This window comes from Amborella trichopoda, chromosome 8 (genome assembly GCF_054954075.1).
Source record: "Amborella trichopoda isolate Santa Cruz 75 chromosome 8, AtrichopodaSantaCruz75HAP2 v2.0, whole genome shotgun sequence".
Classification (NCBI taxonomy): Eukaryota; Viridiplantae; Streptophyta; class Magnoliopsida; order Amborellales; family Amborellaceae; genus Amborella; species Amborella trichopoda.
In genome coordinates, this window is record NC_142343.1 from 10,985,637 (window position 1) to 11,057,725 (window position 72,089).

At 34.7% G+C, this 72,089-nt stretch overlaps 1 protein-coding gene across 4 annotated transcripts; it reads left to right on the forward strand.

The window, feature by feature from the left end:
- The first annotated feature begins 9,048 nt into the window (after nucleotides 1-9,048).
- Nucleotides 9,049-49,865, forward strand: LOC18436029 (putative serine/threonine-protein kinase PBL21). 4 transcript variants are annotated; one of them, XM_088873514.1, is made up of 12 exons: nucleotides 9,049-9,388; nucleotides 9,845-10,020; nucleotides 15,922-16,096; nucleotides 17,639-17,772; nucleotides 19,268-19,365; nucleotides 23,947-24,302; nucleotides 24,938-25,390; nucleotides 25,510-25,670; nucleotides 32,188-32,261; nucleotides 32,383-32,527; nucleotides 32,677-32,826; nucleotides 49,489-49,774. In XM_088873514.1, exons 3-12 carry the CDS (start codon nucleotides 16,018-16,020, stop codon nucleotides 49,567-49,569), a joined length of 1,731 nt encoding a protein of 576 aa, XP_088729640.1. In that variant the 5' UTR covers nucleotides 9,049-9,388; nucleotides 9,845-10,020; nucleotides 15,922-16,017; the 3' UTR covers nucleotides 49,570-49,774. The 4 variants fall into 4 exon arrangements, with proteins under 4 accessions (XP_088729640.1, XP_088729641.1, XP_011624071.1 ...); XM_088873515.1 differs by having other exon boundaries at nucleotides 15,922-16,066; XM_011625769.3 differs by lacking the exon at nucleotides 15,922-16,096 and having other exon boundaries at nucleotides 49,489-49,865.
- The last annotated feature ends 22,224 nt before the right edge of the window (nucleotides 49,866-72,089 follow it).

Below are 72,089 nucleotides of genomic sequence, written 5' to 3' on the forward strand. Positions count from 1 at the left end.
TCATGATGGTGTGCATTTAGTCATGGAAGATGCTAGTCATTGCCTGTTGATAGGTTGCCCCTGTATTTTTTAGGCCGAAGGGCATGACACGGTAATAGTAGGTTCCCCATTGTGTTATGAACGATGTTTTGACTTGATCTTCTTCTGCCATGAGGATTTGATTGTAACTTGAGAAGTCGTTCATAAATGACAACATGCCGTGTCTCGGACTTATCACCGTTTTAGTTATGGGAATGAATATTTGACACTGCATGAACCTCCTCCCTTACTCGACTCTTGTTCTGCGTGCCTAAGAGCCCTTCAAGGACCACCCCAGGTTTAACCCCTTAACCATTCAAGGTCTTTCGAGCTGAGCTAGTTTTTCGAGCAACACAGACTCGGCCTTTAGTTAAATACTTGAGTGCCGAAAAATGGACAGACCCGAGTTCTGATCGTAATCCAATGGGATTGCGGCATACTGATCCTTAGGTTTGGGAAGGTTAGGTTTGGAGTCGGCTGTAGAGCAATCATGATAGTCGCCTTGGGTGACCGAAATGGTGACTTCTCCATATTTGAACTTGGTCTTAGAACCTGATCTAGACTCGATGGACTAGGACTTGATCTAGACTTGAGCATTACTAGATTTGATGGCCTAGTTTGGGGCCTTGAGCTAAGGTGAAACTAGTCTAATTCCAATAGCAACCTTAAACTAAGATTTAGGTTAAGGCTAGACCAGATGGACCTTGCTAGATTCAATGGGTTTAGGTTTGAACCCTAAACTACGATAAGCCTAGTCTCGTTCTAGAGGCAATTCTGAATCTAGACATAGACTGAAATCTAGACTGAATGGGCATGTCTTGGCTCATACCAATAGGAAGTCTAGGTTCAGACCTAGGTGTGACTAAGCGGGGTACAATCCTAGGGTTGGACCTAGAGGGTTTTGAATATCAGACTGGGTGTTGACCAGGACTTGATCAAGGTTAGGTTATGCACGAGCCTTGGCTCAGACCAAACTGGGGGCTAGGTTCGGACCTAGGTGTGAATCTAATTTGAACTTGGGTAGACCAGGTACAAGCTTGGACTCGGACCCATGAGGTTTTAAATCTAAACCGGATGTGGACCCAGACTAAGGTCTAGGTGAGATTTAGCGTGAGCCTTGGCTCAGGCCAAAAGGAGGCATATGTTCGAACCTGGGTGTGCCTGGTTCGGACATGGGCTAGACTGAGTATAAGCTTAGACTTGAACCCAGAAGGTTTAGCTCAAACCAGAAGTGGATATGGACTAAGATATAGAACTAATCAACTCAGATAAGCAAACAATACACTCGAAAACTTTTGCCCTAGATTTATCGGACGGCTCAGTCTGAGTGGGCTCCTAACTATCGAAAGGCGGCTAAGCCAAGTAGGTCCCCACATAGGTCCTGGCCACCTATTAAAGGAATCAACTAGGTCCTACTATGTGTGGAATATCTTTGAGGCTAAGGATTATGGAAGGGCACCCACAGTTAAAGTTACGAGAATTCCAACCGCCTCGGCTCTCAAGACTAGGTACCCCTCACGACAATTAATGTCGGATTTTTGGGATTTTTGAAATTTTTTATTGGTTTCCCGAGCTTTTCCGATACGTTGTGGGCAAAAGTGTGTAGATAAGCAACCTAGTGAAAATAAAGTGGCACAAGTAAGCACACGGAAAGCAAAAAATGTGAGTACTTGGCATAAATCGTGCCGAGTGAGGTACACTTTGAGTCGAAGTCTTGACCAACCAAAAGCACAATTCAGGTGTGGGGGTAAGCAACCCCTAAGAAGGTATATAGTTAATAAAAGCGGAACTGGGCACAACCCATGCCTAGTTGGGCGCACACTGAGTCGAGGGTGACTCGATCAGAGCACGATTAGAGAGAGAGCGCAGGTGACCCTTGAAAGTTTTTTATCTTTTTTTTTTTTTTGATGAACTGATAGAAGTGGCAAATATTGAGTCACAAGAAAAGAAATGGAAAGAATTTTTTTTTTGTAAAGAGGAAGAGGTCTTTAAGGTGATTTTTTTTATAAAAACTGGATGATTGGCTTTTCTTTTCTTTCTTTTTTTGGAAAAATGAAGTTGCTTTAAAAAAGCAAATTTTGAAATAATAGTGACTTTTTTTTTGGAAACAAAGAGGCCTAAAAGAAGTGCTGATTTTTTTTCTTAGGAAAGTGCTTTTTTTTTTTTTTTTGAAATAGAATGGCCTTAGAAAGCAAAAGCAACTTTTCACAACAACAAACTTTTTTCTTTTTTTTTTTTGCAAAAGAGATTTGTTTTTTTTTTTTTGTTTGAAGCAAAGATGTTTTTTTTTTTTTGAAACAAAGCTACTCTTAAAAAAAAGGGGGTTTTTTTTTTTTTAATAAAATTTCCTTTTTGAAAATGAGAAAGGCCTTCAAAGTTTTTTTTTACAATTTTTTTTTTAGCAAGATGCACTTAAAAGATATATATATATATATATATATATATATATATATATATTTAAACAAAGATGCCTAAAAACATGTTGATTTTTTTAAAAAATTGTTAAATATGCATTAAGTTTAAAAAAGAAAATCAACAAGATAGATTGGATTAACTACGAGTGACAAATGGTGGTTGCTCTCTCAAGTTATTAGGGAAAAGAGAAAGCCTAAAAAACAAAAAGGTTTTTTTAAATAAAAATTTATTTTAAAAATGAGAAATGCCTTAAAAAATGTTTTGTTTTTTTTTTTAAAACCAAGTGGATTTAAGAAAAATAAAAAAAATTATATCTCCCACGCCCTAAAATTCTATCTCTTCATGATCTTTTCTCCCTATTTTCTTTCAACTGCTTTTTCTTATTTTTTCTCCCTATTTTCTCTTAATCTCCCTGCCCTATTTTATCTCAATCTCATTTTTCTATTTCTTCTCCCTATTTATTTTGCCTCAGTCTCATTTTCCTATTTCTTCTCCCCTATTTTACCTCAATCTCCCTTCTCTATTTTCTGTGATCTATAGAGCCTCCATATCTCTCCCGCACTCTAGATCTCTCTACAACTCACGACATACCATCTCTCACTTAATGCATCTTAAGATCAAACACTAAAAGCCCATTATCTCCCACTTAATGCATCTTAAGATCTCACACTAAAAACCCATTAACGCCTCACATGACAACCTAAGAAAGAAACAAGATAATATCCTTCTAAGAGACCTTAAGCTACTGCTGACTCAAACAAACTAATGCCTTTCTAAGACAATTCACGCTACTACTAATTCACCATGCTATTGTGATAACTTAAAAAAGAAGCAAGAAAAGTCTATACCAACCGGAACGATTAACCGGATATGGGATCAGAAGAAGTTTAACTGACCTAACTGGTAAACTGACCGATTCAACCGTTCTAACCGAGCAAGTCTCAAGCGGCCAAAAAATTGTAGCAAAACATAAAAAAGATGCAAAAAAAAATCTAGTAAAATATGAAAAACATATAAAGAATGATTAAAACAAAACACATTCAAAAGAAGTTGAAAATTAATGAAAAAAATGGATTTTAAATCAAATTATGATATGAGGTTATATCTATTAAAAAAACGAGTAGATCTGCTATCAGATTAGTGGCAGAACCAACATAAATCCAAAAGCGCGAAAGATTGAATGAAAAAATGAATAAAATCATATATCTAACAAAAATAAGTGAAAAATAAGAGAAAAAAAAATGATGAGGAAAATACTTGGCCGGGCTAGTTGGTCCGGGGCACCCAAGGCTTTGAGGCATCGCCTATATTAGGATCGGCTGAGTTTATGTCGTACGTCCTTTTTTGTTTCTCTTCAGGTTTTGACCATGCCTTGGCTTGATTGAATAGCTTTTTTGGATTTGAACTAAGCTTTGACTAGGGTTTACACGATCTAGGGTTTCTCACAAGTTTTCTCTCTAGTCTCTGGAATGTTTCTCTCTCTCTCCACATCTAAAGAGTCTCATCCTTAAAATGATCTTGAGAATATGTTTTTAAAGTTCAAAAAATGGGTGAAATGATAACCTTTTAAAAACAACCAAATCTACTAGCTGAAATTCAATTTTGGGGATCAAAGGTGCTGAGAAAAAATTAACAGTTTTTTATTCTAGGGTGATTATTTTTGTGATATTGCATGCCAAAAATAAGGTAAAAATAAGTTGTTTTGTTATTTTATTTGATTTATTACTAAAACAATGGTTATGCAAGATTTTGGATTACAAGATAGGGATCACTGACTATAGTGGCTTATAGTTTGAGGGTTTTCTGGAATAATGTAGTTTTAAGGGTTAAAAAATATCACAAAATTTGTCAATTTCAAAATTAGGTGTCTATAGATCTACATGCTTTGTGTCATTCTTTGGGTTTCAAATTTAAAAAATGGGATGACAAATGTTTTTAAGTCATAAGAGTTTCCAACACTAGAACTAAATCTCCCTAGGGTTTGAAAGTTCTTCTTGCTTTGGTTGTTTAAGGTGAGCACTTTGTACAAATAACATTCCGCACTTTATGTTTATGGGCCACTTAATGGAAATTATAGAGTTATTTTTAGGAAGCTTATATTCCATACATTATTTATCCGTGGATTGTACAGACCATTTATATTTGTTATAAGGAGGTCATAATTAGGACTAGCCTGGCTAGAGGTCTGTTACAAAGTTCGTGATTTTTTTTTTGAACTTTGAGTTTAGTCAATATTATTCTCACAACTAATCGATTTGATATCTGATGAACAAGCAAGAACGATTGTGACTTCCATGTATTAAAATTAAATGATCTTTTTATATACATTTCTATTTATCCATCTCACATTTTGATCGCCACCAATGAGAAAGAGATTCTTTTCCAATTTTATATTAATGCAAATTATTCTAGGGCAGGGTCCGTCGCTCTTAGGTTTGGATCCTGGGTTTTACAAAACTTACCGCTTTCACTTGTTTGGTTCATCAAAATATGGGTTTTGTGTCATGCCATTTGACCTAAAATGAGGTTCACCGTCTTCGGTAAAGAAGTCGGTGATGACAAATCCAGGGTTGGGGCAAAACTGGATTTTGGCTGCAAAATCCAATCATGTTCCCCTTGCCAATAATAACTCTCATCTCAAACAGACTTCTCTCAAGCTTTTCTCTCTCTCCACTTGCGAATTACATTTTTCTCTCTCTTGCAAATCACATTTTTTTTCTCTTACTTTCTCTTACTTTCTCTCTCATAGGCTCTCGGCAAATGAAGATGAAACGTCGAGAACTTATGCACACACAGTCTCTCGCTATTGATAATGAGCTTTGTGGTCTTTTTTTTTTTTTTTTTAGGAACCTTTTATTTAATTTTTTTGGGTTACAGGAACTTCGGAGTTTTTCAAGTTTATTTAGGTATTTTTGCACTTTTAGGGGCTTTTGTGGGAACTTTCAGTTTCTTTTTTGAGATTTTTTTTATTTGTTTACGGGATCTTTTATGCTTTTTTGTATTTTCATCTCTTTATTGCGCATTTTTTAGACATTTTGGTTTTATTTTAGGTATTTAGGGTTGTTTTTGCGAGGTTTTGAGGTGCTTTTTTATTTTGCGAAGTTTTTTAAAGTTTTTTGAGGTTTTTTATTAGGGTTTTTTGCTATTTTTGGGGGGTTTTCTATGGTTCTTAAGATATTTCAGAACTCTGATTCCGGAGCTATTTTGGTGGTTTTTAAGTGTTTTAGAGTTTTTTTTGGCTGTCTTTGGTTTTTCTTTTTTTGTGTGTATGTATATTTTTAGATTTTCCATGCATTTTTGTTTACTTTCTTTTGTGGTTTGTTTATGTACTTTTTCCAGGTATCTCTCATCTTTTTATTTCTCTATTTCTGGGGCTCTTTTTTTGTGGTTTATTGGGTACTTGAGAGCCTTTTTAAGTCTCCTTTTGAGGTTTCTTGTGTGAAGTTTTAGTTGCTTTATTTTTTATGGGTTTATTAATTTTTTGAGGTTTTTTAGATATTATTGTCCTTTTATTGCTATGTATTTGGCACTTTTTTTTTATAGTTTTCCAAGTATTTTATGTCCTTTATGCACTTTTTTTAAAGCAATTTTCTCTTCTTTTAATGACTTTTTCAGGTATTTTCATGTCTTTTAAAGTATTAGTTGCTCTTTTCTTGCACTATAATATTGTCAAGAGAAATATTAAAGGGAAAGTTTATATGAGGTTGTAACTTTATCTTGTGGGAGTAAAGTGCACCTCAAAACCCCAGTGGAAAAGAGTGTTACAAAGTTGGGAAACTTCTTAATTGATCATTTCGACTTTGAGATATATGAATATAAAAAAAAAAAAAAATTCAAATACTAAAAGTATTGCGGTATGTAATAAGTTATACAAACCGCTTGATTTACACCGTTTTTAAAATATTAAAGTTCACAGTTAAGATTGAACATGGATTTTCATTTCATTGTAGGGTTTTTACCACTAGAACTGCATCTTTCAACAAATGTAGAATATACCTTACTTATATACTATAAGATGAGCACCTTATACAAACCTCACACGTATATTAAAAGTGCATGGAGTTGGATAATCATCCATGTTCTTCCCTAATATCAATTGTTTAAACATTAAACTCTTGATATGGAATGGCTGGGAAGGTCCAAACATTAAATACACAGAGACGGTAAATTGAGGTGCTGATTTGAGATTCATCACAAATTAGCTATTGCGTTAGAAAAGCTTTTCAATTGAAAATATATTTAAAAATAAAAATAAAAAATATTAAGAATTTAATAAAACCTAAAAACCAAAAACAAAAGCAAAGTAAATTACCATTACAACTTGAAAATTAACAGCAAAAAGTTAGAAAAATGAAGAAAAAAAATATCATGTACAACTTGAAAAGAGATACTATTTAGCCAAAACCCAGGTTTTACAAATAGGTTACCAAACAATTGAAATAGAAAACTCATGTTTACTCTAGGTGCTACCAAAAAACAGATACCAAAAAAACCAAGTTTTTGAATATTTAGAAATACAAAACGGGGTTTTGAACCAAATATAGGTTTAGGTACCTTAAAGCAAAATAGGGCTTTATAATTCAAGATAAACGTTTTAGTTTTTAATTTACAAAAAAATTAATCACAAAGGTCTAGGTGGCATGCAGACATTCCCTTACTTTAGAGCTCATGTTCAAGAAAATATCATATCAGATGCTATAGCAGAAATTATCTTTGGTCGTTGTAATGAAATGATAAAGTCATTTAATAATTTGTCACCGGTTTCCAATAAAATAGTTCCTATAGTTATTCTTTAAAAATTATCCTTATGCAATGGCACTATACCCTTAAAATTTAAGGGGAAGGTTTATAAGTTGGCTTTAAGACGAGCTATGCTTTAATGAGACTGAATATTCGGTAGTTAAAAAACAACATATTCGGAGGATGACTGTAGCTGAGATGAAGATGTTGAAATGGATAAGCGACAAGATAAAAAATGAAAAATTACAATGAATACATATGAGGGAATTTAGGAGTGACTCCAATATGCAGTAAGATGAGGGAAAATAGACTTACGCTACCCGGCCATGTGTAGCATAGACCTAATATAACACTGGTTAGGAGAGGTGATTCGATTAAAGAGGAAGGCTCTAAAAAGACAAGGGTAAGGCCCAAAAAGATGTGGATGGAAGTAGCAAGAAAATATATGATGACTTATAGTCGACTGAAGGTATGATTCTTGATAGATCAGAATGACAGAACAAAATTTGTGTAGCCGACCCTAAAATCCAATTTGTTTGGATAATGCTCGGATGATGTAATATGGCATCATGCCAATTTCTATTGGGTTTCAAGTTTAATTTATAAAGCCAAAAGATATTATATTCTCGCTAGAGTATACTGTCCATTTACTCCTTAAGGTAAAATCCTATTTAAAATTAATCTTAGAATCCCAAATTTTAAGGATGTAACCTTCTCAACAGTAGATTAACCTCAATAAAAAAAGAAAAATCTCATATTATATGCTCTTGCAGGAGCATGGTGTACATATTTTCACTCAGTCAAAAGACCTAAGTGAGAGAATTTTTTCAACTTAAATTTTAGGAACCACATAAGAATAATTAGTTGATTATTATCAACATAAAAAAATTAAAATTTGGTTTTTTTAATACTTAAATCCCACTTATTGGGAAAACTTTATATACTTTATTGTATATACGTTATATATTTCTCCCTACCCAACCCTCATATCTGAATGGACAACTGAGATGGACTTAATGGCAATATCACATCTCTATACTGTTGTATTAATAATTTTTTATACGAAACTTTTTGAAACCAAAATTTGGTCGTCCGCTCCTCTCTTGAACATGCACCTACAAAAATATAAAAAAAATATTTTCGATAAAATAAACTGAGCAAAATACCCTTGAGTTTTAGGGGTATTTTTTCATTTTATTTTATCTGAAATATGCCCCATTGAGATGATAATACGTATCAAATTTTATATTTATATGATTTGTAAAAAGGGAAAAGTTTATATAGAGCCGAAGCTCTAAAGAATCAAATTTGAGCCTATCTCAAAAATTTCACTAGAAGAGGTTGTTTTGATGTTCAAATATCTTCAAATTGATCATCTCAACATCAAGAAGCATGGACATGAGAAAAAATAGATTTCAAGTTTTGGAAATAATGTATTTTGTAATACATTTTAGACGGTTAAATTTCAAGATTTTCAAGTTTTCATAGATTTGTCTATCTACACTATTTTTAAAGCTTTAAACTTTATAAATAAATATAAAAATATATTTTAAGGCAAGATTTTCAATGTTGAAACCACATTTCTCCATAGGCTTTAATTTGATTGTTTAGATCCTAGGGTCTATATAAACCGTACCTTTTTAAAAAATACAAAATAAAATAATATTAGGATGGGGAAAAATATGTAATTTGAAATATAGAAAGATTTCCCTTTAAAAAATTAGATGAACTTGAAACATAATGTAAAGGTTAATCAGCGGGTTGGGAAGGTTATTTTTGCAAGCAGTACTGTACACGAGTTGGGTCAAAAAATTCCAATTCAATAAACAAAGTTCAACATTTAAATCGACGAGGTAGAGCGTATCAGCAATCGAAGTGACAATCGCAGCTCCCTCCTAGAGCGCAGACCTTCTCTCTAGCTCTCTCCGTCTTTGCGTTGTCTGGCTCTCTGTCCTCCTCTGTTTGTCTCGAGCCATTCGTTCCCTAGCTCCCGCCTCTTCCCCCATATTCAAAGTCCAGAGGGAATATACGGATAGGCACTCCTCCCTCTTCATCCAAAACAAATATTCTCCGAATGTTCTGCTTTACTGCTATTCGTTGCTCGGTTTTCCCCATTAATCCTCTCTCTATGTATATGCCTCTGCTGTCTCTGTCTCTTCTTCACTTGTTTCCACCTGCCCAATCACCTCAGATTGGCTTTTTCACTTCATTAAGGGTATGTATCCTAGATCCGATTTCGAATCATTTTCTGCTTAAGTGTTTGCCTCAGTGAATTGGGTAATCCATTACTTGATTTTCTTTTTTCTAGGTATTTTTGGTTTCCTTTTGCAAGAATTGTGTTTGGTTATGTGGATGTTTAGTTAGAATTTGGATTTTTGATGGAATGCAATCCTGTGCTTCATACTCTTGCTGCTTACAATGAATTAGGTTTTGTCTAATTCAGGATTTTATTTTTAAGATTTTTTTTGTTTCACTTCTTTTTTTTCAAGGATTGTGTTTTCTTTTGGAAAGTTGATGGAAAGTTATCCCAGGTCTCAGGCTGTCATTTCTTACATTGGCTTGAGTTTTGTCTAATTCATGATTTTCTTTATCAGGATTTTTTAACTCTTTTCTTGTGCAAGGATTATTTTGATTATGTAGGATTTTTAGTTAGAATTGGGTGTTTTGGCAGGGGGATGATGGAAGGTGATCACAGGCCTCATACGGTCATTGCTTATGATGCAACAAGGGAGCGTAGTGAACATGAATTTGGATCAGCTTTGAGGAATGTATGCATGAGAGGTGACATTCTTTGTAAAGGACATGTGCTTGTTGTGCTTGGCGTCTTGCACAGTGTAACAAACCCTAGTAATTTCTTGACCTAATTCCCCTTCTCATGTATATATAAGTTTACTATCTTTGCTATAGTACTCTGGTTTATGCTCAATTGGGTAGCATTTGTGCCTTTGTAGTAATCAAATGGCATTCATTGCCTTATCTTATTTGCTTTGCTATAGGAATTGTGCAGTATTGTTGCTTAATTCCTTTTCCATGCCAATTTCTGTTCAACTATTATAGTAGCATTTCAGGGAAATGAAGAAGCATAGGAGATTAATTTGAAAGAAGATACAATTTTCTGCTAGAAACATGAAATCCCATTGTTTCATGGAGAAGCATTGGTTGGTTTGTCCACAATGGTCAAACAAGCTCATGATTTTTCTGAAACAATGCTGAAGAAGCGCACCATGTAATGTTCTACTTGGCCAATGAGATTATTTGGCTTTTGACAACTTTTTCATGATTTGGATACTATGTCTATATTGTGCCATGTAGATTTTGTTAGTGAAAATAGATGGCGCATGGAAGAGACTAACCTGAGATCAGAGAAGGGGTGATATGAGGCTGGTGATCGCATAACTCGGATTTTTGATCCTTTCACGTTTTAGAGAGAGAGTACACCTTTTCCTTGTTATTCGCATCATCTCTCTGGCTTCCCATTTTATAGGGAGAAGAAGGGGTACCGTTGTATTTCTCCAACGGGTCTCTGAGAAAGCAAAGGGTTCCCTGATCTCCAACGGGTGCCTGAGAAAACCGTTGGATGTATTGGATTTCCACATTATAGGCTAAGACACGTAAAGCCTCATAGCTATACGTGTCAACATCTCCTACTTGGCTATGACGGCCGAGCATAATAAGTCACATGCATACTTCCACTTTTGAGTATGATCTTTAAAAAAATATCTTGTCATGATGTTTTTCTCACGCTTTTGTGGATATGCCTCTCATAACAAACATCTATCATGAAGATTTTCATGCTAATGCGAATTTGTCACTCATGAAAACTGACTGATTTAAACATTTTTAAGTCCCAATAAGCTAGTGTGCTTAAAAAGTAGTTCCACACTTAGACCCTTTGTTAATGGATCAACGATCATATCTGATGAGGGCAAGTAACTAATAGTTACTTCATCTTTCTCAAGTACATCTTGTATGTAGTGATATTGGACATCTATATATCTTCCTTTGAAGCTATTTGCTCCACTTGAATTAATTTAATTGCAGCTTGATTATCACATAATATTTGGGCCGGTCCGTCGATTATTTACAGCTTCAAGTCGTCTATGAAACCCAGACGGCAAAAGTACAAGTAGTGCTACATGCAATGTATTTAGCTTCCTGTGTGTACCTAGCTATACACCTTTGTTTTTTGCTAGACCAAGAAACAACTGCCCCTCCAAAGAGGAAAATATGTCCTGAGGTGGACTTATTATCGTTCTTATCCCCAACAAAATCTGCATCTAAATATCCTATAATTTCAAGCTTCTCTGCTTGAAAACACAAGTTTAGATGCTTTGTTCCTTTAATGTACCTTATAATTATTTTTACTGCTTTCCAATGAGCTATGCCTGGATTACTTTAATATCTACTAACAAGTCCTACGGCATAACTCAAATCTAGTTTTGTACATCTTACTGCATATACCAAGCTACCAATAGTTTATGCATAGGGAACATTAGGCTTTTTTTGTCCTTTTATTGGACAATCTTTCCTAGACAACTTTACTCCCTTTTCAACAGGAGTAGACAATGGGTTATTCCATTTAAAATCTTTTGAGAACAGAATCAAGATATCTCTCTTGGCTCAAGCACAACATTTTTTATTTTCTATCTCTAGTTATTTTTATGCCTAGGACAAGAAAGCCATGACTTAAGTCTTATCAATCATTTCTAAGTCATTTCCAGCTATTTAGAATATCGTCTACATATAATGAGAGTATTGTGAATTTCCTCCTACTCTTCAAGACATACACACAATGGTCCAATCTTTTTACTTCATATCCCATATGTAGGATGGCATCATGAAATGTTAAGTATCATTGTCTTGAAGATTGTTTTAAACCATAGAAAGATTTATTTAATTTGTATACTTTATTTTCTTGGCCTTTAATTATGAAGCCCTTAGGTTGCTTCATGTAGATGGTTTTCTTTAGTTCACCATTTAGGAATGCAGTCTTTACATCTTTTTGGTAAAGTTCTAGGTCATAATATGCAATGATTGCTAAAATTATTCTAATGGATATAAACGTTGCAACTGGGGAATAAGTGTTGACTCCCTTTCTTTGAGTAAAACTCTTTGCTACTAACCTAGCTTTAAATTTATTAAGTGCTCCATCAGATTTTAACTTCCTTTTAAGTACCCATTTAGAACCTATAGGTTTCCTATCTGATGGCAAATCACATAGATCCCAAACTTTATTTTTCTCTATAGAATCTAATTCTTCTCTCATGGCATTAAGCCATTCTTGAGATTTTTGTGACTTCATAGCATCATTGAAGTCAAAAAGGGTCATGGATCTCATCCACGCTCCAACAATATTTACTAACAAGGCTTGGGTTGACTAGTTTTGGAAGGTCCTTGTTCTAAAGCTAGTTGTATAGGTAGGTCCTCTAATGTAAGAGATTTGACATTCAACCGAAGTGCAATTGTTACCATCCTCCATGAAGGTGGAAGGCTATTTAAGATTGTGGAAACTTGCATGCGCTCTGGAAAAACAAGCATTTTGTTTACATGTTCCACTACATTATTACCCTCCTTCATCTTAAATGAGTTATATTGCTCTAATAGCAATTGGAGGTATGTTTCAGATGTTGAGTCATATTTAGTTTTTATTGCCTCCAGCGAGCTCTTTGATGTGTCATGATGCTCGAAAACCTTAATAAGGTAATCTTGCATAAAAGTTAACATAAAAGTTTTTGCTATGAGGTCATCTTCTAAAATTTTTTCTAACAATTTATTTTCTTCTTCAGTTGGTTTATCACCAACCACTGGTGGATCTTCTCTTAGTACATATGTTATTCTATCTTGGATGAGGAGATATTCCATCTTTCTCTTCCACATGCCAAAATTGTTTCCATTCAATTTTTCAACTCTAGAAAGTTTAGCCATTACAATTCTACTTGCCATTTGCTAAGTTATGTGTGAGCAACCTAATACTTTCTAAGTTCTAAAGAAGCTAAATAAGCCACTAAAATATTTGTTATGTAGTCAATGCATGTACAGAGAGAGCTGCAATTATTTCATAAATAATATCAGTTATTAAGTGATGCCGTAAATTTTTTTTTGATGAAATAGGCAAGCTTTCAAGCACTACAATTATCAAAGATAATATAAATTCCCTTTTATTTTATTTATTTGGGGTGCATGAGCAATATCATGGGTGTGTGAGCCCTTATAATAAAAGAGCAAATATCAAGTATGTGATTCACTTTAGAAGACAGATCAATTTCTATATCACACCAAGACAGTAGGACATAAAAAAATCAATCCTGGACATTGTACAGTTGCTGAATTGCAATTCCAATTAATGGATACAGAGATAACATCGCCTTTCGCAAGAAATCTATCAACTTTAAAGTAACTCTGCAAAGCCTTGGCGATCAATTCTTGGCGAGTTTCAGCTTCAATTGAAGAGCTACACCTTAGAGAATTTAGAATACCACATCCAGGAATCTTAACAAAGGAAACTCTCAAGTGTGAGGCAAATCTAGGGAGTTATTGATAATCACCCATGTTTACTGCGTTCCTCTGATAAGCATCAAACATGTGTGGACCGAGTTCAACGTAGACAGTGGGCTCAAGAGATACCATCGACGTGTCATCCTCTTCAAATAAAGACCTCGAAAAGTCTTCATCGCCATGAATGAGAACATTTAGACATACTTTCTGCAGGCCAATGTTCAAAGCTAAGAGTGGGGTCAAGTATGCAGTTTGGTGGTCTATAGGGTGATATTATTAATTTTTTTTTTTGGAAGGGAAAAGGGCGAGAAGGCAAGATGGTCATCACACATTGAGAAGGTAAGGATTTGGGTGAGTTGATCTCGCTTAGAATTGGGTAGGTCTAGTACAACTACTCTAGCAATTCTCACAATATTTGTTCAAACATTTTTGACAACAACCAGTGAACCGGAAGTGAGAGACAACTTCTTCAAGACTGATGTAGAGACCCCCACCATTGAAGAATCATAATAAAAAAAAAAAACATTGTTGGAGCCATGCCAATCTTCAGTGACCCCATAGCCAGCACCAATATGTAGGGGCGAACAATTTTTTTGAAATTAGAGAGAGAATAAGGGGATTCACCATTCTCTCTCTCTCTCTAGAAATACCCAGAGAAACTAAGGAATCACGAATCTCCTTGGTGGTGGAAAGTCTTCCTTCTATCTACCATCGTAGGTTGCGGGATGAGAGAGAAAATATATTTAATTTTCTATGGATTATTATATGATATCAAGAAAGACTACAATCCTTCAAACAAGGGTTACAAGGAGGAGACCGAGAGTCAAAAATTACCACTACTCATATACTCTCTCTGTAAAAACACCGTTTATGGCTTCTCTATAACACTCTCTTCTCTGTAATACAAACAATATAATGCCCTTCAATTGCAGGGAACGAGGCTAGTTTGCTCATAAAAAAAAAAATAGGTAGTCAATCCCATATCACACAGTATCATATATCCATATCACAACTTATCAGATAAAGCAAACAACAGAACCGTAACCGGAGCCAAATCACCCTCACAATTCAAACACCAAAACAAACCCATAAAAAAAAGGGATAGAGATGATTTGAAATTGATTAATACAAAGGGAGTGCATGCATACTTATCCTTTAATTAATTAACACTGCGAACCAAGATAAGATAGCAATAGGTGATATTTTGAAGCACGATTAATACACAAAAATTGGGCATAGATCATAACAAACAAATCACATAAGCTTTATCGTTAAAAAAAATTTCAGAGTAAAAATAAGGAAGATAGAAACTGGTCGCTCTGATACCAATGTTAGTGAAAATAAATGCCGCATGGAAGAGACTAAACCCGAGATTAGAGAAGGGGTGCCATGAGGCTGGTGATCGCAGAGCCCGGATTTTTTATTCTTTCACTTTTTAGAGAGAGAGTACACCTTTTCCTTGTTATTCGCATCCTTTCTCTGGCTTCCCATTTTATAGGGAGAAGAAGGGGTAACCGTTGTATTTCTTCAACGGGTCTCTGAGAAAGCGAAGGTTTCCCTGATCTCCAACGCATGTCTAACAAAACGACGGGTTCCATGATCTCAAGGATATCCAACGTTCATATGGATGTTGGACCATATGAACGTTGGATATATTGGATTCCCACATTGTAGGCTAAGACACGTAAGGCCTCATAGCCATGCGTGTCAACAAATTTGTTTCTTGAGCATGTAAGAAACACTGAAATCAACTGGTACTGTATTTATGAGAATCTTATTGATCACACTATCAGTTCCTTCATGTTTCATCTTCAGATTGTTTACTTATTCCCCAAATTCTTAAGAACTGCTTGACACGAGTTCTTGGGGCACAAACTCTGGTTGATTTCCTTCTCTTTACCGCAACTGTGAAAGTTGGTGCTTGAGCGTGTGCATATATTATAGTGAAATGTATTTCTACATTGTTACAATCTTTATTTATTTACATTTTCTGTATTTTTGGAGGGAGTTCTTTAGTCCTTGATAATTTGGCTATGCCAAGGGGCAGTTTGAAATACACACACACACAAACATATTATCAGAGCCTTATCCTAACTAATTGGGGTCAGCTGCACGAATCCTGCTATGCCATTCTGCTCTATCAATGGCCATACCCTCAGTCAAACTATACATCTATGTGCTTTTGGGTCTCACCCCTCCTCTTTTAGAGCCCCCGCTTGAACTAAATTTCCTTCCTAATCGGTGTTGTTCTAGGTCGATGCTGCACATGGGAAAACCACCTCTCCCTCATCTTATCGTTTATTGGAGCGAAATTCTCTCAGATGTATTCATTCTGGATTTCGTCCTTTCATGTTTTGCTCCTCATCCATCTCAACATCCTCATCTCAGCTTCCTAAAGGTTGTCAACCTAAACTAAATAGTAATTCAGGTTAGTCTTTAAATGTATTTCATATTTTAGTTTCAATATTTTTTTGAATCAACTTGAAACTTTAGGCATGAATAGATTTAAACCAGGCACATCTTATGAAAATAACAAAAAATATTTTTTGTAAAATAAATTGACCAAAATACTCGTAAAATTTTTAGGAGAATTTTGGTCAATTTATTTTATCCAAAATAATTTTTTTGTTATTTTTATCAAATATGCCTTATTTCGATCTATACACACGTAAGATTTCAATACACAAGTAAGATTTCAAGTTGATCCATTTTTTCTCTTAAATTGACATTGAAATGCAAACTACATTCTCCACCATCTAGTCAAGATCAGACAGTGGAGAGGGCTAACTGAAATTATTGTTCCAAAATAGGTGCCACCTATTGGTAGATTTTTCATACACACACACACACATATACCACAGAGAGAGAGAGAGAGAGAGAGAGAGAGAGAGAGAGAGAGAGAGAGAGACTCATGCTTTCATGATTAGATTAGGGTTTTGCCTTGGCTTCCAATATTGTGAACCAAGGTGAAGGACCTCGATCATGTGCGCCATCAGTGTAGGAGATCCAGAGTGGGGTGTATCAAGTCCTTAATGATAACCCTTGGTAAGGTATCTTGTATTTTATGGTTCCATATTTCTTGATTCATTGTTGTGTATTGTATCTTCATTTTAGTTGAACAGAAGTGTTCTTTTTTATGGCATGCAAGTGAAGATCCTAGATTGTATTAGGGTTTTATTATTATGGATTAAAGTTGTATTTTGGATACTTGCAAGTGTTCTAGCATGTATAAACAAAAGAAAACAAGAAAAGTTTTAACTGTATATACATGGCTAGATCATGTTGTCTTCCTTTCATTGGTACCAAAGCATCCAAAAGTAATTGTGGGACATGCAGTAACTCCCTCCAAACCAAAAACACGTATCCCAGGTACTATTTCAGTGCCCCCATGGTCATACCATGAGCTTGTTCAGCAGCCTCATGCCAAAATAACTCTCACCTGGGTTTTGCAATGTGCAACCCTTTTCCAAACCATGGAGATTCACCCATACATGCCTCATGGTTGTAACCTTTAAAAAATCAAGAGATCGTATCCACACATCATATGTGAAGGAAGCCAAACAAGATCCTCATCCTAAAACTTGAGAGAGAGAGAGGAAGCCAAACAAGATCCTCATCCTAAGACTTGAGAGAGAGAGAGAGAGAGAGAGAGAGAGAGAGAGGAAGAAGCCAAACAAGATCCTCATCCTAAGAATTGAGAGAGAGAGAGAGAGAGAGAGAGAGAGAGAGAGAGAGAGAGACTTTACTTTACTATCATAAAAGATTTGAATATAACTATGTGCAAATTGCAACGGAATGAGTTGCACTTCCTTTCATCTTGAACATTTGAAAGAACATTCGAAAATTTTCCTTTCATGTTTTAATAATAGAAATATTGATTCAGTTTCCTTATTTTGTCAAAATATAGGTTAATTTGTTATGGCTAATAATAATGTTTTTTGTCATGCAAAACATGGTCCGTTTGCCACAGTGGGATACCAAACTAAAGCTTGCATTGATTCATTTGGTGGAACCAATTTGCGTACCCTGGAGGAAGAAGTCTCTAAAAAAGTTGATATTTTTATGAATTTGCTTCTTCGAATTCCTCAAGAATGCAAAGATGGGGTAAAGTGCTCTTATTTTCTTTATTCATTGATTACATTTTTCAACATGTAGTTGTGTATTTGCATGTGTGGATGGGTGGACATGGACATAGGCATTTGAACTCCCATGGTTTGAACTACGGGAGTTGGTATTGATTATTGGCATAGGAGCAGTTGTTATAATATGTGTTCATGAGTATGAACCATATTTGTGCCTGCACATGTGTGCGCATACAACGCATTTGCATGTGTTGCTATGTTGTGAATGAAAACTTGTTCTTGACTTGGAAAAAGTTGCCAAATCAACTCAACTCATCTTGTTCAGTGGATGACTTCTATTAATGAAAATAACTTGGATTAGCCTGAGTTTGCCCTTGATGGGCGGAGTGATCTCCACTCAAGCTCTAGCTCTATCACTGGAGCGCGATTTAGTGGGGGAATGTCCACCACCAATTAAGTTCCCCACATTTATGAGTTACTTCAAAAACAAAGAGAGAAAAAAAAAGAAAAACTCATCAGAGTTTCTCTAATCTTATTCTTTAACTCAATGAATCAATCAAGTTTTGGTGGGGATAGAGTCAGTGGGCAGATCGAGTTTTTTTTATCTCTGTTTCTAGGTTCTTATAAAACATAGGTTTCTAAGGCATCTATATCATGGTGTTGTGGCATCTTGCCTTATTTTTAGTAGCTTATCATATATGCAACTTAGCCCTTGGAGATTCGCTGTGATTCATTACAAATAATGAATTTATGACCCTTCTAGATGAAAAATAAAAGAAATCTGGACCATCTTCTTCTTTTGTAGGTATTTTTTGTTTGTTAGTTTTACTATCTTAGTTATGTACTATTTTTTCTGAAGAACTTAAATTCTTTCAGGCCTCTATGGAATTCTTCTTTAATTGCTCAGTGAAAATAGTCAGGACCTAGCTTATTCAAAAATTTTGTATGATATGTTAGAGAAGTTTAAATTGATGGAAGTTCTATCCACCTTAAGGCTTTTCAAAAATTTTGTATAGTGTGTTAGAGAAGTTAAATTAATGGAGGACTTGTATCGACATTAGGACTTTGAAATGCATTTGACCAATTGACGCTGCAAGCATCAAACGAATATAGGCAGCCAGTGTCATAAACAATGGAGATGAGCACATTGCACAGATGACAGACATCTAGTCAGGACTATGGTTCATCTCCACCACTCATTTTGACAAAGCATAAGCAAGAAAAACTTTGAAGAGATATTAGGGCAACATCTCGATGACTCAAGTACCTTGCCTCAATAAGGACATTTCATGTGTATATTATACATTTTCTTTAAAATTTAGGAACAATTTTTTTAATTGGGAGTTTGAAGAACTTAAATGGAGGATAAGTACCTTGGTTTTGGGTTTTCTTTTGCATTAAAGTTTTTGTGCTGAAAACTTTTATGTTATGAGAAAATCAGTTTTTTGGATTCTTATTGCTAATATTTCTATTATTTATTGTTGCTCAAGGAATTCATGATCTTGTTATGCTTTTAGATTGATGTCATGGTCAAAATAGTTGCTGGAACGCCAATCAAGAAAGTTGTTCTGCAAGAGGTTATTTCTTGTAAAGCTGTTTGGGTTGTTCTCGACAGGTATTGTTTTTCAATATTATCTCTTTCTATGTTGGTTTCCTAATTTCACAAAATGGCTTTGTTAGTCAAACTTATTTGCATGGTCTCTTCATGGAATGTGTACTTCTAAGTAATTTTATATTAACATTTGTATTTTTTTTCCAATTAAATAGTAACCTTGTCACAGTGCATGGCATGTTGAGATATCTTAGATGAAGTTGAGGCTTGGATTTTCTTGAGTTAATTTGAGCACATGGCAACTATCGTAGTTCCTAGGAGAGGAAGCGGGATTGGATGTGGGACGGAGTTGTTCCTTCCCACCCCTGCCCCCTTCTAAAACCCAAAATTGACATTTGTTGATCCCATAGTGGTGCCCACCAAGAAGAGCAGGGCCTCGTCCTTAAAAATATCAAGAGAATGGGAACTTGTTCCCATTCCTGAGCCACATAACTGGATTCCAGTAGTGGGAGTGCTCCTTAGATGGAAGATCCCTGCAACTGTGGTAACTATATTATTGATTTTGGGGAATATTAGATGACAGGTGTTGGCTAATCCATATCATTTTGTGAAAATCATCATCTTCATCATCCGAGCCTTATCCCAACTATTCAAGGTCGGCTACATGAATCATGTGCCGCTATTCCGCTCTATTAAGGGCCATACCCTTAGGTAGACTATAAGTTACCATATCTCTTCTCACTATTTCTATCTGTCTCTTCCCCTTGCCCTATTAGGGCCTTCAACTTGAACTAAATTGCCTCTCCTCACTGGTGTTGTTTTACATAGACTCTGCACATGGCTAGACCACCGAAGTTTATTTTCTTCCATCTTATCGCCTATTGGAGCCACCCCTAAGTTCCCTTGGATGTATTCATTTGGAATTCTATCATTTCTTGTCTTGCCACTCATCCATCTCAACATCTTCGTCTTGCCACTCATCCATCTCAACATCTTCATCTCCGTTACACTCATTCTATGGATATGCTGTTTTTTTTACCGCTCAACATTCTGTCTCATAAAGTATGACTAGTCTTACAGCCGTCCTACAGAACTTCTCGTTTAGTTTCATTGGTATGCGACAATCACATACGATACCATAAGCACATCTCCACTCCATCCAACCAGCCCTAATTCTATGCACGACATCTTCTTCAATCTCTCCATTCTCATGGATTATCGACCCAAGATATCAAAGTATCTCTTTTAGGTCATTCATTTCATTTCATGAAAATATCATTTTATATATTTAATACTGTGATCAAACACACACTATAAAGAAAAGTTAATACTCAATTACAGGATGTATACAAGGTTGTGTGGGGCCGAAATAGATTCAGCCATTCCCAAACTAACATGCACAATTCTCTCTGAAACTCGAAACCTCTGAATGGCACTTGTCTATGTAGCCCACTGCCAATCACCAAGAACCATGTCATACTTGCCACTGTATGAGACCTGTCAGAATCTAACTAATTATGGGCCTTCCATGGCACATCATGACATCATGTCATGGATGTTGCGGTGCTTGTTTGATGTTAATGCCCATGCTCTTGCATCTTTCACCATGCTTGCAGTGCCGGCTGCTGTCTTCACTAGCAGATGGAACTTCTCAAGACATCAGACTGTTGTCGCTTTCAAAAAGGATCTGGACACCCACAATGCTGCCTTTCTTACTATATAACGAGCCTTCTCGCTGTGCATTTGTCGAACAAACTCAAATAATAAGGGAGGGCTCTTAGGGTGCGTTTGTTTTTTTGAAAGATAACTTCTGAAAAGTTGAATGTTTTGTTCTGGAAGGTTTAAATAAGTTCTAGGTACTATGTTTGATAACTTGCTGTAATGTTAAGAAATTTATGCGTATTGTGTTTGATAACATGTATATTAACAATATAAATGTAAATATAATATATATAGGGGAATGATTTTATGCAATCGGTTGTATAGTAGTATAATGCAACCATCTTCAAAAACCATGTTAGAGACATTTTTTTGACATGAATTTTAAACTGTGTACTCTTTTCATTCTAAAGAACAATCATAAAAAAGGAAATTTTGAAAAAACGCCCTGGAAAGTGTTATTCTAACCCAATTAATATAAGCTGTCCATTTTAGTGAGATGGTTGGATATAGGCCTCAGAAGGTTTTTTTACTCCCAAAATTTTTATATAGTGTTATCATCATTAGATTAACAATGCTAAAAAAGGAAAAAGTTATTTTGAATTTGTTAAGGCCTAGATCTTGGAATTCACCAAATGGGCGGTAGAGATTTATTCTTGGAGGGTGCTAATTTTGACTATATCTGTGGTGCAAATTGAATTTGTTTTCATAGGATTAATTATGAGGATGAAGAGAATGTGAGTGCAAAATTTGGGGCCCTTCAAATACCAAAAACATGGCTTTCTAGAGGTGTGGTTGCATTATACTACTATACAACAGTTGCATGAAATCATTCCCCATATAATATAACATAATATAATATATAATATAATGTATTTTATATATTTTATTAATGAATATTTGTATTGTATATAACATATAATATAATATTTATTATAATATAATATAAAATATTTATATAATTTATATTATAAAATATAATGGACGCGGTTTCTATGCGGCCAAGCCCACATATGTAGAAATGCGGGTGTATTAATAAATCTATTTTTGAGATAGATTTTTTTTACTTAATTTTTAAGGACATGTAATCTCTAACATGGAGATCATGAATATGAAAAAATAAATAAATTTTAAAAACTAGAAATTATAATTCTAGTAAAAAAATTTGAACCGTTAGTTTCCATTGTTTTTAGATGGAACACCTACTTGCATGCATCTTTAAGATGGATGCTTTACTCTTTTTGGACCACATATGTAGTCGTGCGGTCTCGCCCACATGAAACAATTTTCCTAATATAATAAATATATATCATATATAATATATAATATAATATAAGATATTTCTATATTATATATAATATAATAAATATATATTATAAATAATATATAGTATTATATATAATATAATATAATATATTTATATATTATATATGATATTGTAAATATACGTTATATATAATATATAATATAATATAAATATACAATAATATTATATTATACATAAAATATATATTCAATATAGACTATATAATATAAATTAAATTAATAAAATAAAAATAAAAATATAAAATATAAAATATAATATAATACAAATATATAATAATATTATATACTACATATAATATATAATCAACATATACTATATAATATAAATTACATTAATATAATATAATGTAAAATAAAATAATATAATTTACATTAAAAAAATAAATGTAAATATAAATATTTTATTTTATAATATAATATTATATTATATTATTTTACATTATATTATATTATATTATATTATATTATATTAATAATACTAATAGAATATAAACAATCAAATTAGATCCCACTTTTAAATAGTGTCGAGAAATATGGTTTTAATACTGGAAAGTTTTGTGATAGTCTTAAATTATATTTTAACCTTTAGTTATAAAATTTAAAGCTTAAAAAATAGTGTAGATCGAGCAAATCTATGAAAATTTGAAAATACTGAAAATTGACGGTCCAAAAATGCGTTCCAAGGTGTACTATTTCCAAACCTTGAAATCCATTTTTTTCTCATGTTCATGCATCTTGATGTCGTGATGATCAATTTAATGATATTTTGGTATCAAAACAACCTTTTCTAGTGAAAGTTTTGAGGTGGGCTCTAATTTGATTGTTTAGAGCTTGGGCTCTATATAAGCTTTCCCTTTATATTATGCATAGTGAATAATGATCAACAAAAACATTATGAAAGATTAGGTTCCTAACCCCCTATCAAGAACTTAATCTTTCATGTTTTAACAAAGGAATGAGAACTTTTGTTGGAAGATTACTTTCTGAACTTTTAGATGGAAACCTGGGAACTTTTCGCAAATCTGAAAGATTTCTTTATGAAAGAATTCTTTCCGAAAAACAAACATGCCCTTAATGTTAAATTGGCGCTTGTCAGGTCAAGAACTATGTAGAATATTCATGTACCTGTGGGATAAGCTTGGATTAAACTAAAAGAAATTAAAATGATTAAAGTTCCCTTGTACTATTCCTTTTCTCTGAAATTCTTATAACCATTTTTTCTGCGAGTACTTGTCATGATGCTTCTTTGAGTTACAGCTGACAAGGTTGATGCTGCACTCCATAAATATATTATCCACAATTTTCCCACTCAATATCCACCTTATTGGAATTCTATGCAGCTGATCTTGAAGTTGTTTGGCATCCTTGTTGTAGCACTCTCACCAGACTTACTCATGGAATGCTTGGCCTTGTTATTTTGCTATGTCCATATGCCTGAATTCTTTTGGAACTTTGTTCTTCAGTTGATAGATGTGCAGTTTAAAATGATTATTATGTAATGCACAAAGGAAACTGTCTTTTTCATGGGTACTTAAGCGAAATTTGATTATATTTGTTATTTTTTGTGTCCCAAGGAATTCTCTCTCATTCATACGCAATTGTAATTTATTAAATTTTCATTCTGGGGATGGTAAATGATGTGGAGTTAAATTTTAACAGGCAGCTCAGAAGGGATTTGAAATTTTATGTAAGATACTTGCCATGCAAGGTTTCCTTACTAGAAGAAAGCCTAACAGTAGTTGTGTTGAGGTCTTTTGCGACGAATGATCCAGATGTTTCACAGCAAAGTCCATTTTATTCTCGCGTGAAGTTTGTTCAACTCAAATCTAATACTCATGATAATGTTTACACTGAGCAATCTGTTATTTCTTGCGGAAGTCACCCCTCTTTTAGTTCTCACGATGACTCTGAGATCCAGAAGCTGTCTGTTGCATCTTCATCAACAGACAATCACCAAAAAGAGGATGTCTTATCTGTAAAGATGGAAAATTTACCTTCTCGAATTCAAATATTGGGTATGTGTTCTGCTTCCATTCTGGACTTCTATGGCATTTCTTCTAATGGATATGGCATTTCTTCTAATGGATGCACATGCCATACTTACTGTATATGATTCTAAATTCCTTGAACTGTCTCCAAAGTGTATCTAGTTGGGGCACATGATATTGATATCAGTCTTTCTATGTTTTATTTTTATTTTTATATTTTTTCTTGTCAGATTCTCTTCCAATAAGTAGCTTGTAAATCATGTAATTTTCTTTGTCTTTTATTTTTGGTAATTTCTGTTTGAATTGTCTTCCTGGAGATTTCATAGTGTAGCTGCTGAGCTGTATATGCCATCCTTGCAGCACTTCATCTCTTAATTCAATGCTGCATAAGGGGGAATCAAAGTAGCTTTCTATGTCATAGTTTTCAAATCAATATTTCTATGAGAAATATGCAACATTATTTATTCCAAAAATGGTGCATAATATTTTCCTTTCTACCTGTAAAATACATAGTTCTTTTATTTGACATGGGAGCACTCTACAAGGCAAAGCAGGAATTCATCTGGATGTCAGAGCTTGCCTTGCAATTATGAGAATGTTAAACGGTGCATGTGTTTCATTCCATTTTATACGTACTATAATAGATAGCTTTTATTTCTCAGGGGATCATTCTACAAGGAAAAATAGGAGTGCATATGAACATCAAAGCTTGCCTAGCAGTTATGAGAATGATCTCCAGAGCAGTTGTTCTGAGAAACCAGTTCTTTGCTCAGGTTGTGGGTTGCGTACTGTTATGTATATCAAGGAGTCAATGAGGTTTAGTTTCTCAGACATTCAAGTTGTGACAAATAATTTTTCAGAAGCAAACATGATTGGGGAAGGTGGATATGGTCGTGTATATAAGGGTACACTTAAAGATGGCCAAATGATTGCAGCAAAACTACATAAGAAAGACACTGCAGAAGGTCATATGGCATTTTCCTCTGAAGTCTTCATCCTTGGATTTGCACGACACAAGAATATTGTGATGCTATTGGGTTATTGTTGTAAGGATGACCACAACATTCTGGTGTATGAGTATATCTGTAACGGATCTTTGGCTTGGCATTTATTTGGTAAGTATTTGACATATTTGCATTAGGCTCTGGGCTACTTGTTCAATGCTTGTGAAGAAAGTAACACAGACATTATTGACATGTACTTTTGTAAATTGTTAAAAAATTTCCTTGATCAGATAAATCTGCTGATGTGTTGGAGTGGCACAAGAGACAAGCCATTGCTGTTGGAATAGCAAGAGGATTGCGTTTTCTACATGAAGAATGTCGTGCTGGTCCAATTATTCACCGGGATTTGCGGCCCAGCAATATACTATTAACTCATGACTTTGTTCCCATGGTATTCTTATCTCGTGTCTATGTTCTTCTAGTCATTTTCCTATTTAGTTTTCTTTTGTTCGTTGTCTCCCTTTCGTATCTATTCATTATAGTTATGCCTGCTCATAAGGTTGACACCATATGTAGCCATTGGTGTTATAATTTATACAAGTGGCAATGTACTTCTAGACAATCATTTATATTATTTTTCACGACACTTATATAACTTGTTTCACTGCAATGTAAATATTTAACACATTCTCCATTCGGAGATATCCTTTTTTCCCCCAATACTTTCATCGTAACTGAGTGAAGCTGGGATTATTCCAGGATTAAGAATTAAATAGAAACTGGGTTTTTAGGAACCAATCTTGAACCTCTAAGTACAATCTCCACCTCTCTCATCCATTCCCTAACCACATCTTTGGTATGAGAGTGTTCTAGAAGAACTATGTTGTTAGTGAGTCTCTGGTAGTAGCCAGCAACTCTTTGGTCATGTTAATCGGACGATGACATATTCATCGTCCACTACGGGATGGCTAGCTAGCTCATGATCTAACTTTCCATGGAGATGAGAAGCAAGCATTTAGTGAGGTTATAACTTAGTTCTATATCAAAAAATGGTCATGACTTAGTTCTAACTTCTAAGAGAGTTCCCCCCAGGAAATATCATGGGCTTAAAGTGCTCTATAATTTACTGGTTTGAGCCATGAACTTCTCGAGAAAACTGGTGTTCAGAGTGGTTTTAGGGAATTGAGGGCCGGCAGTACATGATGTCCATTGTTTGAATCCCAGTTAACCTAGCAAATAGAAAAAAAACCTTCAGTAGTTCAGTAGAATATTCTTGTTTTTTTTTTTGACAAGGTTACATAGGAATGGAACTTGAGACGTTGAGCTATGAAAACCTAGCCTCTACCGTCTTGACCCAAGCCCATTCCCTTCAGTAGAATATTCTTTTGAGCATAAGAACTCTCTCAATTTTGGTTTCACTTGAGGCGGCACCATTAAAACCCTAGAAAGTGCTTGAGGCCTTTTTAGTAGAATTCAATGAACATTTAAATATGCAAATCAAGCATAGAGGAGAAGATCTAGTGTGTTGATGAAATACAAGCTGAAAACCAACAATTTTCTGAGATTGCTTGTTGAGGAGAAGTTCAAGAATGCTTCTCTGATTGCAAAAAGTTCAGTGGCATGGCTCTGATACATATCATTTTGATTCAATAAGGTTTAGAAGCAGTTGTCGATAGTTCTTTCCATAGATTTCAACAAGTGTGTTTGATTCCCAAATACTGGGCATCTGAAAAATCGCACTAAACACCTGAAAGTGTGTTGTTGAATGGCTCGATGACGCATCTTAGAGCGACAGCAGTTTTGCATGTTGCAATTTCTAGAGGTATGATGACATCTGGTTGTGGATGAGACCACTGTTCTGGAGTTTGTTGATCTTCTTCTTCCTCTTTTTCTTTGGTCTGACCATTAGGTTTAGGTTTGCATGTAAATCTGAATTTTTTTGTTATACAACTGACCTGTTCATTCTTGTGATTCTTCTTTCTTTTTTTAGGACAGAGGTAATCATGGATTTCACTTCTTGTTAACCTTTAGTTTTTCTCTCCCTCTGTTTTGTGTTGAGAGAATCTCCTTTGATTTGCATTGGGTGAAAAGATTGTAGGTAGATGTTTTCTCAATAGTGCCCTACATGGTGCTGTATTTCTTTTTCTCATCATTGAATGAAAACCTTAATTAGGTTACAAATGCACGATATGGATGAAATAATGGTTTGCGCTGCCATAATCTCAGAAAAATATCAAATTATTAGCCAAAAGATACTAATTTTTGGTCTTTTACATTTTCAATATTACATTTACAGGAAATGTAAGGAAGATATTGGGGAAACTAATGGATATCCCCTTTTTTGCAGTACTTAAAAAATGTTCCATATTTTTTCAATTTTGTCCTTCTTTTTCAGGTTTTTTCTTTTTCCCAAAATAGCCTTGGAGCCTTGGTTTGGGTCTTGGACTTCCTAGCGAGGTTATCACTAAACTTCTAGTTCCGAACCGATTTTTTTGTTAAACAAACAACGAGGAACTCGAAGTTCCAAACAATTTACTTGTATATATGGTAAAAGTTTATATAAGGTTGTAACCTTAAAATGTAGAATTACAGATGCACCTCAAAAATCCATCAAAAAGGTTGTTTTAATGTTGAAAAATCCTCTAATGGATCATCTCGACATCGAGATGTATGAATATGAAAAAAAAAGGTTTTGAATCCCAGAAGTAGTGCATCTTGCAACACATTATCTCGACTGTCCATTTTCAAGATTTTCATATGTTTATAGATCTACTTGATTTTAACCATTTTTGGAGTTAAAAATTTCTAATTAGATATGAAAATAGATTTTAAGATAATCCTAAGAATTTTTTACAACAAAATTACATGTTATGATAAAATTTGGAGGTGCGCCTTAATTGGATTGTTTAAGGTTACGACCTTATAGAAACCACACCCATATAATATATATATATATATATATATATATATATATATGACTAAACGTTACAATCGCTGGGCAGCTATAATGAATAGTAATATAGGTAGAATGGGAGTTAGATCTTCATCATGTGGTTCAGAATGCATATCACTATATGAATTTTAATATTTTTTTTAGAAATTGGATTATAATGAAATTTTAGACGTGTGTACTAAAAAATAGGGCACACAATTAAAAAATATATAAAAAATATTTCCAAAAATATAAAATGATCGAAATACCCCTGGAAAATGATGGGGGTAATTTGGTCATTTTAAATTATTGAGAATAATGTTGTTATATTCTTATATGGTGCGCAATAGTGTTAGGTATATACACCCAAAATTTAATCTTAATCAAATTTATAGAAAAAAATTAAGATTCAAATAGTGATATGTATTTTGAACCACTTGATGAAGATCTGACGGCTGGGATTCCACCTAAATTACTATTCATTATAGCTGGCTAGCTATGGTTAGCTTTTCTATATATATATATATATATATATATATATATATATATATATATATATGGGAAACACTTACAAACATTCATGAGCAAATTTCTATAGTATTTCGCTCATGGCTTATCACCATCCAAAGTCTATCAAATGATCACGGTTGTCCCATTGTGTTTGAATTTTAATAATTATTCTACAATTCAGATTCATGTGAAATTTGGAGCATGTGTACATCTAACCAACTAGCGCTTAAATGAAATATAAAAATATAATTTTAAAAAACTAAATGACAAAATACCCCTGAAATGTTCATAGGAGTAATTTAGTCATTTTTATTATTTGAGTTATGTTATATATTTTATTTAGGTGTACCACACTAAGGTGCGCACACACACACCCAGAAAATTTGAGGTTAATTGGATTTGTAGAAATATTATTAAAATTCAAGCACGATTAGACAATTGTGACCGTTTAATGGACTTTGGATGGTTATGAGCCCTTAACGAAGTATTGTAGAAATTGGCTCATGAACGTTTTTAAGTGATTTCCTACACACACTCATTGTGTGCTTCTTCAGTTGCACATCGTACTCCCTTAAGCAAAATGCTTATTTTAATTTTGGGATCCACTTATTTTATTTTGAACTTTTAACAATAAATATGTCATTTATTTGAGGGCTTAAGTTTACACTGTGCTCCCTTGGGATCACCCCATACTCCTTTTTTTAAAGGGTCTAGCTTTATATGGTACGAAACTTAATGTTTTAAACCAGCCTTTTACTTGATTGAGAAAGTTCCAAATATATAAATATATATATATATATATATATATATATATATGACCCTCCCCCACCCATGTGTGTAGGATCCAAAGGATCACCATTAAATTTGGCACAGATTTATAGAAAAGTCAAGTCCTATACTCATGTGATAACTTTTCTAGAGATCCGTGCCTACGTTAATGGTGATCCTTTGTGGTCTTACACATATGGGTGGGGGAGGGTCCTAGAGGATTTCGCCTATCCCCAGCATCGTCCAAAGTTCATCGCACGGTCACGATTGTTTGGTAGTGTTTCATTTTTCATTTTTTTTCCTACAAATTGGAAGGACTTGAAATTTGGAGCTTGTGTACATCTTAATGAGGAGCATCTAATAAAAATATAAAAAATAATTCGCGGAAAAAAAATTGACCAAAATACCCTCGAAAAGTTTCGAGGGTATTTTGGTCAATTTGTTTTGTGTAAAATATTTTTTTGATATTTTTCGTAGATTTGCTTATTTTTTATGAACACACGCTCCAAATTTCAGGTCATTCCGATTTGTAGAAAAAAAATGAAAAATGAAACACAATCAGACAATCGTGACCGCGCGATGAACTTTAGACGGTGATAAGGGTAGGCGAAATTACTGTTCATTTTTGTCTATAGGCATTTTGTAGTATCTTCCATATATATATATATATATATAATTTCTAGGGCATTTGATTGGAGGAGGGCATGTCGGATGGGCGAATGAACTTTTACTAAAGATGAATCTATGGTTACTCAAAGAAGAAAGAAGGCTGCTCCACTCACAAATCTCCTAAAGAAGGACCAATCATGGCACTGGTTGGAAGAGTGTCAAAGAGGTTTTGAGGACAGGACCTAAAGCAGGTTGTGATGGATGACCCGACAGTTGCCAGATCACACTAAACCATTTGAAGTACACACAGATGCGTCAGACCATGTCATTGGCGTTATGCTAGTACAAGAAGGTCACCCTATCGCATATGAGAGCTTTATATATATATATATATATATATATATATATATATATATATATACCGCAATTTGGACTTCCGAATATTCACCATTTAAAGGAAACATAAAAAAAACCCAAAAAAAAGGGACGTGCATGAAGTTGAAATTTTGGGGCATTTTTTTTTAATCCTGCAAAAGGAAGGGATGTTTACGCTAATTTCCCAAGACATTAGATGCTAACACATACTTTAAAAAACTACGGAAAGTATGATCCGTTGCTCAATATGAAAAACGAAACATGTAAGAATCTCAATGAAAATTTTCAGAACTCTTAAAATGCTGCAACTTTCATACTAATGGGTAGTATTTGTAGAAATGGATAGTAGTGCCAATATTGGATTTAATCTCATTATCATCATCATCATCATCCTAGCTTTTTTCCAATTAATTGGAGTTGGCTACTCGAATCTTAGTCCGCCATTCTGCTCTATTAAGAGTCGTAGCCTCAGTGAGGCCAAAAATCCTCATATCTTTTCGGAATACTTCTAACCACGTCCTTTTGGGCCCACTCCTTGCCCTTTTCAATCCTTCCACTTGAACTAACTCGCACCTCCTAACAGGTGTTATACTGGGTTGGTGCCACATATGGCCAGCCCACTACTACTCTCGTTCATCTTATTGCCTATTGGTGCCACACCTAAATTTTTTTGAATGGACTCATTTTGAATTCTATCCCTCTTATCTTGCTACTCCTTCATCTCAACATCCTCATTTCTGCTACACTTATTCTGTGGGTATATATTGTTTTTTGTCTACCTAACATTCCGCCCCATAGAGCAAAGCTAGTCTCACAGCTGTCCTATAGAACTTACCTTTGAACTTCATTAGTATACGACGATCACATAGAATTCCAGTTGTACATCTCCACTTTGCTCACCTAGCTCTAATTTTGTGTGCTATATCTTCTTCAATCTCTCCATTTTCTTGGATTATCGACCCAAGATATTGAAAGTACAGTTTGTTTTGTACTTCTTGGCTGTCAATCTTAACTACTTTCTTGTCTCTACTCCTATTATTACTGAACTTGCATTCCATATACTCTGTCGTAGTCCGGCTAATTTTGAAACCTGTGGATTCTGGAGTATCCCTCCAACGTTCTAACTTTGTGTTGACGCTGTTTCAAGTATCATTAATCAAAACTACGTCATCTGCGAACAACATGCACCACGTTACCTCATCCTGTAGGTGCCTAGTAAGTCATTCATAACTAAGACAAAGAAGTATGGGCTCAATGCTGACCCTTGATGTAGACCTATTGTCACTGAAAACTTACTCGTCTCTCCACTAGTTGGTCGTACACTAGTCAGTGCTTCGCTGTACATATCTCTCACCAAGTCGGTATAGGATCTGGAGACTCCTTTCTTTTCTAACACCCACCAAATCAAATTCTCGATGTACTCTATCATAAGCTTTCTCTAGATCAATAAAGACCATGTGGAGGTATTTTCCCTTCGCCCTGAATCTGGTCTTATCTCTAAAGATCAATATTGTAATATAGTGTAGGAGAATAGGCAATGATGGAGGAAAAAAAAGGTTTCATTTGGTGGAAACATGCAATGTTCTGTCTTATGTCATGCATGGATATTGGTACAGCACACAGTCTATATGGTGTGCATGCTCCTCAATATTGCAAATTCAATATAAAATTATTAAGAATGAACTTTGTTGGTTACATGTTTGTTTACACTTGTGTTTCATGCCTATTTATACGCTAGTTGCTTCTTGTTATATTGGAAAATTTCATGTTGCAGTTAGGTGATTTTGGGCTTGCTAAATGGAAAACAGATGAAAGTTCTATTCACACTAGGGTGCTGGGTACATTTGGGTGAGTTAATCTGTTTCATGTGCAATGTAAACATATCATTACCTTCATATAATGTAATATATGGGTTGGAATCATTTATGCCCCGGGGCATACATACTTAATTACTAATACTTTTGCGCAGATACCTTGCACCAGAGTATGCAGAAAGTGGTGTTGTGTCTGTTAGAACAGATATTTATGCCTTCGGAGTTGTTCTTCTTCAACTGATTTCTGGGCGTAAAGCAATTAACTTCAGTACAGGAGAAAACCAAATGTTATTGAGATGGGTACATTGCAGTTCTTTTTCTTTTTGTTGTTATTGTAATGCATGGAACATTCTTGCGATTGGTGCATTTCTGCTCTTGTTTTTTATTACATTATACAGATGTATAAATTTTTCCCAAGATTTATACTCTGTGTTTTTTAAATTATTCAGGCAGAACCACTTATTGAAAGGCTTGCATTACATGAAATCATTGACCCACGTATAGGAGAATCATATGATACAAATGAGTTGTACAATATGGCAAGGGCAGCATACTTGTGTGTGAGAAGAAAACCAGAAATGCGTCCATCTATTGGAGAGGTATCGCTCTGGCATCCATGACAGTCTGCAGTCCTCTTATCGTGTGTTGTTATTATTTTTGCAAATATTTTACACATCTATACATGCCGAATTTATTGTTTGTATTACATCGTTTCATTTTCACTATTTATATGATAGTGATTGTTTGATGTTGATCATAACGTAACCCACTATCCGTTAGTGCATTTTGAATATTATTTATTGGAATTCCCCTTGTTTTCCTTGATTAAATTTTATGAACTGATTGTTTGGAATCTGCGTGTACTTTAAGCAATAAACTATTTGATTGCTGAAGCACAAACTGGGCTAGAAACAATCTGATTTGATTGCTGAAGCAATAAACCACTCAAAAAACAGTCAAATTTGGTCTAAACCGGTTCAGAATGGTTTTGATTGGGTTTCTTGTAATTTGTTCATTTGTTTTTTCAGACCGGTCCAACTGGTGAACTAGCCAGTTTGGAGCGGATCAGTGCCCTCACTTGTTCATTGACTCATCCGGTTCTTAAAATTGAGTCGTAAGTATAGATAGTAATTCTACTATCCAACCTCTGACTTTGTTTCATGTCCCTTCAGGAACAACTACTTTCAGGTAGAGGTAAGTGTTAGATTTTGCACCTAAAACATTCATGAGGGAATTCATGACAACATATTAACATATTCTGCGGAAAACATGATGTAGGATGCTCACTAGAGATAATAGTATTATTATGCATATTCTCCATACAAGCACTGGTTAAGAATGAGCTATAGTTAAGTTGCGGACTTGTGGTATCTTCTATGTAGTGAGAATGATTATTTCATAATAATTGATAAAATTATTCTTAAGGTATTTGTTGCATTAAATACTACCAAATACAAAATGAAGGCAACTTGAAAGTATTAGCCGAAAGATATCCAGTGCTCAAATTGGGCTACAAGAGTCTTGTCTTTTTTGAGTCAGAATCACACACTTATGCCAGTCTGTGTATTATATAGTCTTTTTGAAGATCTTTCCCTTAGTTAGTGCGTGAATGTTAACCTTTGTATTGGGAAACAAATAGGTACAAAATAGGGGGCCGTGTACTCGGTATAAAAAATGGCAACCCACAAGTCAGGTTCTCTATACTCCGCAGAAATGAGGTGCACCCTGATTGGCTATATTCATAAGCAGTATGTATTGTATGGCTCCTGGAAACCGAAAGTAAAATAACATGGGACCAAAGTCAAAAGAGTCCCAGGAATGATTCCACTGGTGCTGTCCGCAGCAGCTCCATCTTTGATGTCGGCATCAGCCTCTGAGTTTGTCCTCTGCCAGGTATGCTGTAGGGAGATCTGAATATGCCTGCATATATCAATTAATTGGTCAAAAAAGTGTTCTAGATGCCATGGGTAGGGGGAGGCTCCAGATGCCCAGTTTTTCTAAGTCACCCTCAACCACTAAAAATGAGCCCCATTGCTGATTGAATCTTTTGGTGCCTTTAGCGAGGCCACTGTTACTGCCATGGTGGAATCTGTGTCATCCATGAAACCAGAGTAGGACTCAATAGTGTCCCCGCTATGATCATGGAATAACCCGCATGTGCCACGAGTGTTTCTGAGTGAACATCCATTGAAGTTCAGTTTAATTTGGCCTTGTTCCAGTGATCTTCACAAGGGTAATTGAGGGACTTTTGGAGACCTTGCTTTGACCATAGCTTGCCAATTGTTGAGGAAATCTGCAGTGGAGTGGAAATTGAAATGTTCAGAGTTTATTGCCCAGAAAATTACCATTTATTTAATGTGATATTTGAAGAACTTGGTATTCCTTTCCTTCCCCTCGATATTCTGGTGTTTCTCACTGTCCACGGCGCCCAAAGAGTTGCTGCTAAGGCTGCTCTCCATAAAAATCTCCTTGCAGATGAGAATGATGGAGAGTAGTGGAAGAGGGTTGGTATAGACTTGTGGTGGAACCTAGGTCCATTGGAATAGCTGTAATAGATCAGACCAAACTTACCAGCTACTTTGCAATGGAGCAATAGGTGCTTATTAGTTTCTTCCTTCATTTTTCACCTAGTGCATCGATTGGGTATAGGAAGCCCCGTCTTTGGATTTGATCTAGTGTAAGTGCTCTTCTGGCAATGGCAATCCTGCTGAAGGTTTGAATTTTGTGTGTGTGCTTTGGTTTTGGGGGGTTTGGTGGGGTGGGGGGGAGGAAGGGAAGGATTCAGCCAAGCTCTTTAAGCTAAGATTGAGGATGGGGGGTTTGGGGGGGTTGTTTGAAGAGTAGCATAGTAGGACACTTAATTTTCCTGATGGGGAGGGCATCCATATGATTTTATGCGGCCACATCAGGTGCTATGCGCCTCCCAACGCATCGCACTTTCCTACATACGTGGTTTGGAGAGATGTGCCGCATATCTTCGTATCAGAGCCGCATCCCGCATCGGGCTGCATAATCTATCTGCCATTTTTTTCAAATTGTACCCCTCGGGCAGGGGCAATAAGGGCATTTTGAAAATTCGGGCAGAAATTTTATTTGTTGAAGTTCTTTGGTTTGTAATACAAGATTAAAAGTCCATGAAGATTAAAAGTTACAAATCAAAGAACTTTTCCCAGTACTTTTCAAATAAAATTTGTAACTTTAAAGAGTTTCATGGACTAATACAGTAAAGTTACAAATTAATGAGTTTATAAAATTTATTGATCTTCAACATGCTCTGATATCCTAAAGTTACAACATTTTTATAAATTTATAAAGTTTATAAAAAGTGTGCAAATTGAGCCGAAGAACTTCATGGACTCTTTTCAAGATTAAAGAGTTTATAAAATTTGTAACTTTAAAGTTTGTGGTTGCAGATTTGTACTTAAGGTTGTTGTTTGTTGAATGTTTTATGAAGCTAGTTTCAAGTTTCTAGTTTCTATTAAGGGATAGTGGATACAGAATCTCTTACAGCCAATACTTTTGGAGTTAATGAATAATCTAAATACCTACTATCACATATATCACGTCCATATATTTTTCTATGCAGTAACCTATTTTCTTAGATTTTTTTTCATATTTATTGACCGCGTCGCCGCGATGCACCCACATCCGGACCGCATAGAGCCGCATCGGCCCTCCCAACGCTTTTGGTTGCATCCCGCATTTTAAAACACTAGAGGTAGGTGAACTGCAACAAGGAGGAAAGAACTAAACTGCACTTTCTCTTAGTCTTGTAAGGCTCTCATGAAAATTTGGGCTGTTACACCATGGTTGTTGGTTACTCAGAGGAGTGATTGGAAGCAACTATGTAGGACAGAATCCCCAAGCCTTAAGTCATTCTAAAAGTTACTCGTCCACCACCTCTTGTTCTGAAACGAATGTGGCACTTGTAATGGTGGACCAAATCGAGTGCCACACTTCCGAAGATTTGCATTTAGAGTACTACGAGGTGGCCAGGCGGAAGGGGGCACTTGATATTTTCCTTCTATCACAGTTTGCCACAGCTAGTCTTCTTGAGTGGCATAACATCACCACCATTTGCTGAGGGCTGAGTTACAGTGCCTTAGGTCACGTATGCCTAGACCACCTGTCAATTCGAGAAGATAAACTGTGCCCCAAGCTATGGGTGGAATTTGTGGCTGTCCCTCGCCCCCAACCAAAGAATTGTTTATTTTGTTGTTTGGGTGGGGGTCGGGGGGAATTAACTGCTTTTTTGCTCAAGAAAAGTTACAATGACCCACAAGATCGGTGCTCTTTACATTTTCCAAAAAAATTGTCTCTCTCCAAGCCCATACAAAAATGGGTGAGGGGGACCCTGTACATAAGAAACAAAGATAAAAGTCTGTGCGGAAGTCCCAAAAATGTTGACTTATGGAAGTCCAACTGGTAGAAAGCTGAACTGATCGGATAGTGCTCCTGCTATGGCGAGGCTATCTGCTTCATGGTTGGCCTCATGTCATGTGCTGATAGGAGATGTGTATATGCCTGCATAGATTGAGAAGTTGGTCAAAAATATGAAGTAGCCACCACAGACACAGCCTCCTTTAAGCACAGAAAATTGGAGTTTTGGCTGCTAACTGACCATCCCAGCCTGACTCTTTTAATCCCCTCTAAGAGGGCAATGGACTCAGCACATCTGGAATCGGTGTTGCCTATGTAGGCGAGTAGGAGAGCAGTAGGTTGCCATCGTGTTCTCTGAAAAGAACCCCATAGCCTGCTGGTCCCGGGTTGTTGAGGGAGCAACCATTGTGTTAGGATCGATTTAAGGTGGCTACTAATATGGATTAATTCAATATCAGATTTGGATCAAAATCTATCATTGAAATCTTATTTGGAAATATTATCAAACATTTTTCATGCATATAATTCAATCACATAAGAAGCATAAACATATGTCTATAATAAGAGCTCCTCAAATGATTTATTCAAATCCCCAATGTGATATCCTCTATTTGATGCTCTATCATAGTCATCAATCATACCAAGATGAGCAAAACAAAAGTATGGAACGAACTCACCAATATCTTGCAACTAGGGGTTGTAGAGAACTAGTAGCTCCACATCTTTAGAGCATCATAAGCATGCCAAATATAGCCTGAAAATCTGTTACCATGATGTATTAGTAGCAATGTAGAGAGAGAAAGCAATAGAGACATGAAGGAGCAAGATAGCTTCACAATAGATGATTACGGTGCCCCTTGCAAGGCTATGGATGCACCCTCGGATCCAAGGCACCTCTAAATGCTTAGTGAGAGAGAGGGAACACGGATGTTGAAAGAGAATGAGGTGCAACACACCAAGCCCTCCAAAACCTACCTCAATGTATATAGCCCTTTTGCTTCGACAGTTAGAAAAAAGAGTGGAGGAGCTCTTTTTAGAAAACATGGAATAAAAAGGGTTAAATAAAATACGATATTTTGGTCATTTCGTAAAAGATCAAAACAGTCCCTAAGGGCATGAGAAAACCCAAGCTCAACATTGCCCCACTGTTTTTGACATGGTTTTGGTTTAATGAAACATCTATCCACATCTTCAAGCGGTCGATCTACCCACACATACAATCTACTCACACATACAATCTACTCACTCAGTGGCATCAACCACGCACTTTCCCATGCTCATCATAGTCGTGACGCATTGCATGACCATCAACCAATTCATGAACTTCATGTATATACTTCTGGATCAACATAATCTCTCCATCAGGTATCCAGAAACAAAAGGTAGTGGACATACATGCACCCATCACATGTGGTGCCATTTCATCGGTGCACTGAGTCACCACAAAATCTCACAAAGAGATGCATCTCACTGAGAGATTCTCAATTGCTCGGATAACTACTAGCACATCACTTCGTTTTGACTAGGGATAGTGGCAAAACGTGTGCAAATGCACGCTAGCTGGCGATGGTTCATGGTTACATCCCTCCAAGGGATTTTCATCACATAGTGAACCATTAAAGGTCAAATGACCTAACCTTTCTACCCTTGGAGACTCAAAGATCTGCCACAAAGGCATCCATGCTACAAAGGAAACAAAAGCCATAATCATCACAATGCCAAAGAGGCTACTCATAAAATCTCATTGTCATAGACTTATCAACTGGCTCACAAATGCTCTAACATGCCACTAAGGCATCACTTATGACGATCTATCAATTCGACTAAGTCCCAGGACAGCCACACTCCTTTCAAATGGGTGAATATTAATACCCTTTGTTAATGGATCAGCAACCATCAACTGTGTAGGAAGATAGTCAACTTCTACCTCTCCTTATTTGCCACAGATTTCTTATGGAGTGATATTTTTCTTAATATGCTTTCATTTGCCATGATACATTGGGTATTTTGAATGGCTATTGCTACTTGATTATCACAATAGGTCATTGTAGGCCCATGCCCATATTTGGCTAGTGGCATTTCATTAAAGAATTGCCTTAAAAATATTGCCTCCCTTGAAGCATGATACAATACAATATACTCTGCTTCCATAGTCGAGTGTGAGATACACTTTGGCTTCTTACTACCCCATGAGACACGCGTCCCAACAAAGGTAAATAATCATCCAGATGTTGATCTATGTTCATTAACTTCACCTTCTAAATTAGCATCGCTATATCCCTCAAGGATTAGATCCTTAGTGCCATAATATAAGCCATAATCATGTGTCCCTTTTAGATATCTAAATATTCTCTTAATACCAGGATTGATCATACCAGGATTGATCATGTATTTGCTAGAAACCCCCTCTGCATAAGTTATATCGGGTCTAACACACTTCATCAAATAAGCAAGTGACGCTATAGCCTGGGCATAAGGACAATCCTGCATGATATCCTTCTCTTTATTAGTCGTAGGACACATTTCATTTGTTAATTTACAATTTTGTCAATTGGGATAGCCATGAGTTTAGAATTCTCCAATCTAAATTTCTCTAGTACTTTCAGAGTATATTGCACATGGTCAAGATATAATAATATTTTATTTATGTTTTTAGTAACTTTAATTCCTAGAATATAGTCAGCATGTTCCATATCTTTCATATCAAATTTAGAGGACAGCCACCTCTTACATTCCTTAATGGATTTTCCATCATTTCCTGTTATGATTATATCATCTACATTATGGACCAAAATTAAATGAATACCCCCACTGTCCTTAGTTTATACACAATAATCTACAGTGATATTCTTAAATCCATTGTCTTTAAGTGTATGTGAGAATATCAAATACCATTGTCTTGAGGATTATTTTAAACCATATTATTTTAAACCATATAATGATTTAATTAATTTCCATACTTTATTTTATTGACCTTCACATTCAAAAACTTTAGGTTGAGACATGTAAATTTCTTCTTCTAATTCAGCATTTAGAAAAGCAGTTTTAACATCCCTTTGATGAATCTCAAAATCATAATGATTAGCTATAGCTAATATTATTCTAATGGAAGATTTCCTGGCTATAGGTGAAAAAGTGAAAAAGTTTCTTTGTAGTCAATTCCTTCCTTTTGACTAAATCTCTTACCCACCAACCTTGCTTTATATCTGTGAACACTTCTATCAGAATTAAGTTTCTTTGAATATACCCATTTACAACCAATTGCCTTTCTATTTGTAGGTAATTCTACTGATACCCATGTTTTATTATTTATTAAAGACTCATATTCTGTCTTCACGACTTCCATCCAACTCATTGCTTCAGGTGAACTAATAGCTTCCATAAAATTATATGGTTCTTGATTAACTTTATTATATTATACATAATCATCGAAATAACTAGGTCTTTTAATCTCCCTAGTACTTCTTCTCGGCTCAAATAATTTAGTGTCATCAATTTGGGAAGAGCTTCCTACATCAATTATGTTAAGATTTTTTGGTTCTTCTTCACCACTTTGTTTTAAAATTCTAGCTTGTTTTACCTTAGATGTTTCAACATTTTCAAAGAAGTAAACATCTCTACTCAACAATTTCTTTAGATTTTTCATTATAAAATTTATATCCCTTAGAGTCATTTGAGTATCTCACAAATATGCATTTTATAGTCTTGGGTCCTAGCTTATCCCTCTTCTCACGAGGAATATGAACATGTGCCATAGAGCCCCATACCTTGATATGGTCTCGATTGGGTTTCCTACCAAACCATAGCTCATAGGGTGTTACATTAGCACTCTTTTAATATATATGTTACCGCCATGATAGCTTCTCCCCAGAATTGATATTCTACACCGGCTTATTGAATCACACAATTGACCATATCAATAAGTTTTATTTTTCCTCTCGGCCATACCACTTTGTTGAGGGCTGTAAGGCAAAGAGGTTTGTCTAACTATTCCATTGTTATTACATCACTAAATGCATTTGATCTATATTCTCTTCTATCACTTCTAAGAATCTTGATTTTTGTATTTAATTGGTTTTCAACTTTTAATTTATGCCTTTTAAATATGTCTAGTGCTTCATCTTTATGAGAAATTAAGTCAGTATAATAGTATATAGAATAATCATTTATAAAAATAATGAAATACTCACTTCCACCTATAGTTTTGGGTTTTAATTTTCCACATGTATCGGTATGCACAATTTCAAGTAAATTTTGAGCTCATTTACCTTTAGGAAAAGGTTTTATATGCAATTTTCCTGTTAAGCAAGTTTTACACTTGAAATTTTCCTTTTTTAGATAAGGAATAACATTTTGTTTCATTAATCTATTTAATTTTTCATAACCAATATGACCAAGCCTTCTATGCCAAATATTAAAACATTCATCGTAAGCAAATGGCCTTTTCATTCCATTATCAAGATCAAGTTTGTATATGCTGCCAACCTTTGTGGCCTTCACAACAAAAGCACCATTTTTCTTGATAACCATCTTTCCATCCCTTACATAAATTTCACTCCACCCTTAATCCTTCCTAGAGAGAGAAACTAAATTCTTTTTCTTGTCGAGAGCATACAAAAGATCATTAAGAGTCAAATTACCACCTGATGGAAGTGGAAGCTTAATTGTCAATTCTCCGAGAATGTTAATGCTAGAAGAGTTTCCCATAAAAATTTTCTCGGCACCATCACTCTTTTCTTTGAACTCCACGATATTGTTCTTGATGTACCTAGTAGCTCCGGAGTCCAGAGACCATTCATCGAGGGAACTCACCATCAATGACGCTTCAACCACAAAGGAGAAGTCCTTGGAGCCACTACTTTGCCCAACATTCTTCTTCTTGGGTTCCCTACAAAATTAGCAATATGACCAAATTTTTTATAATTATACCAATTCTTAAACTTCTAGGAATTTTTAAGATGGAAAGGCTTCTTGGCATTCTTATTAGGAGCTTTGTTATCATTTTTCTTGGCCATTGCTAAATAGACTTGGTTTTTAGCTCTTTCATCCTTCCCTTAATTCTATCATTCTCTTCCATCCTCAAAATACTCTAGCACTGATTGATCATCTTTCATCTTACACATTATATCTTTCATAAAGCTTGCATTTAGCAACATAATTATCGTCGTTGTGCCTCTTTTCAATGGAAAACCATAACTCCTTAGAATTAGTATACTCCTCAAATATTTTGTGCAACCTATCACTCAAACAATTTAGGATAGCACCCCTACCTGAAAAATCATCATTTTTCCACTTCAATTATTTTTGCCTCTCTCTAAGAGTTGAATTATCATTGGGTTCACTAGGTTTCTCTTCATTAATCGCATACAACAATTCCATATTATGAAGCGAGAAAAATAATTTACTTTTCGATAAAGAAAAATTAGATCCATCGAGCTTATCAATTTTTACCAATTCCAAAAGTATGCTTCTTGTAGTAGCCATCCAATCTAAGCTCTGATACCAAATGTTATGATCGATTTAAGGTGGCTACTAATATGGATTAATTCATTATTAGATTTGAATCAAAATCTATCTTTAAACCTTACTTGGAAATATTATAAAAAAGCTTTGCATATGTATAATCCAATCACATAAGAAGCATAAACATATGTTTATAATAAGAGCTCCTCAAATAATCTATTTAAATCCCCAATCTGATATCATCTATTTGATGCTCTATCATAGTCATCAATCATACCAAGATGAGCAAATAAGAGTATGGAACGAACTCACCAATTTCCTGCAACTAGGGCTTGTAGAGAATAAGTAGCTCCACACCTTTAGAGCATCATAAGCATGCCAAACATTGCTGAAAAATCTGTGACCATGGATAGATTATTAGCAATGTAGGGAAAGAAAACATTACAGAGGTGATAGAGCAAGATGGCTTCACAATAGATGTTTAGGATGTCCCTTGCAAGGCTATGGATGCACCCTTGGACTCAAGGCACCTTTAAATGCCTAGTGTGAGAGAGATGGAACAAGGATGTTGAGAGAGAATGAGAGGTGCAACACACCAAACCCCCCAAATCCTATCTCAATATATATAGCCCTTTTGCTTCAACGGCTAGAAAAAGAGAGTGGAGGAGCTTTCTTTGGAAAACGTGGAATAAAAGGGGCTTAGTAAAATCGGATATTTTGGTGATTTCGTAAAAGGTAATAAAAGGTTTTATTTATTTCAAAACAGCCCCTAAGGGCATGAGAAAACCCAAGATCAACATATTGAAATGGTTTTATTTATTTCAAAACAACCCCTAAGGGCATGAGAAAACCCACGCTCAACATATTGAAATCAAGTTTGATCCACCCACATTCTGGCAGGCGCCATAAAGAAGAGCGAGAGGTTCAGATGGGCAATGTTCCCACAATTGTCTGTCAGTTCGGAAGAAGGTCAATCGTTGAATGGTGTCTGAACCTTATGGCATTTGTGACCCAAAAAGTGACTGTAGCTTGAACCTGGTCCATGATATTCAATACTGAGCTTTCTCTTAAAAAATTCTCAGGTTTCTTTCCTTCCAAGTCACCAAAATGGTAGCTGTAATGGCATACCCCCAGAGGAAGCGTTCTGCAGCCGGCTAAGGAAGGGGCAAGAAATTTTGGAGGAGGTGTGAGATAGAGGATGGCGTAGCGTGATGCCATTTGAAGAGGTCTAGAAGAAAGGCCCAAAGGCTGGAGACCCATTCACAGTGCTAGAAACGTTGATCATATTGTTGCCTTTGCATCTTTACACATGATGCATCTATTAGGCACCAAGTTGATCATGGGCACGTGATCTGGGGTACAGCTAGGGAATACAGCTTCCTGTTGGGGTTCTCGCTAAATGGTGTTGCAACACATGTAAGGGCTGCTCTTTGCGTGGGTTGGTGAGGTTGATATCAATGGGAGGGAATGTGGACTTTGTGTATCCTAGGATGTTGATCGGTTAGGGTCGACAGTGGAATGCAGTTCCCTGGTATTGTGTTCATAGTCCCCGTGGCTCTATGTTAATTTTGTCCATTGAGAGCCAGAGATCCATGCTAAAGATTTGTCGTCCTTGTGCCTAGACTTCACCATAATCCAACCATCTTGTTGAGTATGTTCCCCCAAATTGTGGACCATACTGTGAGCCTTGATGGTGCTATGTGAGGGCATTCTGTCGAATAACTCATATACAGATGGTGTGGGCTCCAATGGAGATCCAAAGCTTGGCCAAGAGGTAATCCATGGAACCATTGTAGCTATTAGAATCTGGATCGAACCTGTGGAAAGGTAATCCATGGATTTCCATGGGATCGATAATATTCTCCACATCAGTCTTCGATTTGTTTCAGTGATTCCAGCTGCCAAGCATGCAGTAGAATGTCTGTGGTCATGATTCACAACTTCGATTTTTTATTGCACTAGTGTTTTCAGACCAGGGAGAAAGCGTAAGCATTGCATCTTGAAAGTGGGATGTCTTGGTGGATGGGGCATCCTTTACAGAGATTACGTGGAACACCCCTATCAATGACTTCAGCCGGGTATTTAGCCTCTCTTGAGATGGAGTCTCCCTTGAATAGGATAGGGTTTATGCTATAGTGGGTCTGGGAAGAATTAGGGTAAGAGGGGATCGTTGTTAAGGGAGGGATTGGAGTTTGAATGTGGAGGTCCATGGGCGCTAGGATAATGTTGAATTATGGGGAACTAGTCTGATCCAATTTATGTGTTTTTGGTATAGGTTGGGGATTAATGGGTTGACCTGGTTTGTTGTTGGGACGTGGTTGGTATGTGAAGAATTAGGGGAAGGGGTGTGAGAGGTGTTTATCATGGAGGACGGTTTGCATGTTGTTGGGGAGAGGCCTTTTTGTCTTTTAGGAGTAGATGCCATGGCGTGAGACTAGGAGATGGGAGTGAGAGGGGCAGTGAAAGAGAGACTTGGGGATGGATTTATAAGAAGATTGGATGAGATGGTGACAAGGGTTGGCAGAGGCAGAAAACATGGGACTTCAAGGCACCAACATTTGCGATGAAAGAGGGTGAGAAGTTAGTAAGTGAAGAAAATTGTTTCTTCTTCTTGAAAACTTAAGCCTTGGTAACAGAAAACAGGGGACTTCAAGGCACCAACTTTTGAGATCCGTAAGTGGTCTATTGACCTTTTTATCAACTTGTGTCAAATTGAGGTCCATTGACAACTTTATCAATTTGGCAGCAAGATGAGATAACAGCTTTAAGTTTTAATATCTTCTAGAGTGCAACTTGAAGTTCTTTCGACTCATTTTAGATGGGCCAGTTATATCATGGGAGTGATTTCGTCGAACTGAATTGCATCTTGGATTTCTTTTTCGAGTTGGGGGCGTTTATCACTTTGAAGAAAGCAACTTTCTCTCGTGCCTTTAGATCATAATCTGTTATTGTCGCTAAATTTTTAAAATCAAAGCTAACCTCTACTGGGTTAATGGGAACCGGTGGGGGGACATTCAGTCAAATTTTGTTCTTGGGGATAAGCAAATCAACAATTTCGAAGTGACAAACCTGGTTAATATCATGAGATGGCTACTGGAAACTTGTTGAAAGTAACGACTCTAAATTTTGTGAGATTGGAACATTTTGATGGTATGAATTTAGAAGGTGGCGGTCCAAGGTCCAATTCTTGTTGGGGACCTTAAAAGTGGATGGATTATGTATTCAAGAAACCAGGACCCTCTACTGTAACAAAAGCTGCCATGACAACTTTGGAATCTACTGGGGAACACCAGCAATGATCAAATTGCTGGAGAAGTTTAACATTCAGTCAAATTTTGTTCTTGGGGATAAGCAAATCAACAATTTCGAAGTGATAAACCTGGTTAATATCATGAGATGGCTACTGGAAACTTGTTGAAAGTAGCGACTCAAAATTTTGTGAGATTGGAACATTTTGATGGTATGAATTTTAGAAGGTGGCAGTCCAAGGTCCAATTCTTGTTGGGGACCTTAAAAGTGGATGGATTATGTATTCAAGAAACCAGGACCCTCTACTGTAACAAAAGCTGGGAACACTGGCAATGATCAAATTGCTGGAGAAGTTTAACAGTGGCACGGAGATGATTATATTTGCAAAGCGCATATCCTGATTGCTTTGAGCGATCCTTTGTTTGGTCTTTACTCAGGAACGTCAATTGTAAAGGACCTGTGGGCGCTGTGGAAGCAAAATATAAAGATGATGTTAGAAGAAAGAAGCATCTCATTAGTAGATACTTGAATTTTAAGATATAGAGGAGAGATTGGTGTGGGATTTTCAAATCATAGCAAATGAACTTTCATCAAATGGTATTAAATTTGATGAGTCCTCCTATGTTGGTGCAATAATAGAAAAATTACCAAGAGGTCAAAAGATTAGCTTGGAACAGTTGATGACTCGTCTGAGAATTGAAGAGGAGACCAAACTCCGATATATGAAAGAATACAAGTCTCAGATGGCTGCCAGAGCTCATGTAACTGAATGTCTGAAAAAAGAAAATGCCAAGGACTTAAAAATGAATCAAGATTGAAGAAAAGAAAGAAGAGAAGAAAGAGGAAAAGAAAGACAGCATGGTATGCTATTTTTGCGGCAAAGCTGGCCGTGTGCAGAAATTTTTCATAGTTCACAAGAAGTAGCTTGCTCAAGCCAAGGTGGCTGAAGGAAGATCCATAGCCATTATCCCTGAAGTAAATGCTATAGGGGGTACTCCAGAATAGTGGATGGACCCAGGTGCTACCTGACATGTCTCTAATAATAGAAACATGTTCAGGACTTATCATATGGTGGGAGAGGACAATGTCCTTTATATGGGCAATTCTTCTTCCACCAAAGTAGTTAGTAAAGGGACAATAGAATTGATATTCAAGTCCAGTAAGGTCCTCACCCTTTTGGATGTGTATCATGCCCCTGAAATCTGGAGAAGTTTAGTGTTTACATGCCTTTTAAACAATAGGGGTTTCAAACTTATGAGTCCGACAAGTTTATCTTGTCGAGGAATGGTGTCTTTGTAGGGACATGTGCCTTTGAAAGCATCTTCAAAGTCAATAGACATAAGGAAAAGGTACCTCTTCTTCTATGTATATGATTATTTAATGGCATGGTATGTTAGGCCATGTGAATTATCATACTTTGAGAAAATTGAATGCTCCAAACCTTGTTCTCAAGTTTGAAAATTACGAAAATATTCTATGTGACTTGTGTGTATGATCAAAGATCACAAGGAAACCCTTTCCTAAAGTGAAAGAAGTCCCATGCTACACAATTATGTTCATGATTTTAGAGAAGTATAGACCCATGGTAGGAAGAAATATTTTGTCACTTTAATTGATAATTTCTCAATATATACGTATATTTATTTAATTCGAATCAAAGAAGAAATATTTGAAAAATTCATGATTTACAGAGCAGAAGTTGGAAGCCATTTGAGTTTGAAAATTAAAATTTTCAGAAGTGACATAGGTGGTGAATATTGCTCTATTGACTTCATTAAATATTGTGAAGAAAATGAAATTATTCACCATGCTTAGTTGAAGAAAAATTTCACCCTTGTAGATATGGTGAATGTCATGCTCATCAATTCAAACCCCCTGCTAATCTGTTGTAGATGCTTTAATATCAGTTTTTAATTTCTTGAACAAAATACCATGTTTAAAATCTAATGCTACACTATATGAACTTTGAAAAGGTGTGGGGCTGTACAGCCTTGGTAGGACTCTTGATTTTAGGATTTCTTAAGGTGTGGGGCTGTACAGCCTTGGTAGGGCTCTTGATTTTAAGAGGCTCAAACTTGGACCTAGATCTGTCAAGTGTGCTTTTGTCTGTAATGTTGATATAGATTTTTGAACCTAGAATCTGATGCGATAATAGAGTCCAGGGATGCAGAATTATCTGAGCACACCTTTACTAGTGAGCTAGATAATGAATATGAAGAATCTTTTGGTTCACGTAAAATTGATGAGCAGGAGAACCTTGAGGACGTAGAACCCAGGAAAAGTAAGTGAATAAGGAAACCAATTGATTTTGGCTCTGATTTTCAAATGTACCTTTTGCAAGAAAATCTTTAAAGTTTCTAAGATGCCATGCCTTCACGTGATGCACCTTTTTGGAGGGAGGCAGTCGATGGGATGAAATCTATATTGGAGAATGACATTTGGATATTAGTGGTTGCCTTCCTTGTGCTAAGCATTTAGGACGTAAATGGATTTTCAAAAAGAAAATAAAAGCAGATGGTACTATAGATAAATATAAAGCTAGATTGATTTCAAAAGGTTTTAATCAAAAAGAAGGTATTGATTTCTTTTGACACCTATGCATCAGTCGCTCAATTAGCTGCCATCGAGTACTCGTTGCTTTGGTTTCGATTTATCATCTTTAGATTCACCAAATGGATGTTAAAATTGTTTTTCGTCATGGTGAACTAGATGAAGAAATCTATATTGAGCAAAACTTGACTGGAACACAGTTTATAAACTTGTGAAGTCCTTGAATAGTTTGAAACAAGCACCCAAACAATTGTACGAAAGTTTCAACACGATTGTCTTATCACATGGATGATGGATTTCAGATCAATGATGCTAGCACTGTGTGTGCACCAAAGTTTATGATGGTGAGATTGTAATTATTTGCTTGTATGTAGACGACATGCTTGTACTAGCCAGCAATATTGCATGCATTGAGGACATTAGGAAATTATATTCTTCTGAATTTAACATGAAAGACATGGGCAAGCTGGTGTGATGCTTGGAATTAAAATAACGAGGAAACCGACTGGGTGTGTTTTAACTCAGAGCCACTATCTAGAGAAAGTGCTCAAAAGTTTTTGTCACCTTTAATGCAGATAAGTTTTGCCCTCTTATGGTGCTCATATTAAACTCAAAAAGAATCTTGATCGTCCTATTTCCCAATTAAACTATGCCAATCTCATTGGACAGGTTCTCACTACCATAGATTTTTTCACTGCAGTGAATAAGCTCACCTCAAGCTTTTGCAAACTATGAGCATGCTCTCTTTTTGCTCACGTGGCCTAGCCACTTTCTTATATCATGTTTTATTTATCTGTAATTTTTTGTTTTTATATTTTAATATTATTTTGGAGCCTCCTTTTTCATTAAAGAAGGGAAAATCGTTTGATAGGGCTGCAGCCCTTTCAAAATAAGTAAATCCTTACCTCTTAACTCATTGAAAATTGCAAGTCAAGCATTGAAAAATCTTACATCAGTCATCTCAACTTGAACATTGTGGTTGTGAAAAAAAAAAAGGATTTCATGCTCTAAAAATAGTGTATATTATAATAGATTATCTAGATCGTCCATTTTGCTTTAAAAATAAGTGTTCATCGATCCACAAGATCTGTACTATTTTTTTAGTTTTAAATTTTATTGACGGTGTTGGAAATTGATTTTAGAGCCATCATAGAGATTTCTGTTACCGAAAGTACTTTGCAGACGAGAATTTGAGGTGTGTTTATTTTGTTTCATAAAGCCTAGGCCTTATAGAAACCTCATCCATTTTCTATACACACTCAAGGAGTTGAGCTTGATTTTGAACAAAATATGGCATGGCCTCCTTGCCTCCTTGTTTTATTTATTTATTTATCTTTATTTTTTAATGTGCAGTATTTTCCGTTTATTTTTATTTTCGTGTTCACTGATTAAGAGTGTCTTTTGTTCGATTATCTGAATATCTATAGGGATTGTTGCAAACATGACATTTAAGAAAAAAAAGGGAGTATGAGACATGTTGATCTATCGTCATAATTTTCCATATTATTTTTATTTAGTTCTTATATCCAGTATAATCTTATATCCAGTAAATTATAAGAGTTTTTTTTGGCTTTCTTCTCTTAGCTTAATGTTTCAGAATGTTGATTTGTTTATGGCAGGTGCTTCACCTTCTTGAGGGAGAGAATTATCATGTTCAAGAACTATTGGAACAAGTCTTGCCATACTATGCCAAAAGTTAAATATTTCTTTTCGTTGATGACATAGTTTGGATGCAAATTTATAGATCAAGGCCTGTTAGCAGGGCATAGTATTAGGAACAATACCAGCTTTGTCGCTCACAAATAAGTAGTTTTCTAAGGATAAAAATGCCTCATGAATATATTGAAATTATAGATAGTTTCTCTCTCAAAAAAAAAATGATATAGCTTCTCTAAAGATTTAAAATTTGATATATATATATATATATATATATAAAATTTTTAGATAGTTTTTCTAACGATTTAAAATTTGAGATAGACCTCTCTCTAAAAACTTTGTGATAGTTTCTCTCTAAAAGTTTTAATATGGTTTCTCGAAAAAATTTGAAATAGTTTTTATATCCAAAACTTGAAATTTAATGCAGTTTGATTGAGTTTGTCTTTTTTCTAAAATTTAAAATTTGAGATAGTTTCTTTCTAAAAATTTTAAGATAATTTATTTCTAAAAATTTAAAGGTAGTTTTTCTTCAAAAATTTTGAGATGGTTTCTCTCTAAAATTTAAAATTTTGATATTGTTCCTATTTTTAAAAATTTGAGATAGTTTCTCTCAAATTTAAATTTTGAGATAACTTCTTCAAAATTTTGAGATAGTTTCTCTTTTTAAAGTTAGTTCTTACGGTCTTTAAGGTATTCTCTACAACCTCTGAGGGTCGTCATGTTTCACGTTTTGATATTTTTGTCAATTTAATGTCATTTGTTTTATCTTTTCCTATATTGCCCATCCTCTTTTGGTATGGAAGTTGCCCATTGAAGGATCTCTCAAGCTGAACTTTGATGGGAGTTTGTTGGGGAACCTGGTCCTCCAGATGTAGGTGGTTCCCTTCGAAACCATGAAGGGACGGTACTATTTTCCTATACTGGACCCTGTGGAAACACTTCGGCTAACCAAGCCGAATTTTGCTCTGTTTAGTTGGTACAGGCTTCACGGGTGATATTCTTATTGAGGGTTGATTAACTTAATGTCATTAAAAAAAAGTCTCTTTATAAAAATTTGAAATTTGAGATGGCTTCTCTTAAAAAAAATTGAAATAGTTTATCTTTCTAAAAATTTAAGATAGTTTCTCTCTTTAAAAATTTTGAGATAGTTTCTCTCGAAAATTTGAAATTTGATCTAGGTTTTCCCTCTATAAATTAAATTTTGAGAGTTGGATGAGGGTTTGGAAATAACTGCCTGGGTGGGAGAGAAATTAGGCCTCGAGCAATTTCATGCATAGGGCCCATCAAAAAATTATATGCCTCTTAGCTTTTTAATTCAAGTTTAATGGGAAAATAATTGTCTAATTTCCTCCCAGTTTGACCAATGTTGTCGGATTCGCTTCAGGGTCTTGTTCGGTTTGGTGAGAAAAATGAAGCAATAAAGTGCTTCGGCAAAAGATTTTGGATTTTTTTTTTTAAAAAAAAATTTAATGTAAACAAATGAAATATTTATATGTAAAATATATACAAATAATGGAAAAATTTAAAATAAAAAATAAAAAATACTTATATTTTTTTGTAAAAGGTGGTGTTTGTATAGAGCTTGGCCTGTAAACAATCAAATTAGAGCCGACCTTCAAATAGTGTCAAGACATGCGGTTTCAATATTGGAAATTTTTGTGATAGCTTTAAAATATATTTTTATCTTTATTTATAAAGTTTAAAGCTTCAAAAATAGTGTAGATTAACAAATCTATGAGTATTTGAAAATTTTGAAAATTGACAGCTTAAAAATGCATTACAAAATGTATTATTTCTTAATCTTGAAATCAATTTTTTTTCTCATGTCCATCCATCTTGATGTTGACATGATCAATTTGAAGATATTTGAGTCGCAAAACAACCTCTTCTAGTGAATATTTTAGGCATGCTTTAATTTTATTGTTTAGAGCTTCGGCTCTATATAAACTTTCCCTTTTTAAAAAAATATATTTATATAGTTATTTTTTTGCTGGTCGAAGCATACTCAAAGCGAAGCGGTCTAAATTTGACCTAAGCAGCCCGAAGCAGTCTGAACCTGATCGAAGCAATCCAAATCTGATCGAAGCTGTTCGAATCTAATCAAAGTTGTACCAAGCTTTACTTCTCAACTCCGAAGGTTTTGGCCTCTTTGGCCTAAGCGAAGTGAATTTGATAATATTGAGTTCGACGATTCTTTTCATATCGAAAGGTCATTTTATGGTAAACATTTTGAGCATAGAATAAATTTTTACTTCTTTAAAAGTACGAACTAAACGCAGCGTCTATCTTCATACCAATAACTAATTTGGGGATTATTTTCATATTGAACCAAATGACTCCTAGGCACAGATGATATGGAAAATGTTTTGACCTGCAACATGTTAGGATTTACTGGCCCTCGTAGATGTGGAAACAAAAAATCCATGAAGTTAGATCCCACTAAGATCTTGTACTTATCCAGCTAACCGAACAAAATTTTGGGAATTATTTTCATATTGAACCAAATGACCCCTAGGCACATATGATGATGGAAAATATTTAGACACGCAACAACATGTTAGGATTTAACAGCCCTATGTTGAAACAGATCCATAATGTTGGATCCCATGAGGACCTTGTACTTATTCAGCTAGAAATAAAATAGACGAGAATATGAGTTATAATATGAGAAATAAAGCATGAAACATAAACGCTACAAGAAGACAAAGATTTATGTAGTTTACCTCAAGAAGGGTACATCTACAAGCACTATCTTGACCAACACCACATGTCGATCTCTCATCTTTGTTCCACATTTAAACCACTATCTAGAAAAAGACAATCTATATTCCACAATTAAACTACTTTTTAGGAAAAGATTTATATTCCACAGCGAAACCATCATTATTCCACAGCTAAACTACTGTTCAGGAAAAGAACCTTGAGAGCAACTGAGACTTTCTCTAGCTACGAGGAAACCATTTATATTCCACGCCTAAACTACTATCTAATAAAAGAATCTTGAGAGCAACCGAGACTTTATCTAACTAAATGGGAAAACCACTACTGTTTAGTAAGAGGACCTTGAGAGTAACCGAGACTTTCTCTAACTAAAAAAGAAAGCCACTCAAAATCTTTGTGAGAACTACTTCTCTACAAGAAACCAAGCCCCTCAATCTTCAAGAGGTACCGTAACAGTGTTTTTCTCTGTATGAAGCTTTTTTCTCTCTAAAGAAAGGCTTTGCCTCTCATGCACAAGAGGCTCATGCCTCTCTCTCTCTATAGGAAACCACCTTCTCGTAACCCAAATAAGGGCACATATATTATTTCATCTTCATCTCATATATGTATATATATATATATATATATATATATAAAAAAGTCTTCCCAATGCCTATAGGTGAAAATGAACAGTGATTTCGCATACCCACATCACCGTCAAAAGTTCATCGTACAGTCACGATTGTTTGGTTGTGTTTCATTTTTTTTTTTTCTACAAATCAGAATGACTTAAAATTTGAAAAATGTGTACATCTTAGTAAGGTGCACCTAATAAAAATATATAAAAATAATAATAAACAAAAAAATATTAACCAAATTGCCTCTAAAACGTTTCAGGGGTATTTTGATCAATTTTTTTCATGTAAAATATTCTTTTGATATTTTTCGTAGATTCGCCTATTTTTTATGAACACACTCTCCAAATTTTAGGTTATTGCAATATGTAGAAAAAAAATGAAACATAAAACACTACCCAACAATCGTAACAGTGCGATGAATTTTGGACAGTAATAAGGGTAGGCAAAATCACTGTTCAATTTCGTTTATAGCCGTTTTGCAGTATCTTATATATATATATATATATATATATATATATATATATATATATATATATATATATATAAGAAGTTGATTCTATATGCCCACTAGCTGACCACTACAGTAAATGCCAATAGCCTACATTGAATCTGGGGCTATCTTACGATTACGACATCTTTTCGTGTTTGAATTTTTATTTATTTATTTCTAAATCCAAATTACTTGAAATTTTAGATGCGTATTCTTCTCATCAAGACGCACCTAATAAAAACATAACAAAAATAATCAACAAAAAAAACATTGATAATAATACCCTCGAAACTTTACCGGGGTATTTTGATCAATGTTTTTCATGTAAAATATTTTTTTTATATATTTTGAAGATTCACCTATTTTTTTATGTATACATGCTTCAAATTTCAGATCAATCAGATTTGTAGAAAAGAAATTAAAATTCAAACACTACCAGACATTTGGGATCCAAATTTTTTATGTACTTTAGATCGGCTCAAATCCAATCTGAGCCGTTGGCGTTTACTGTAGCAGTATGCCCTTGGGCTGACTGTATATATATATATATATATATATATATATATATATATATATATATATATATATATATATATATATATATATATATATATATATATATATATATATATATAACATTACAAAACGCTTCACCTACGGCTTTATCACCATTCAAATTTCTATAGTACTTCACCTGCGCAACACCTATAGGAAAAAATGAACAGTGATTTCTCCTATACTCATCACCGTCTAAAGTTTATCGTACGGTCATAGATGTCCGATAATGTTTCAATTTTCATTTTTTTCTACAAGTCAGAATGATCTGAAATTTGGAGCATGTGTTCATAACAAATAAGAGAATCTAATAAAAATATATAAAAAATAATTTATAAAATATAAATTGAGCAAAATACCTTTGAACTTTTATGGTGGTATTTTGATCAATTTATATTTTACAAAATATTTTGTTCATATTTTTATTAGGTGTGCCTCACTAATATGTATATACGACCCAAATTTCAGATCATTCTAATTTATAAAAAATTAAAAATAAAAAAATGAAACACTACCGACAATCGTGACCATACGATGAACTTGGGACGGTGATGAGCATAGGCGGAATCACTATTCATTTTTACCTATAGGAGTTAGTAAGAGTTTTCCATATATATATATATAACAAATAATTTGAATGATAAAAATTATATAAAATACCCTTATAAAGTTTCAGGGGTAATTTTATCATTTTATTTTATGACTATTTTTTTTTAATATTTTATTTTGGTGCGACTTGGTCATATGTATACACGCCCAAATTTTAGATAAATAGGAGTAGTAGAAACAATTATAAAAATTCAAATATTGCTAAAAATTGTGCCGTGTGATGAACTTTAGACAGTGATGATGTGCATGTGAAGTACTGTAGAACTTAAAATACCCCTATATATATATAGATATATATATATATATGAGCAATGATTTCATACAACCGTTGTATAGTAATATGATGCAACAACCTTAAAAAACCATTTTATGGCCATTTGTTTGATTTAAATGTTGAAATATACACTCTTTTCATTTTAATGAACAATCACAAAAAAAGGAAAAATTGAAAACACAACCTAGAAAGTACTTTTTTAACCCAAGTAACATAGGCCATTCATTTTGGTGAGATGCTTAGATCTATAAGGATTTTTTCATTTCCAATTTTTTTGTATGGCTTTATTATCATTAGATGAATGATGTTAAAAAAGGAAAACACGATTTTGAGTTTATAAAGGCTAAGATATTGAAATTCACAAAATGAATGGTCTAGATTCTTTTTTGGAGGGGACTCATTTTGACCATATTTAGGGTTCAAATTAAACTTTTAATTTTTGGAGGATTGATTATTGAGTTGAAGAGAGTGTGTGTGCAAAATTTGAGGTCATACAAATACCACAATCATGGTTTTCTAGAAGTGTCATTCCATTATACTATAATACAACGGTTGCATTGGATCATTGCTATATATATATATATATATATATATATATATATATATATATATATATATATATAAAATAGAGCAATGATTCCATGCAACCGTTGTATAGTAATATGATGCAACAATCTTAAAAAATCATCATATGGCCATTTGTTTGATCCAAATTTTGAAATATAAACTCTTTTCATTCTAATGAACAATAAAAAAAAAATTGAGAACACAACTTAAAAAGTATTTTTTTAGCCCAATTAACATAGGCCATTCATTTTGGTGAGATGCTTAGATCTAGGTTTTAGAAAGAGTTTTTCATTCCCAATTTTTTTGGATGGCTTTATTATCATTAGATGAACAATGTTAAAAAAGAAAAAAATGATTTTGAGTTTATAAAGACTAAGATCTTGAAATTCACAAAATGAATAGTCTAGATTCGTTTTTGGAGGGAACTCATTTTGATCATATCTAGGGTTCAAATTGAACTTTTTTTTGGGGAGGGGATTGATTATTGAGTTGAAGAGAGTGCGTGTGCAAAATTTGGAGTCATAATAAAATCACAAACATGGTTTTCTAGAAGTGTCATTGCATTATACTATGATAAACCGTTGCATGAGATCACTGCCTATATATATATATATATATATATATATATATATATATATATATATATATATATATATATATATATATATATATATATATATATATGAGCAATGATCTAATGCAACGGTTGTATCATAGTATAATGCAAGAATCTTTAAAAATCATATTAAGACCATTTGTTTGATCTAAATTTTAAAATATACATTCTTTTCATTCTAATGAACAAATAAAAATAAATAAATTTTGAAAATACAACCTAGAAAATATTTTTTTAGCCCAATTAACATAGGTCGACTATTTTGATAAGATGCTTAGATCTAGGCCTTAGAAAAATTTTTCCTTTTTCAATTTTTTAGATGGCTTTGCTAACATTAGATGAACAATATTAAAGAAGAAAAAATGATTTTGAGTTGGTAAAGACTAAGATATTGAAATTCACCAAATGAATGGTCTAGATTCGTTGTTGGAAGGGGACTCATTTTGACTATATCTAGGGTTCAAATCAAAATTTTTTTTTTTTTTTCGGGATTCATTATTGAGATGGGAGAGTGTGTGTGCAAAATTTGGATCTTACAAATATCACAAACATGGTTTTTAAGAAGTGTGGTTGCATTATACCGTTGCATGAAATCGTTCATATATATATATATATATATATATATATATATATATATATATATATATATATATATATATATATATATATATATATATGAAAGATACTACAAAATGCCTATAGGAAAAATGACAGCGATTTTGCCTACCCTCATCACCATCTAAAGTTCATCGTACGGTCACGATTCTCCGGTAGTATTTCATTTTTCATTTTTCATTTTTTTTTCTGCAAATTGGAATGACTTGAAATTTGAAGCGTGTGTTTATAAAACATAGGCTAATCTACAAAAAAATCAAAAAAATATTTTACATGAAAATAATTAACCAAAATACCCCAGAAATGTTTGGGGGGTATTTTGGTCAAATAAATTCACGAATAATTGTTTTTATATTTTTATCAGGTGTCTCACCAAGATGTATGCACACTCCACATTTCAGGTCATTCCGATTTATAGAAAAAAAATGAAACTAAAGCACTACCTCAGACAACTGTGACCGTGCGCTGAACTTTGGACGGCGATGACGGTGGGTGAAATCACTGTTCATTTTCAAAAATGAATAGTGATTTCACCTACCCTCAGCACCATCCAAAGTTCATCGCATGGTCACAGTTGTCCGGTAGTGTTTCATTTTTCATTTTTTTTTTCTACATATCCAAATTACTTGAATTTTGGAGCATGTGTACATCTCAGTAAGATGCATCTAATAAAAATATAAAAAAAATAATTCACAAAATATAAATTGATGAAGCCAAAAAATTTTTATGGTATTTTGATCAATTTATACTTTGTGAATTATTTTTTTCATATTTTTATTAGGTGCATCTCACTGAGATATACACATGCTTCAAATTTCAGATCATTCTGATTAACAAAAAAAAATAAAATTTAAAAAATTACAAGACAACTGTGACAGTGCTGTGAAGTTTGGATGGTGATGATGATGCGAAATCACTGCTCATTTTTCCTATTGGTGTTGGGAAAAGTTTTCCTATATATATATATATATATATATATATATATATATATATATATATATATATATATATATATATATATATATATATATATATATAGGGAAAAGTTTATATAAGGTTGCAACTTTAAAATGTAGAGTCACAGATGCACCACAAAAATCTATCGAAAACGTTGTTTTAATGTTGAAAAAATTCTCTAATCGATCATCTCGACATTGAGATGTATGAATATGAAAGAAAAAAAGTTTTTGAGTACCGGAAATATTGCATCTTGCAACACATTATCTAGACCGTCCATTTTTAAGATTTTCATATATTTATAGATCTTCTTGATTTTAACCATTTTTGGAATTAAAAATTTTCTAAATAGGTATGAAAATAGATTTTACAATAATACTAAGGATTTTTTTAACAAAATTACATGTTATGATAAAATTTTAAGGTGCGCTTTAATTGGATTGTTTAAGGTTGCAACCTTATAGAAACCGCACCCATATATATATATATATATATATATATATATATATATATATATATATATATATATATATATATATATATATATATATATATATATATATATATATATATATATATAAGTTAGGAATCCATATTAAATAAAAAAATTTCATAAATATTACATATATCTAAAAAACCAAGAGATATATCTAAGAGTCCATATTATTTTGGATTTCTATTTTTTTTAGGAAACCTATTAATATCAATCTCAATCCCGCATAATATGAGATTTATTTGTGTGAGTAATTTTGGATAACACCATATTCAACAGGGCAGCATGCGCCTCTGATGGTCGTGCATCTTATGCTGCCCTTTGTCATGGGATTGCAACAGTGGTTGTGAGTGCACCAAGACCTCATCCTTCCTTAGATGATAGTATCATGATGCAGAGGTATGAGGATCTTAGGCTACGATTGTGACAATTTTTCCTCTAAATTTAACTGATTAATTACTGTTCTGATTCTTGAAACAATTGGTGTTGATTGGTCGGGGGTCACATACCGTCCATATGAATAGACGGTGCATATAAATGGACAGTATAGAATGCTTTCAGATTCTAAAAGTAATGACTCGTGGGAGCTTTGTTTTGTTTGTAAAAAAAAAGAAACATGTCTTATTTATCTCCTGAGAGGTGTGGCTTTTTACTGACTTGTTATGATGGTGTACTTATCAGTAACCGTTAACTAACACAATACCGAACAATCACCTTACAGAGTAATAGACCACCGAATATCATCCAATGGCCGAAAATAATTATGGTTGATGGTTAAAACAACCTACAATAACTGCTTTGACAATTAAAATAACCTTTTTGAAAAGCATCTACTCTATGGTAGATATCGGATCTCTTCGTATTGATAGTGAAAATTTATCTCAGTAAAATGAAAAAAATGGGTCTTATTTATAGAGAGAAATGGGTCTTATTTATAGAGTGAGAAAGTGACCTAGTAGAGAGATGAGACTCTTTATTGGGTAGTTATGACAATTTAACTACCAATAACTATTAACTAACACAACACTCAACAATTACCTCGCAACAATAATAAACCGCCTCACATCATCCAATGGTTAAAAAAAATCACCTTTGTTGATTAAAATAACATACAATAAACACCTTCGACAATTAAAATAACTTATTTGAAGAGTACCTATCCTACAATCTCTCTAGATATAGGGTAATTTTTTATTCTTGCAACATATGTCTATCTTTTTAACTTTGACTTAATAATGTAGTATAGATAAATATAATTAATAATATATGTACCTATTTAACCAAAAATTATTTAAAGAAATCAAAGGGAGACATGAAAAATGTGATAAAAAGATAAAAGTGAAAAGGATTCATGTTTCTGCAAGAGCATATTAACTATTTGCTACCATAGGCAAAACTAAAGCTCGGAACATTTATTGGATCCCAAATTTTTGAGATGTAATATCCAGAATCAGGACCATCCGTTATGCGTCCAAAAAAAAAAAAAAAAAATAGTGATGCTTTATTTTTTGGCAAAATCATTGGGGATTTGTGCCTTACTTGTTTTTATTGATAGTGAAAGAAAAAGCCGAATACAAGTTATGAGTTTTGTGGTGGCGCAGGACCAAGAGAAGAGAGAAAGTCCAGTTGTGGGGATCGCCAAACTGAGCGGATTGCGGCTTTTTTCGCCAAGTCGTTCGCCACCATGTTGGCGACACGGTATATATGTGAAAGGCTCAGGAAATTAAAATCCATTTTTTCTTTTTTTTAAAAATAATACTCTAGTGACACATAGATAGATTCCAAAGTTTTAGTTAAAAATATCCGCCTAGTATCTATTGTCTGGTGGGGAAATTGTTGTACAATATGCTCCCACGGGAGCATGCCACAAGAGATAAAAAATACAAAATATAGCTCTAAAGAGCATTTCTCATGTACGTAGAATTTCCTACCTGTGATCTTTGAGAACAAATGCTCACCAAAAAAAAATTGCGGTGAAAAATCAGTTAAAAAAGGGGAGTATGAAAGTTGAAGAGATCATAGGGCTTTCTAGCCTTTCGCCATCAGCACCTGTTCATCACCGGCCAACCATTCCAAAATTCAGTAATGATCTTTGAACAGTAAAACACAATGACTTCGATCTTGAAAACCCTAACTAGAACTCATTCATTGTTGGATTTTACCTTCTATTTTTCTTGCCTGATCCATAAAATTTTGTTTTACTAGATCTTATGCTGAAAATCAATTCTAGAATGGGAATATGAGCCGATCTTGCGGCTTTAGAGTGTGAAAAAAGTGTTTCCATTCCAATGCTTGATTTGAGCAGATAAGATGAAGAGCACAAAGAGGAGAAAAATGTACAAGAAGGCCTGAAGGAGCCAGCCTCTAAAGAGGAAGGACAAGTGGGCCACAACATGGAAACTAACGGTCCAAATGTTTTTTTACTAGAATTGTTACTTCTAATTTTTAAAATTTATTTATTTATTTTCATGATTTCCATGTTAGAGATTATATGTCTTTAAAAATTTACTCTTGAAATCCATCTCAAAAATAAATTTATTAAGAGGCCCGCATTTCTACATATGCAGGCTTGGCCGCAAAGAAACCGGGTCCATTCAAGTTATACAAATGCAAGTTTAATGCAATAAATGTCCACCAAGGATCTGGGCTAGGGGTGAGCAACTCAAATTCAAACTACATACACATGGTGACCAGCTAATATGCATGGTCTGGTTAAGGGCGCTTGGCAGCTAGCCAGGCAGCCCACGTCCTGAGCGGTTCCAAGATCCCACACGATTAGCCACCACCTTCAAGCCACAATCCAGGGGGAGGTAACCTGGCGGGTTAGCCGGGTTAGACCTTTGTAGCGGCTCATGTCTTGGCCATTTCAGCCACATCGCAGCATCCCTTGGTCACTTTGAATTCGATCTCAAACTTGGCGCCTGCCCAGCCTAGTCCCTTGTGGAGCCGACCATCAGAGTTGGTGCGCGGGCTCCTGCCCCCACACACCATGAGTCTATGATGTTTGCTGCAAAGGAGCACGTATGCATGCTGTGCACGCATGGGGCTAGCCGGCAGGTCCGGTGGTGAATGGTCATTTGGATGAAGATGAGGGACTACCTAAAGTATTATTAGGAATGGGATAAATAAACGCTTATAAATATATGATGGGGTTGTCAGATACAGTTAGAGCGGTGTGACAGTTAAAGAGTTTAGAAGAATGGAGTGGGCGTAAAGGGAGGCCACCAAGCCTTTCATAGAGAAATTCCAGAGAGAAAGTTGAAAGACAGAGAAAGAGAGTGCAACAGCCCACCAAGGCTAAATATTCTTGTAATAAAAAGTTCTCTTTCATTCTGTTTCAATTTTTCCACGCGAGGAGTGTAGAAACAACAAAACAAGCCTGGAATCGGTTAGCCATTGCAGAACCAAGTGATTGGTGCTAGAAAGACATTTCTGGAGGCCGAATTAAGAGCACTTAACCCAGGTAAAGACTCATCCCAGAATTTTTTTCAAACAGTGAAGGATCTTTTTGATCAATTGGAAGGAGTTAGTTTTAAGATGGAAAATGGGATCTGAGACCATATCTTTGAAATTTTAAGGACTGAATTTGATACAAGGAGGGTGATAATTCAATAATCGAAGCCACCCATATAAGAAGCTATAAGCCTATTGCTCAATATGAAGTTCTACTTCAAATGAGGAAATTTGAGTCTAACAATTATCCTAAGAAAGTAGAATACCGGAATAAGCTTCTTTTTTTACTAATTCCTATGGGAGCTCTCGAGGTAGTGGAAGATATCATGGTACGGGACGATCCTAAAATAATAAAGATTCTTGACCACTACTTCACAATAATGAACAAGGGGGTCTCGTGAAGCCCCTAAATAAAAGAAAGGTTCATGTTATACTTGTGGGGAAGTCGGACATTATACTAAAGATCGTTGACATAACCAAGAAAATTATGTTGTCATAAAAAAAAAAAAAAAAAAGAGGACTAAAATGAAGCTTACGAGGATAAATTGAAGAATTATATTGTGTTGATGTGCATGAGAGCAGAGACTAGTACTACATAGATTCGGCAATGTTCAAATCATTGACCCCATGAGGCGAACTCTTCACCACTAAAGAACCCTTATCTAACATGCCAGGAGTCTTGATGGGCAATAATACTACTCTAGAAGTTGATGGCAAAGGAAATATTATACTACAAGTGCCCAATGAAAATATCAAGCATCTTTTCATGTCCACTATATTCCAAAAGTTAGAGAAAATTTTGTCTGTACGAAAATTGGTAGATAAACTCTTTGATGTAATTTTCAGTGAACAAGGCTACAAAATGTGAGCAAAAGAAGATGGAAGGATTGTGCAAAAGAAAGTTGGTCACTTATTTGCTATGATCATGGCGTTGCCCTCTATTATAAAGGGTTCATCTGTTGATATTTTGGACTTACGGCAAGAGAGAATGGACATTGCAATCTCCCTCAGCTAAAAAATATGGCAGGGAAGAAGTTAGTAACAGGGGAAAGCCTATGGTATAATTTGATGGGAATCATATTTGTGAAGTATGTACATTTGCAAAGGCTGCAAAGCATCCATTCATTCAATCATCTACCGCAGCAAGATCTCTAACATAGTGACAGTTGAATATCATAAGCGCATGAGGTACCATGTTACTTTAATTAATGATTACTCCATGTACACATGGATTTATTTATGCGAAACAACTCTATAGTAATTGGGTACTACCAAGAGTTTAAAGCACTAGTAGATATTGAATTCAATACAAGAATCAAGAAATTTAGGACAGATAATGGTAGAGAATTTGTATCAGATGAAGTTGATGATTTATTGGGAAAGAATGACGTTAGGAGGTAGCAGAGATGCGTTAAGGCACCTCAACAGAACACGATCGATGAAAGGAAGAATCGATACATTGGAAAAGCCGCTTGTGGAATGATGAAAGGAAAGAATTTGCGAAAGTAATGCACACTGCAGTGTACTTGATCAATCACATGCCACTTAAAGATGGAGTGAAAGTATAATATCAATTATTCTACAAGAAGAAACCAAATATCACACATTTGCCTTTTTTTAGGTGCATAGCCTCTGTGAAGCATAGTGATGAGATCATGACAAATTTGATGATAAAGCCATAAAGTGTATTTCCTTGGATATTCATCGAAAAGACGAGTATATCGATGGATAGATCCAGTTACCCAACGCACCTATGAAGAACAGATCTAAAATTCGACGAGCATGCGCCATGACCTCAAGCTAACAAAGAGGGGAAACAATAAACCCTTTCCTGGCTGAAGGAATTCCAGAAAATCAGAAACCGTAAAAACCTTAAGGACCCTGATCTAATCAATTTATTGGACCTAAAACCTACACTTTGAACCCACTTAATTCCTTAATTAGTCATCCTAGACACTCCTTCATAGACTAAGCCTAAGAAACGTACGAGACTAACCCCATACATAATTTTGATCCAAAGCCCTGAGAATGACACCCGTAATTCTAAGCGTTGTAAACAACTCAAAACTCAATTAAATTGGTTTAAAATTAATTTTAAATTGTAGAGGAGTTAGTATGTTTTCGATTAGACCAGAAATTATGATTAGGAAGTTATGACCCAAACATGTTTGTTCTGAAAAATTATATTTTGGTCCATGTGAGAGCTGGGTTTATTCACACACGACTCTGTCCAATTCGTAGTGCAAGTTGCGTGGGCACGCACGCATGCGTCTTTTCTACAATCGGATAGCCCTTTTTGCTCCGATTTTTGAAGTAAGGTGCTACCTTGGGTTTTTTTGCATGCCCGCAAGTGCCCATCTTTACTATGCAGTCCCCCCACATTGGCAAGCTATGTTAGGTCGCACACAGGAGATGGATGGCTCGGATTGAGTTAGCCACTTGACCTCGGTCATAACCATGGTGTTTTTCTATATATACCTCAATTTCAAATCATTTGAGGGTCTAGAAGGCTAATTTTTTTTTGCCCTAATCCCAAAATACCAACAAATTTATCATTTTACCCCTATTCCCCTAGAAACCCTAGCTTCGACCTTGATCCCCCAGCAGCCACGGATAACTTGAACCACCCTTTGAAAGACTTCGAAACACTTAAAATTGCATTACGGATTGCTATTGGACTGCCAAAACCAACCGTTGTCCACATTTGCCTTGAAGCCTCTCTCTAACTCCAACAAATACAAATCAGGTGTCTCTGGTTCATGACACCGAAAAAAACAAGGAAAAGGTTTCTATATTTTCCCTACAGCTTAGGAGATATATGCTTCTCCTGTCATCCAAGCATCCAATTTTGATCAAGAGAGCTACTTACCGTTTGATCTTAGATCCGACATCTCAAAGTATTTTATTTTTAGTTTTTTTTGTACATATTGTATGAATATGAAATTTGGTACGTGTCATCTTCTCATTGGGGCGCACCTATAAAAATTATTAAAAATATGTTATCGATAAAATATAATGACTAAAATACCTTTTGAAACTTTCAAGGGTATTTTGATCATTTTATTTTATTGGAAATAGTTTTTTTCTATTTTTCGCTAGTGCGAGTTTAATAGAGGATTGGACGTCCAAAATTTGATGTAAAAATAGTTTATAGAAAAAAATTAAAAATAAAATAGTGTAGAGACGTGACATTGTGATCGGGACAATCTTAACCCTCCATTCAAAATGGACAGTTGGATAATGGGAAGTATATAAGTTTTATGCTTCACGGGAAGCATAGAAAAGTTGCCAAAAAAACAATAGGAATGGTCCCTTGCCACCACTACCAAGCCAACGCCGCCACCACCACTTTGACGGCCACCTTCATCTTGTTAGTATGTGTGTGGCCATGGGGCTTTTAAACGTGCAATATTTCTCTCTTTTATAATTTAATGCTTATTATTAAAAAAGGGAGGCTTTTTAGAGAGAGAAAGTGCCACTATCTAACGACTAGAAAGTAACCACTCACTTTTCAGGATTACAGGACCACGTTTTCTTAAAGATTTCAGGAGGAAGCCGAACGTTGGAGAACGGTCTCCTCCATCCCTCTTTAAGAAGGGTTTCATGACCATGGAGAAGTACACAGAAATTTACAGAGTTCTCACAGGTCTGGTAAAAGCCTGATCTTTACGATTGATAGTCTTCACGACACTGCCCCTAGGAGTGGGTCCATCTCTTCCCTCAAGTTTTTCAACATTGGTATCAGAGCAGGTTGTAGAAGCGTGGTGGCTCGTAACCTACCGTTCCCAGGTTCTATTATTCATTTATTTATTTTTTATTTAATTCTTGCTCATAACCCACATGTCTCAGGATCGAAATCGATTATTTAGTTTCCTGTGAGTTTGTATTTTATTGAACAATCTCTCTTAAATTATTATTTTTTATCAATTCTCTATTTACTCTGCTGAAATTTGTCATCTCTGATAAAGTTGATTTCATAAGCCGTGAGTCAATTTATTATTTATGCGTTATTATCTCTAAGATAATTGTTCTGAGTTTATCTTATTGTTATAAAAATTAGCTGAAATTCTTTTGATATCAATCTGTTGCTATTTTCTCTTATAAATTATTATACCTTTTGCAAGTTAATAGGCGTACTTTGTTAAAGCAACAAAAGTAGACGCACTTTGATTTAAACCATGTGCACTTTTGATATCACTTTGTAAATAGAAGATTTCTATCGAAAGGTAGAGAGAAACAAATCACATATTTTTTATTCACTCTTGGCCTTTATTTCTGGCTCATCATCAAGGTAACATTTTTTTTTAATGTTGATTTTTTTTTTTTTTTGTGCCACTATGTAACCCAATATTTTTTTTTGTGGCGAACTTTTTCAATAGAAAGCGTTGTTGATGATTATAAAAATAAAAATAAAAAAATAAATAAAAGGTTGCTGAAATTTTAGAGAGAGAAAGATGCAGACACACATAATTGCTGAAAATCACTTGGCTTGCACCTTTCTTTCTTCCATATTTTATTGTTGAAAATTAGTGCAGTTATGCACACAACAACTGTTCAAGTAAAGGTCGTTATATCAATTGCATGCATTTTTTTTTGTGGCTTATAATTTAGGGATTTACTACATATTTTATTTGCATAATAATTGTCATTGCATTGCATAATTATCCTATGCTTGGGACTTTTTAAGTTATAAAATTTCATGATCTTGATTTTGTGAATTCATTATTTTTATGATTATGCAATGCCATATTTTTATTGAAAATATCAAAATATCATTGTAGACTCTCTCACTTGTGTGCTAAAACACATTCATATTTATGAAACTTATTTTTATGCAAGATTTGACATAAAGTAGTTGTTGCCTTACTTTATTAATTTTTTGTTGCATTACAGTAGTGCGAACATAAATTGTTCGAGAAATTTTTTTTTTTTTTGAGGTCTCGGCTCATTGAGAGTTAGCAAACCTATTGAGTTAACTAGCAGACAACCATTTATTAAACACAATTATTATTATTTTTTGAACTTTTAGGTATTATCTAAAAAATTAAAATGACATCTAGGCTAGTCATATCAGAACTATCCAAACTTGAAAATTTCAATGGGACCAATTTTTCTATGTAGAAAAGAGAAATTGGATATATTCTCTGTCAAGATATGGTAGATTATGTCTTAGAAATAAAACCATCAGTTTTGGAGCCTAATGTCAATGGTCAAGCCAGAATGCGACTTGAAAAATGGTTAAAAAGTGACAAAGTAGCTAAGACAACTATGTTGAGCTTTATGAAAGATGATTGAATTAGAGTCTTCGAGGATTACACCACAGCTCAAAGTATGATAGGCGCCCTATCTGAGAAGTATGAGATCACTTCTGAGACCCATGTACAAATATTATTAGAAAAATACAATTCTTGCAGAATGAAAGAAACAAACTCAGTGACCGAGCATGTCAATAAAATGACAGTACTCGCAAAGGACCTTGCTACAGCTGGGAATCTAGTCCCCGATTGCATGCAAGTGTCCATTGTCCTTAACAGTCTCCCGTCATCTTGGGAGTCTGTTGTAATTTCATTTAACCATTCTACACAAGGGATAATCATGTTAAATCTTCCCATGCATCTTAATATTGAAGCTGAGAGAAAATGATGAAAAAGTCAAATGAGTTCCACATTGCCCAAAGCTCATCTTCTCAGATCATCAATAAACCTTTCAATTATCAGAAAAATTATAGGTATAAGGGAAATGGAAGAAATTTTAAAAATCAAAAGAATAAAGTTGAGAAGACCTGTTTTTATTGTAAGGAAATTGGGCACATCAAGTTTAATTGTCCTAAGCTGAAAAATAAAAATAAGAATTAAAATAACAACCCTGCTCGAAATAATCAAAATAAAAGAAAGGACTTGATCTTCGTAGTCCTAGAATCAATAGTTGTCGATCATGACCTGAGAAATTGGTGGGTCGACTCAGCCTCTACACGACATGTCTAGAGGACCAAAGACGGATTCACAGAATTTGAAGAGATTACAGCCAGTAACCAGCGGATTTATATGGGAAATGACACCTAGTGCGATGTACTAGGTGTTGGAACTTCAATCTATGTTTACCAGGAGGAACAAATCTTTTATTGACTGATACATTGTATGCTCCCAATATGAGGCCCAATTTAATTTTTATCCATAGGCTAGACGACAAGGGTTATGAAATAAGGTTCAAGTCTGGTTGGGTTACCATTGGGAAGCATTCTAAAGCTTTGATGTACAATACTAAGTTGACAATTTGCACTGACTAAATATTTATGAAATTTCATCATTTTCTGGTTATATTGATGCTTCTTTTGATAATTTTATGTGTATGGATGATCCATATTTATGGCACTTAAGATTAGTACATATAAATAAAGACAAAATGAATCAAATGGTTAAAAGAGGCTTGCTCCCCAATTTAGGAGAAATTGTGTTCAAAACATGTGAGCCATGTATTTCTGGTAAATTAACTAAAAAGCATTTCCCTAAAGGGAAAAGATCTAGTGAACTACTTAGTATTGTTCACTCTGATATATGTGGCCCATTAAATGTGAAAACACATAGAGGTATGGAATATTTCATAACATTTATAGACGATTATTCACGTTATGGATATGTATAACTAATTAGTAAGAAATCGAATGCATTAGAAACATTTAAAGAATATAAAGCTAAGGTAGAAAATCAGTTAGGTAGACATATTAAAAGTCTTCGAACAGAGAGGGGAGGTGAATATTGTTCCGTATTATTTTCTGAATTTTATAAGGAGCATGGTATAATTCACCAAACAACTATACCATATACACCACAACAAAATGGTGAAGCTGAAAGGAGAAATATAACTCTAATGGCCATGGTTAGGTCCATGATGAGCCATTCAAATTATCACCTCATTTTTATGGTGAGGCTCTCAACATTGCAATATATATCATTAATCGTGTTCCAACTAAATCTATAAATTTGACCTCATATGAATTATGAACATGTAGGAAACCTGACCTTATTATCTTGAAAGTTTGGGGTTTTTGGGCACATGTGCTTATACCACCACAAAATAGAGATAAATAACAAATTAAAACTATACAGTGCTCATTTATATGCTATTCAGAAAATTTTAAAGGGTATAGATTCTATAACCATGATACTAGATCATAGTAGAGAGTCATGATGCTCATTTTTTAGAAAATATAGATAAATAAAATATTTTAAATAAGCATATTGACTTACATGAAATTGATAAATATAAGTGTCTGGAAGACCTTGTTTCTCATACTCCCTCTACATTTGGTGAGAATGATTCAATTGAATCAAGTATACCAGATAGGCCTAAAAGAGTTAGAGCCCCACCTACGACTTTAGGATAATTTTATGTATTTATTAATGAATATAATTACTCTTCAATGAGTGAGGATACAATAGATGAACATCGAAGCTACAGTGAAGCTATTAACTCACATGACTCAGCTGAGTGGACTTAAGCCACGGATGATGAACTTGATTTTATTAAAAGAAATCAAGTCTGGGAGTTGGTTGACCTCCCTAAAGATAAAAAAGCTATCGGTTGCAAATGGATCCTAAAGAAAAAGCTTAATGCAAATAGATCTATTGATAAATATAAAGCTAGGTTGGTAGCTAAAGGATTTATCTAAAAGGAGGGCATAGATTATGTAAAAACTTATTCTCCAGTAGCCAAATTTTCATCTATTAGGATCATCTTTGCATTAGTTGCATACTATGATCTAGAATTATTTCAGATGGATGTCAAAACAATTTTCTTAAATGAAGAATTAAAAAAAAATATATACATGAAACAACCAGAAGGATATATAATTAAAGGCCAAGAAGACATAGTATATAAACTTAAGAAATCTTTATATGGTCTAAAACTGTCTTCTAGGCAATGGTACTTTACTTTTCATAATGCAATCATTGAAATTGGTTATATAGCCAATAGGTTAGACCATTATGTATATGTCTGGAATAGTGGGAGCAATTTTGTTATATTGTCACTATATATGGATGATATTTTGAAAGCCGGTAATGATATTGGCATGATTAACCATACCAAATCATGGCTAAGTTCCCATTTTGAGATGAAAGATATGGGAGAAGCCTCATATGTATTGAGCATTAAGATAACAAGAGATAGAAGTTCAAGACTTCTATGTTTATCTCAAGAAAATTATTTAGAAAGTATTTTAAAGATATTTAAGATGGAAACTTGTAAGGTACACCTGTTTGTAAAGGCTTGAAATAATCAAAGAAAATGCGTCCATTAAGTGATAGTGACAAAGCTGAAATGAAAAGAATTTTATATGCTCAAGCTGTAGGATGCATGAATTATGTCATATTGTGTACAAGACCAGATTTGAGTCATGCATATAGTCTTGTAAGCAGATTTCAGAGTAATCCTGAGATGGCTCATTGGCAAGCTGTAAAAAGGATACTCTGATGCAGATTTTGCAAGAGACCCAGATGATAGAAAATCAACCTCATGAATTGTATTCCTCCTTGGTCTAGTAAGAAACAAGGTTGCGTAGCTCGGTATACTATGGAAGCCGAGTATATTGCTTGTAGCATTGCTATAACTTATGTCGTCTGGATTAAACACTTTATAAATGATTTGAAGCTGGATAGAGCCGACAGACCTGTTCAAATTTTTTGTGATAATCAGGCTGCTATTTCGTCAATTAGAAATTGAGCTTATACTTCCAAAGGTAAGCACATTGAAATTGATTATCATTATATTTATGATATTTATTGAATGAAATAACTATAAGTTATTTGTCATCTTCAGATATGATTGCAGACCCTTTAACAAAGGGATTGAGTGCAGAAATATTATCAAAGCATATAGCTTTGATGAGACTTGGAAATATTTAAGTCAGGAACTCCCAAATGGGCTATTTTTTGATATCTTGGTTATGAGAGGAAAAACCGCATTAGCGTGAAAAACCATGACATGACTTTGGATATTTTTTGTTATGCGATGTATAACCGCACTTGCATGAAAGCCTCATGACAAAAATATGCACATAAATGTTAAATTCATTAAGTAGTAAAGACTTTATGATATTTCAATATATCTGACCCTCATAGCTAAGTGAGAGATGTTGGTACGTGTTTATGGCCATGGGGCCTTTAAACGTACAATATTTCTCTCTCTTATAATTAATACTTATCACTAAAAAAGAGAAGCTTCTTAGAGAGAGAAAGTGTCGTTATCTAACGGCTAGACAGTAACCACAAACTTCCCAAGATTACAGGGCCACGTTTTCTGAAATATTTCAGGAGGAAGCCGAACGTTCGAGAACGGCCTCCTCCATCCCTCTTTAAGAAGGGTTTCATGGCCATGGAGAAGTACACTGAAATTTACAGAGTTCTCACAGTTCTGGTAAAAGCCTGATCTTTATGATCGATAGTCTCACGACACTGCCCCTAATCTTAAGAGTGGATCCATCGCTTCCCTCAAGTTTTTCAACACCTCTGGCGTAGCACAAACGCCCAAAAAGTCGTTTGCTCTGCGACCAGCAAGCCCTCTGCTCTAGCGACCTCGGGCTCAATCCAACGGTTGTTTCTTTGCTCGTGGTTTTCCTCTGTTCGGTTTCTGCTCTCCCCTGTTTTGGTTCTTCCCTCTTGCTTTTTGTCTTTTTTTTGTACCCCTTCTTTGATTTTTCTTATTTCTTCATTTTAATTGTTTTCTCTCACTTCCCTCCCTCTCCTCTTCCCTCCTAGATGTAGTGCTATTGGCTTCGTCTTTTCTCTTCTTTTTTTTTCTTTTTTTTTTTTTTTCCTTTGATTTTTGTCTTTAGCCTCTTGTCTCTTTTCTCTCTCTCCCTCTTACTTCTCTTTTTCTTTTCTCTTCCTTAGTTTTATCTTTAGCTACTTTTTTTTATCTCTTTTGTTTTGATCTTTTTGGTTCAGTTTTTCTCGAGGATTTTTTGGTTTGAGTCCTGCTGTGTTTTTTGTTAGTTGGTTTTTTTTTAGATCTCTTGTATGTAACTCTTTCCGCTTTAGGTTATGTCTCACTTTGTTTTCTCCTCCCACCCACTTCTCTCTTGCCCTATCTTTAAAACCCTACGTCCCATTCGTTGGTTGCACCGACACCGTTAGATGCCGCTATAAGTCTACGTTCCATCAGTATTTTTATTGTTGGTTCAACCCGAGCTTATGTGGTTACTGTGATGGGATGGTGCTTCCAAGTGGTGGTGAGTGGTCAGGGTTGAGGCTAATGGACTGGAGAGGGCATGCGGGTACTTAGCTTCTTTGTAGTGTTGGGTCTTTCAGATTCAGGAGTGATGATTGGTCTTTTTTTGAAGTAAATATTCATTCTCTATTTCTTCCTCTTGTAATTGTAATGTGGAAGCCCGTGCTTTTATTAATAAAAAACCTACTCTTGACATTGAAAACAAGTAATGTTTTTTTCATGAAGTAGGAGAGAGAGGAACGTATGCATTCATTCATGTTTTTTCGTTTGGGCATGCATGTGAAACCTCTATTTTTCTCTAATTTGTTGCGTAAGGTTTTCTCGCTCTCTCTCTCTTTCTTTCTTTCTCTCTCTTTACAATGACGTTTCA

What these genes read in the sequence shown, in the direction of transcription:
- LOC18436029 (XM_011625769.3), top strand. Translation starts at nt 9,849, where the DNA reads ATGATGGAAGGTGATCACAGGCCTCATACGGTCATTGCTTATGATGCA. An exon ending in CTCAAGAATGCAAAGATGGG is followed by an intron (nt 17,773 to 19,267) that starts GTAAAGTGCTCT and finishes TTATGCTTTTAG; the next exon opens with ATTGATGTCATGGTCAAAAT. An exon ending in TTCTCGAATTCAAATATTGG is followed by an intron (nt 24,303 to 24,937) that starts GTATGTGTTCTG and finishes TTTATTTCTCAG; the next exon opens with GGGATCATTCTACAAGGAAA.